Source organism: Macrotis lagotis, chromosome 1 (genome assembly GCF_037893015.1).
Source record: "Macrotis lagotis isolate mMagLag1 chromosome 1, bilby.v1.9.chrom.fasta, whole genome shotgun sequence".
Taxonomy (NCBI): domain Eukaryota; kingdom Metazoa; phylum Chordata; class Mammalia; order Peramelemorphia; family Peramelidae; genus Macrotis; species Macrotis lagotis.
In genome coordinates this window covers 922,232,003-922,304,091 of record NC_133658.1, presented here as the reverse complement: position 1 = coordinate 922,304,091, position 72,089 = coordinate 922,232,003, and the positions used below count along the sequence as shown (strand labels likewise).

At 35.9% G+C, this 72,089-nt stretch overlaps 2 pseudogenes; both read right to left on the bottom strand.

The window, feature by feature from the left end:
- LOC141509486 (olfactory receptor 14C36-like) overlaps window positions 1-60 on the bottom strand; it is a 935-nt pseudogene extending 875 nt beyond the window's left edge.
- A 25,650-nt stretch (window positions 61-25,710) lies between these two features.
- LOC141509480 (S-formylglutathione hydrolase pseudogene) lies at window positions 25,711-39,650 on the bottom strand (annotated as a pseudogene).
- Window positions 39,651-72,089: the final 32,439 nt, after the last annotated feature.

Here is a 72,089-nt window from a genome sequence, read left to right as displayed (position 1 = left end):
TTGAGTGTCAGAAAATCCCAGAAGTAGAAACTCAGTCATGATGGTGGTAATGTTAGACATTTTCAGATTCAGTAAATGAGCTATGAATTAAAATTATAAATGATCAAAGACTATATAACAGATATCTTGTGGATAAAGAGGAAAAATTCATTATTCCAATTTTCTCATTACTTCCTAATATGTAGAACCTGTGATTTCTGGGCTATTTGACTTTTGTCAGTTCAGTTACCTGTCAAGAAAAGCTCTCAAACTGTTTTATGAGAGGTTTAGAGTTGCACCAGTAAAGAACATTTCTTTATCTGAAAATTCCATCTCTTCTAAACATGGGTGCATAAAGATAATAATGTATTGATTATCTATCAATGATTACATCAGTACAGTTAATCTAATTGAGGCCAGAAACCACCAATGAAATTGATGATCTTTAAATATTAAACAGCCTCTTATTGAATTCCTTTCCCATGAACATTTTATCTTCATGAATATCCACAAACATAGAAGAAAAGAAAAAGTCAGAAATTAAAAAAAATATTGATTCAAACCTGTTATTCATTTTTGCTACAATACTGCTAAGAACTATAATACTTTTTTCTTCCTTCTACTGTTCTCTACATACTTTCCTCAATTACTGAAATTTGAAAGTGAATGGTGGAGATGCATACAGCAATATATTTGCCCCATTCAGGGATAGGAGGAGGATGAAGTCTGTTAACTTGGCCTCCTAATCTCTCTGATGCTCAGCATCTCTCTTCATCTAACTTCTATCATTCTCATCCTTATTCTGCTCATTTTATCACTTCCATTAAGACTCATAACTCAACCAGAAGGAAGACAGACAGACAGAAAGATGAGAAGAAAAACAAAAGGAGATGATAAGTATTTCATTCAAAGTCAATGTATCTTACCTTAACAAGGCAACAAATCTTCTTGCTATTACTTTCTCCTCTCTGAATTTCACAAAGATCTGCTGAATTCTCTTTTTGCTTAGAGAAAGACCTCCAGAAAAAAAAACTCAATTCAGGCTACATCAGGAGAAAGTTATAAAGATTCCACTGTTATCTGGCCATCATAATTCTTCTGCCCGCTATTGGGAAGCATATTTTCTCTAAATTTTCCTAATATTTATAGTTGAAATTGGTCAGTATGTTTGAGCAGATGGCTCTATAAACCAATTCCATAGTTGATAGCATTTCTTTGGGGACATTGTCCCTGCTCTTCAGTAAAATACAGAAAGGCAGAGATCATTTAGTGCTGTAATTTTCTATGGATAACAAAATAACAAGAAGCTAATTAGTCCTTCTAGAAGGACTGGGTTGGAGTTCTAGAAATGCTAATTAATATGCATGTGTATGAATATTTATTATGGCTACATGATTCATTAGCTCTCAGGTTTGTTCAAAAGAATCAAATAAAGCCCTCTTTGTTTTTTTTTTTTTAAGGGAAGAAGAAAAATTCAAGTTTCCTGAGAAGTGATTTGATTTATAAACTCCATTGATACAAATATACTGTGGCTATGGTTATGAATTTACTGAAAAAAGGAAAATTTCAAAAATTTTGTCTAAAATATTTCAAAATACAGTTTACTTTATTCAATAAGTCCCAAAGAACCCCTTATCACACTTTTGCCTTGCTTTACAGGAGACAAACTAGTTAGGAAAATACATGAATAAAGTAACAATATCTGACATAGGATAGATTGAGCAAGGAAGAGAATTTATTTCAGAAAACCAATCAGGAGATTAGTGAACTAAGTATTGAAACTGCAGTTGTGCCTTAAAGAATGTGTACCTTAGTTGCAGCTAGGTGGCGAAGTGGATAAAGCACTGGCCCTGGAGTCAGGAGTACCTGGGTTCAAATCTGTTCTCAGACGCTTAAAAATTACATAGCTGTGTGGCCTTGGGTAAGCCACTTAACCCTGTTTGCCTTGCAAAAAAAAAAAACCCTTAAAAAAAAAAAAAAAAAGGACGTGTACATTATGATAGAAGTTCTGGGAGTATAGAAACCAAGAAGCAGGGAAGATATGCTGTTAAAACTGATAATTCCTAATAACTGAGTTGACTGCAGAAGATGGTGAGAGTCGAGTTAACTATAACTTGAAGATTAAGAATTTGAGTGGCAGGAAGCCTAGTGGTTCTTTTTTTTTTTTTTAAGGCAATGGGGTAGAGTAACTTGGCCAAGGTCACACAAGCAGGAAATTATTAAGTATCTGAGGTTGCGTTTGAACTCAAGTCCTCCTGACTCCAAGTCATGTGCTCTTTTCACTGTGCCACCTAGCTGCTCTTAGTGGTTCTTTGAATACAAAAGTAAAGAAGCTGAGAAGATTTAGGAGTGAGTATGAGTTTGTTTTCAGACATGATAGATTTGCTGTTGAAAATCTCAATGGATAAATAAAAATCTTCAAGACAGAGAATCAGTTATGATATGTTATTCCTAAAGTTATAGGTTTAGTTGTCCTTCATTAATGTGTCACTGACTCTTTGGCCATTTGGGGAGACTCATCAACCCCATCTCAGAATCATGTTTTAAGAGAATAAAATGAAACGGACATGGTTCAAATCGGTCAGTTAATACATGGGCTAAAACACGAGATCTGGTGTAGGGAAGAATTGAATTCTAAACACAACTAAGTCACCTACCAATTATACTAAACAAGTGACCCTGGCCAATGAAGTAATCTTTTGCCTTCCTGAGTTTCTTCACCAATAAAATAAAGACAATAATGGGACTCAACTCCCTTGCTTATTATGAGGCTCGAATGAAACAGTCAGTGTTATCTATTATTAAAGTGATTTGCAACACTTAAAGCATTAGAAATGCTATTTGATATTATTTTCTTATACTAATTTTATTAAAATGATATATGAGGTATTAATATCTTTATCTCAAGATGATGACACTAAGTCTAGCAGATTAAGTGAATTGTCTTGGGTTGTCTACCTCATGTCAGGGATGGCATATGAACCCCAGTTTCTAAAGACATCAACATCACAGACACAGACCCAGTTAGGTTCTATTGCTGACTTTGTTTTAATGGAAAGGACATTTTTTTTTAGTTTGAATGAAATTTGGTTTCATAGAATCTAAATATCTTTTATCAGCTTGATTTGAAGAGTGATATAGTCATAGAAAGAACCTTTTCCTACCTTATATGAAAAGGATCCCTGCATATCTTTCCTGACCTCCTAAGATGAAAGGGAAGGAGGGAGACTATGAATCGCTTGTTCTGACTAGCTAGCAGACAAAGAACTGCAGGAGACACATCCATCTCTGTTTTAGTCATCATGATTTTTATGAAAGATGAAGAAAATCATAATAAAGGTTTATAGCTTGGGACCATATTGAAAATGGTTTGTTTGCTAGGGATACTTCCTGCAGTCTGTCTTTGTAAAGGTAATTCAGCTTCATTACTGTGGACAAGCTACCTGAAGTCCCCATGCATATGATTCCCCTATTCCAGCTTGCCTTTAAAAAAAATTATCTATTTTCTTACATAGGCAAATATATATTTAAGTTACAAAATTTCCTCCCTCCCCTCAGACTAAAGTCGTATTAAGTGTAGTATATACATATTTTTACAAATATTTTTTACAAATTAGTAGTTTTCAGCATGAGGAATTAAGATTAACGGAGATACCTGAGCAAATTTTTATAAAGTGTTTATCAGATTCAGAAGGGTTGTCCATTGTGTATGATTTTGTTTTCTTCCTCAGGATGGGGACAATATATTCCATAGCAAGTCAAATGTTGTGGTCCTAGCTCTCTAGACTGCTGAGAGGCATGTTTCCATCAAGGGTATTAATGTCATGATGTTATTGATGGGTACATTGTTCTTTTGGTTCTACTCTCTTGGCTCAGGATCAGATGCTGTAAGTCATTCCATACTTAGAGTCCAGTTTTGGTTTCTTCTAGAACAATAGTAAAAGATGTTATTCATATGCTATAACTTATTTAACCATTCCCTAATCATTGGGCATTCCCTCAATTTCCAATTCTTTGACACTACAAAACTGGTATGAATATTTTTTGGAACATGTTGGATTTTGCCCTTTGTTATAATTCCATCTGGATATAGTCCTAGAATTAGAATTGCTGGGCTGAAAGATATGAACCGTTTTATTGTGTATAGTTCCATACTGCTCTCCAGAAAGGCTGGATGAGTTCACCACTCCACCAGCACTGCATCAGTGTCCCAATACTCCCACAACCTCTCCAACATTGATCATTTTCCCTTTTCCTCATTTTGGGCAATGTGTAATAGGTGAGATGATATCTCATTGTTCTTTTAATTCTCATTTCTCTATCTAATAATGATTTCCAGCAATGATTCATATGATTATATATATATATGTAAAATCTTTAATTTTTTCAAATGAAACCTGTCTTCCTATCCTTTGAGCATTTATCAGTTGAAGAATGACTTATAGCCTTATAAACATGATGCAGTTATCTCTATTTTATGAGACCTTTATCAGAATTCTTAGTAGTGAAGATTGGTTCTCAGATTTCTGCTTTTCTTCTAATTTTGGCAGCACTGATTTATTAGTGCAAAACCTTTTTAATTTAATTAGGTCAAAATCATTTATTTTGCAGTTTGAAATGTTCTCTAATTCTTTGGTCACAAATGCCCATAGATCTGAGAGTATGTCTTGATCTATTAATTTATCTATTTATGTTTACATCCTGCACTCATATTGACCTTATTTTGTTAAAGGGTGTGAGATGTGGGCCTAGTTTCTGCCATCCGACTTGCCAGGTTTCCCAACAATTTCTTTCAGATAGTGAATTCTTATCCCATTAGCTGATGTCTTTGGGTTTCAAATAGTGGATTGCTATAGTCATTCCCCAAGAATTCTTTTGGACCTGTCCTAATCCACTGATCCATGAGTCTGTTTCTTGAGCAGTCCCAGGCAGTTTTGATGCCTACCACTTTTATAGCTTTAAGGTAGAGAAATAGCTTTAGCTCTGGTAGAGCCGGGCTACCTTCCTTTACATTTTTTTCATCAATTCCCTTGCTATTCTTGAACTATTACTATTTTTTTTACTGCAGATCAATTTTGTTACTATTTTTTTCTACTTTGGTAAAATAGTTATTTGGTAGTTTGATATGGCACCGAATGAGTAATTTAATTTGGGTAGAATTGTCATGTTGATCATATTAGCTCACTCTAATGATGAGCATTTGACATTTTTGTCTAATTGTTTAAATCTGACATTTGGGTGAGAAGTGCTTGATAATTCTGTTAATATAGTTTTTGGATTTGTCTTGGGAGGTAGATTCCCAAATATTTAATCTTGTCTATAGTTATTTTAAATGGAATTTTTCTTTCTATCTCTTGCTCTTGGAATTTGTTGGACATATATAGAAATGCTGATGATTTTTGTGGGTTTATTTTATATCCTGCTACTCTGTTGAATTTGATATTGGTTTCAAGGATGTTTTTAAGATGCTTTTCTCGGGATCTCTAGTTATACCATCATATATGCATAAATTGGAAATTTTGTTTCCTCATTGATAATTCTGATTACTTCAATTTCTTTTTCTTTTATTGCTACTGCTAGCATTTCCAATACTATATATATATATGAATATATATATACATATACACACACATATGTATATATACATATATATATATATTTTTTTTAGGTTTTTGCAAGTCAAATGGGGTTAAGTGGCTTGCCCAAGGCCACACAGCTAGGTCATTATTAAGTTTATGAGACTGGATTTGAACCCAGATACTCTTGACTCCAAGGCCGGTGCTTTATCTACTACACCACCTAGCCACCCCTCCAATACTACATTGAATAGCAATTGGTATTCTTGTCTAACCCTTATTTGATTGGATAGGTTCCTTGTTTATTTCCATTGTTTTATTCCCATGTTTATTGATGGTTTTAGATAGATATCATTTATCATGTTAAGGAAAACTTCATTTATTCCTTATTTTTCTAGTGTTTTTAATAGGAATGGATGTTGTATCTCATTAAAAGTTTTTCCAGAATCTATTTATACAATCATATGATTTCTGTTAGTTTTGCTATTGATGTCTTTAAGTTGAGTGTTTTCCTAATGTGGACCCATCCCTGCCTACCTGGTGTACATTCAACCTAATCTTGTTGTATGATCCTAGTAATAACTTGCTATAGTATCATTGCTAAATGTATATTTAAGAATTCTTTGTAAGTATTCATCAGGGAGAATGATCTAAAATTTCCTTTGTCTGTTTTGGTTCTTCCTAGTTTAGTTATCAGCAACATATTGGTGACATGGAGGGGTTCGGCAGAACTCCTTCCCCCTCTTACTTTTTTCCTACTCTTCATAAACTATTTAAAACATAATCCCTTAAATTTTTGGTAGAATTCACCTGGAAAATCATCAGGACCTGGGACATTTTCTTAGGTTATTCATGGTTTCCTCAATTTTATTTTCTAAAATGGTATTTTTAAGTAATTTATTTACTTCCTCTTCTGTTAATCTGGGCAGTTTTCATTCTTGTAAATGTTCATCCATTTCATTCAAGTTATCTACAATTTATTGTTCTGTTTCTAGATTTTATACTTGGATAACCAATTCATTAATAGCTTCTTTCTCCACTTTGTTCATGTAGGCATTGAGAGATATAAAGTTTCGCCTCAAAACTACCTTGATTGTATCCCATAAATGATGATATGATGTCTCCTAATTATAGTCTTGGATGTAATTATTGATTATTTCTATTATTTGCTGTTTGATGCACCCATTATTGAAGATAGTTATTTCATTTCCAATGAGTTCTTGGTTTATCTATCCAATACCCTTTTATTACATATAACTTTTATTGCATCATGGTCTGAGGAGTGTATATTAATTATTTCTGCCTTTCTCTATTTGATTATAAGACTTTTGTTCTAGCAGGTGCTCAGTACTTATGCGGATGCCATCTATATTGTTGAGAAAATGATATCTATTTTTCTATCCCCATTAAGTTTACTCAAGAGGTCTATCATGAGATTTCTAAGATGTCATACATCTATACAGCTGTACATCTTCCTTGAAAGATTAAAAACTCCAGGGACTGATTGAATAAGCAATTTAAGCCCAATGAAAACACTGTCAGAGGGGCAGCTAGGAGGCACAGTGGACAAAGCACTGGCCCTGGAGTCAGGAGTACCTGGGTTCAAATCCGGTCTCAGACACTTAATAATGACCTAGCTGTGTGGCCTTGGGCAAGCCACTTAACCCCACTGCCTTGAAAAATCTTAAAACACTGTCAGAGCTATATATGGGGTTCAGCATTGTGTGGCTGTGGCATCTGGAATATGATGTTTTAGAGAGCAAAGGACCTTGGTTTACATTCAAGAATTTGCTGTCCTGCCAAATCCAACATATTCTGTCAGGAGATAAGTTTGGTGTTCATAAAATAGAGGGCTTCCATTGTTTCAGAATGGATCAGAATAGAATGGAGAATTTCATTTTTGAATGCAAGAGTGAAGAGATATATAAAAACATACAAGAAAAGAAAAAAAAAACAAATGTGAATGATTAACAATGAGTTGTATACAATCTTATAGGGGAAAATAACCCTAGCAAATCTTGAGAATTGTTTTTCTCTTGGGATGGTTAAAGGTTTCAAGATTGTTTTATTGACTTTACTTAGAGGCTCTCCTTCTTCTTTATCAAAAGACTATTATCAGCAATGCTGCTTATCCCTCAACCTCTGAGAAAAGTACTTTGACCTGGTCAGATAGGCAGGGATATTTTCAAGATTAGGAAAACACTCAACATAATTGAACATATTGATTACAAAACCAACAGAAATCAGGATTTTCTTAATAAGTGCTAAGAAAATCCACTGACAAGATTACAAAATCCATTCCTGTTTTTTTAGAAAACATTTACATAGGGGAAGCTAGGTGGTGTAGTGGATAAAGCACTGGCCTTGGAGTCAGGATTACCTGGGTTCAAATCTGGTCTCAGACACTTAACCTAGCTGTAGACAATATAAAATACTTGGGAATCAACATCCCAAGACAAACCCAGAAACTGAATGAACACAAGTGTAAAATACTTTGTGCACAAATAAAGTGATATGTAAACAACTGGCGAAAATGTCAATTGTTCATGTTTAGGATGAGTCAACATCACTTGAGCTAATATTAATAATATTTAGGTTGACCCAAATTGAATTCAGTGCCATCCAAACTACCAAATAATTATTTTTATAATTAGAAAAAATAGATACAAAATTCATCTGGAGCTACAGAGGTTCAAAAATATCAAGGAAACTGATGAAAAAATGTAAATGAAAATAGCCTATAGCTCTCTCAGATCTAAAAATAGGCTATAAAGTGGTAGTCATCAAAACTGTCTTGGACTGGTTTAGAAATAGAGTGATAGACCAATGTATAAGTATTGCTACCAAAGAAACAGTAGTAAATGATTATAATCATCTATTGTTTGACAAGCCTAAGAACTTCAGCTTCAGGGTTAAGAACTCACAATTCAACAAAAAAAAAAAAATTGTAGCAGGAAACTCAGAAACATTATGGCAAAAACTAGGCAAGGACCCACACTCACACCAAAATAAACTCGATATTGGCACAGGATTTAGACTTAAAGGGTGATAGCATAAACCAATGAACAGATTAAGAAATACCCTATCAGACCTGTGGAAAGATGAAAAATTTATGAACACATAAAAAATAGAGTACAATGTAAATTGCAAAATGGATGATTTTAACTATATTAAATGCGAAAGGTTTAGTACTTATGAAACCAATGCTCCCATGATTAAAGGGAGAATAGAAAGCTGGGGAGAAATTTTCACAGCTGGGTTTTCCGATAAGGGTCTCATTTCTAAAATCTATAGAGAATTGCATTAATTTTATGAGGTTAAAGATATTACCAAGCTGATAAATGATCAAAAGTTGTGAACAGGCAGTTTTCAGATGAGGAAATGCTCAAAATCGTTATTGATTAGAGAAATGCAAATTAAAACAACAATGAGTTACCATCTCCCACCTCTCAGATTGATCATTTTACCTTCTTGTTTTCTTAGACAATGTTAGAGAGGTGGTAGGAGATTTGGGATATCAGTGCACTGTTGGAGTTGTGAGCTAGTCATTCCATTCTGGAGAGCAATATGGGACTATGTTCAAAGAGCAATACATTTGATCATACCCTTTGAACCAGCAAGAGCAATACTAGGCCTATGTTCAAAAGATATCATAAAAAATGAGAAATTCCACATGTTCCAAAATTCATATTATCCTTTTGCAGAGGCAAAGATTTGGAAACTAAAGCAATTCCCATCAATTGGGGAAATGGATGAACAAGTCATGTATATGAATGTTATGGAGTGCTATCACTACTTAAGAAACCACAAAGTGTTAGACTCTCAAGAAGCAAGGAAAGAATTACAGAAATTGATGTTGAATGAAGGGTGTAGAACATTTTATACTTTAACAAGCACATTTTGAATCGAGCAACTTTGAAGAATGCAACTCCTCTCAGAAGTTCACAGAGTTAGGACACACTGAGAGACCTGTTATACTATCCTCATCCAGGGGAAGAAAACAAAATAAAAACTACATCATCTGAATGAACTACAATCAATTAAAAAATATTCTCTTATATTTTCCCTTCTTATGTCATGGTTATCTTTCTCTTTCCTTAATTCTAACTTCTTATATAGAAAATGACTAATATGAAAATATGTTAAATGCAAATATATTGTTCACTGCACTATTCACCTCCAGGGGAGGGAGAATGTAAGGAAAGGGGAAGAAAATTATATAGCATAAATATGCATGAGGATGAGTGTTGAAAAACTTTCATAACATATAAATGTAAAAACAAAATACCAATTAGACAAAAAATCCCCAGGATTATATCTAAAAACCAAAAGATAAAGAAAAGAAAGTGATGCTAATGACTTAGCACTGCATCTACTCACTCAAATCCAATTCAGATGCCCAACATGGTATCATCTCCCTGATGTCATGAGCTTCTTCGAAAACAAAGGACACACCATTATGACTTGAAATCTGATATTGCTAGGGGAGTTGTAATTTGTTCTTCTATAATTTTTTTAGTTCCATGTTTAGTTCATTGATTTCTTCTATCTCCAAGTTATTCATGTAAGCATTTAAAGATGTAATATATGCCCTGACAACTGCCTTGGCTGTATCCCATAAGTTTTGATATGTTATCTCACTATTGTCATTAACCAGGATGAAATCATTAAAACTTTCTATAATTTGTTGTTCGATGCACTCATTCTTTAAAATGAGTTTATTTAGTTTCCAATTTAGTTTAGGTCTATCTCTCCCTGGCCCATTATTGAATGTGATCGTTTATTGCATTATGATCTGAGAAGGATGTATTCACTATTTCTACTTGTAAAGTTTTATGTTAAGTAATTGTAAGTTATTCATGCCCTAGTACATGGTCAGTTTTTGTGTAAGTGATATGTACTGCAGAAAAAAAAGAATATATATTCCTTTCTATCCCCATTCAACTTTCTACAAAGGTGTACCATGTCTAGGTTTTCAACATTGTATTTACATCCTTAACTTCCTCCCTGTTTATAGGTAGATTTATCTAAATTTGAGAGCAGGAGGTTGAAGTCTCCTAACAGTAGAGTTTTGCTGTCTATGGCTTCCTGTAACTCATTTGATTTGTCCTCTAAAAATTAGGATGCTATACCACTTGGTGCATATATAGCTCCTTTCTCTATAGTACCTTTTAGGAGGATGCAGTTTCCTTCCTTATCTCTTTTAATGAGATCTATTTTTACAGTTGCTTTATCTGAAATAAGCAGTGCTGCCAAACACATAAGAATAAATGATATTATTTTGAATTATTGAACATGCTTCAAAATAATACTAATGCAAATGATACAGATAATATCATCAATAACTATAAGGCTTTCTTTCTTTCTTCATTTATTTTGCACAGCAATGTTATTATTTGCAAAGTGTAAAATAGGTAGTTATCAAGTGTCTGAGGATTTGAACTCGGGTCCTCCTGGCTTCACGGTCCACTGCACCACCTGTAACTCTAGGAACTTTCTTTCACTTAGAACTATGATTCATCTATAACTATCAACTAATAAAGAATAATTTATAATCCCACAATCTCATAAGCAAAATTATACCTTAATGTGGTTTTCCTTTTTTGGATAAACTAGGTCCAAAAACTTACATGAGAATGAGAAATTATGCAATATTACTTCACAGAAGTTTTCAAATCATTAGTAATCTTATAGACTCTTATCTGCTTATTGCAAAGACTGTATATAATAAGGTTCAAAAAGGGAGGTATTATGGAATAGGATATGGATGGGATTATGTCCTTTATGGACCCAGATTGTGAAGTTGGCAGTAGCTACACAAAGCCAATTGATAGAAGGAACAAAGAAACCACAAAAATGTGGGGCAGGCAAGTAGAGAATGCTTTTCTTTGGTCTTCTTTCATTGGAAATCTGAGAGTAGAAAATATTCTACTGTAGGATGCAATGATGAAGCCGAAGCAGCCAGCCCCTAAGGACAATATATTGCTGAATGTCTCTGAGTAACACATCTTGAGTAAGGAGGGAATGGATATCATAGTAGAACTGATGGATCACATTGGATTGGCAGAAAGACAATTGAAATCTGTAACCTGTATGGAAAGCCGAATAAAACAGGACAGTGTGACCAAGCATGTGAGCGTCATCTTCATGCAGACACTGGGGCGAATGATTACTGTGTATTGAAGTGGGTGGCAGATGGCAACATAGCGATCACGGGCCATGACAGAGAGCAGAGCAATTTCGATATATGCCAAGAAAACGAGCAGAAATATTTGAACTGCACATCCAGAAAATGAAATAACTCTGTTGTTCAGCAGGGAGTTAATGGATGCTAGGGGAAACTAATACTTATGAGATGATACCTCATTGTTTCAATTTGCATTTCTCTAATCAGTGATTTGGAGTATTTTTTCATATGCTTATATATAACTTTAATTTCTTCATTTGAAAATTATCTGTTCATACCTTTGACAACTTATGAATTAGAACATGATTTGTGAACTTATAAATTTGATGCAATTCTCTAAATATTTTAGAAATGAGAACTTTATAAGAACTCCTGGTTCTGAAGATTGTTTTCCCAGATTTCTTCACTTCTAATTTCGGCACCATTGATTTTTATTACTGCAAAACTTTTTTAATTTAATATAGCCAAATCATTCATTTTGCAGTTTATAATGTACTCTAATTCTTGTTTGGTCATAAATTTATCCCTTTTCCATAGATCAGATCGATAGACTATTTTTTGGTCTATTAATTCAGGTATGGTATCAATCTTTATATCTAAATCCTGTACCCATTTTGACCTTATTTTGTATAAGGTGGGAGATGTGGGGATCTATGCCTAGGCTTTGTCATGATATTTTCCACTTTTCCCAAAAATTATATCAAATACTGAGTTCTTATCCCACAGGCTGATGCCTTTGGGTTTGTCAAACACTAGATTACTGTGGTTTCTTTTGAATTTATCCCAATCCACTGATCCTTTGTTCTATTTCTTAACCAGTACCAGGCAGTTTTGATGACTGCTGCTTTATAGTGTAGTTTCAGATCTGGTAGAGCTAGGCCACTTCCTTTTAATTTTTTCCCCACCATTTCCCTTGCTATTCTTGCCCTTTTGTTGCTCCAGATGAATGTTGTTACTATTTTTTCTAACTCAGTATAGTAGTTAAATGGTATTTTCATTGGTATGGCACTGAAGAAGTAATTTAATTTGGTTAGAACTGTCATTTTTATTATATTAGATCAATCTAAACATGAACATTTGACATTTTCCCAATTATATAGAACTGAGTTTATTTGGGTGAGGAGAGCTTTATAATTGTGTTTATTCAATTTCTGGGTTGTCTTGGGAGGTAAATTCCCAAGTATTTCATGATATCTACAGTTATTTTAAATGGAATTTCACTTTCTGTCTCTTGTTCTTGGGCTTGGTTGTTCATGTATAGAAATGCTGATGATTTATGGGGACTTATTTTCTATCCTGCTACTTTTCTGGATTTGTTAATTGTTTCAAGAAGTTTTTTAGATGATCTCAGGTTCTCTAGGTATGCCATCATATCATCTGCAAAGAGAGAAATTTTGCTTTTTTGTTGCCTATTCTTATTCCTTCAATTTCTTTTTTTTCCTCATTGCTACTGCTAGCATTTGTAATACTCTATTGAATAGTAATGGTGATAGTGGGCATCCCTTGTTTCACCCCTGACTTTATTGGAAATGCTCTGAGTTTATTCCCATCAAATATAACATTTGTTGATGGTTTGTTAGATTTTTATTCCTATGTCTTCTAGTGTTCTTAAGAGGCATGGATGTTGCATTTTATCAAAGACTTTTTCAGCATCTATTGAGATAATTATATGATCTCTGTTGTTTTTACTGCTGATATATTAAATTATGATGAGTCTTTTCCTAATGTTGAACCATCATTACCTATCTAGTATAAATCCAATCTGATCAGGCTGTATTAAACGAGTGCTAACTTTCTGTAGTCTCCCTCCTTCCTATCCAATTTTTTAAATAGTTTATGAAGAATAGGAATAAATTATTCATTAAATGTTTGCTAGAATTCATTTGTAAATCCATCTGGATATGGAGACTTTTTTTAGTGAGTTCATTAATAGTTTCTTCAGTTTCTTTTTCTGATTTCTTTCCTCTTCTGTTAATCCGGGCAGTTTGTATTTTTGTAAATATTCATTCACTTCACTCAAGTTGTCCAATTTAGTAACATACAGTTTTGAAACGTAGCTCTGAATTGTCTCTTTAATTTCCTCCTCATTATTGGGTAGTTCACCCTTTTCATTTTTGATACTGTTTATTTGATATTCTCTCTTTTTAATCAACATAAGCAAAGGTTTGTCTATTTTGTTGACTTTTCCATAAAACCAACTCTGAGATTTATTTATGAGATCAGTGTATTTTTGTTTTCTATGTTATTAATCTCTCCCTTCATTTTCAGAATTTTTAGTTTAGTTTTTAATTGGGGGATGCTGAATTTGATGCTTTTCTAGCTTTTTTTTAGTTACTTTGATATCCTCTTTCTCTATTTTGTCCTTATTGGCAGTTAGAGATATGAAGTTTCTTGCCAAAACTGCCTTTGCTACATCCCATAAATTTGCATATGCTGTCTCTTTATTATCATTTTTCTTGGACATAATTGTAGTTATTTCTACTATTTGCTGTTTGATCCATCCATTATTTAGGGTAAAGTTATTTAATTTACAATTAGTTCTTGGTTTATCATTCCCTGACACTTTGTTACCTGTAATTTTTATTGCATCATGATCTGAGAAGTGTATATTTATTATTTCTGCCTTTCTGCATTTGATTTTACGATTTTTGTGCCTTAGTACATTGTGAATTTTGGAGAAGGTGCCATGTACTGTCAAGAAAAAGAAAAAAGAATATTAAGTTTTCTCCAGAGTGCTAGAATATCTAAGTTTTCTTAGATTTCATTCACCTTCTTAACTTTCTTGTTTATGTTGTTGCTAGGTTTATCCAGTTCTGAGAGAGGGAGATTGAGGTCTCTCATAATTCAAGTTTTACTGTATATTTCTCCTTCTAATTCAATCCACTTTTCCTCAAGGAATCTGGAAGGTATCCACGTAGGTGAATACATGTTTAGTAAAGATGTAGCTTCATTTCAAATGCTGCCTTTTAAGAAGATGCAGTTTCCTTCCATATCACTTTTAATGAGATTGATTTTTGATTTTTCTTCATCTGAAATTAGAATTGCTACCCCAGCTTTTTTTTTTAACTTCAGCTGAGGCATAATATATTTTGCTCCAGCCTTTTACATTTACCCTGTGAGTATCTTTCTGATTCAAATGTGTTTCTTGCAAACAACATATTGGAGGATTTTGTTCTGCTATTCATTTCCATTTTATGGAACAGTTCATTCCATTCACATTTACAGTTAAGATTACTAATTCTGCATTTCCCCTCATGTTATCTTTCTCCATTTATATTTTTCTCTTTCCTTTTCTTATTCCTCCTCACCAAAATTTTACAAACTTTCCTCTTTCACTTTTCTTTTAGAAATTTAACTTTCAGTTCATTTTCCCTTATACTTTTCCTTCCATTGTTTCTCATTCCCATAACAAAAGGTCAATGAAAAAGGGGACTGTAAATACAAAACTGTCTTAAACAAATGTCGGTTCCTAAAAGGGAAGATATAAACAATTTTAACTCATTAGAACTTTACTTCTCTAAGTGTATGATTATGTCCCTGGCCACTGCCAAGTTGACCCCAGCTGATCCACTTGTGGAGGAGCAGAGGTCTCTGAGACAGCCATGGACTGTGGATATTTGTTGCCCGTGGCCACAGGTCCGCTCGCTAATTTCCCTCCTGATTAGGAAGAGGGTTGCCATCTTTATGGAATTTTGATCGGCACATGGATAACTTGTACCCATATTTCCCACACCTATTGCAGGTGCCATTAAAGGATTCAGAACCTCTAACAGCCGAATTTTTCTTTGGGCAATTTTTTCACATGTGGCCAGGCTATTTACAGTTAAAACAATTGTTAGAATTATTTCCAACTCCCCCTTTCTGAAGGGCAGCTACAAGAACAGCTCTGTGCACAGGAGCCTTTTCCTCCTCCCATAAAAGCCTTTCTTGAGAACAAGCTTCAATCATTTGAACAATAGTAGCAGAAGGCCCTAGTGGGGCAATGAGCTTTTTACAATTAGAATTAGCATTTTGCACAGAAAGTTCCTTTGCTATCAGAGTCCTCATATACGGAGGGATATTAGGAGTGAGATCCACAGCCTCTTTTAAACGATCAACAAACTGTATAAAGGGCTTGTCCTGTTTCTGATGAATCTTTGTGTATGGTAGGGAGGGAGACCCTAACTGAGGAAGCATATGAAAAACATTCATTGCACATTTTTGTGATTGCTGTAAAATTTTCTCACGCATGTGAGCCTGAGCTTGGGGATCAGCAAAGGGCCCCTTTCCCATGAGCATATCGATGGTAGCCATTTGCAGAGCATCTCCATTAGGCAATTGCATATTTTCAATTTGTTTTATCTCTGAACATTCCTGCCACTTTGCCAGAAACAGCATATATTCTGTAGGTGTCAATATTAGTTCCATAAGAGCTTTTGTATCAGCTGGAGTAAAGTTAGAATGCATTAATAGGGCTGAAACTTGATTCTGAACAAGTCTGTTCTTAGATCCATATTGTAGTACAGATTTTTGGATGGTAGTTACTAACTTCCAGTCTAGTGGTTCCCATTGTCTTCGATTTCCCTGTCTAGTGATAACAGGGAATGACATGGGTGCTAGGGAAAGGTCTCCTGTTACCATAGCATTCTCTAATACTGCATGCCACCCTTGTGAAAAGTCATAAACTGTCTTTCGGAGGATCAATTCTTTTTCCATCTCGTTTCCACTTACTATTACTTTCACTCTCCCTTCCACATTCCCTATCCTTTCTTCTACTCTCAATTCCCATCATTTCCCTTTCTCTAGTAGACCATCTACCATAAACACCATACTTTGTTTCTAACCATGCCTGTGCTTCTTCTACTGATAAACATCCTTGCAATATTTTTATCATGATCAAGTTGATCCCTTAAATTATTGTCCCATGCCTTCTCTCTTTTTCTTCTCTTTCTTTTTCCCTTTCTTCTACAGAAGCAAGTTCTTGTTTTGTAGCTTCAATAGTTTTATAATATGCCTTTTTCCTTACTGATTTAGATGAAGAACCATCGATCCTTTTTCATTCATTCAGTAATTCTACATAGGGGGAGGGAGGAGCACAACAAGCCTCTTCCTCATCCAGGGGTAAAGGAATTGTTGTAGGATCTATGTCCATAGAGCTTTCTGCCAGGGAAGCAGAAGATCTTTCTCCGTTATAAGGGGGAGGCTTGCAAAAGTCCAGCATGGGAGGCATGGCATCAGACACTCCCCTTAAAGCTAGCCTCTCTGCTTCTGTAATAGCTGGACAAGCCCATTTTGTTTCCCCAGAGACAGGAGGAAATGAATCCTGCTGTTTATTCACAGGGGGGACTTCCTCAATTCTCTTTTGATATTCTTTGAATACTGAAGCTACTGCAGCAGTAAACTGAGCTTTTTCATGGATTCTTTGTACTATCTTGTTCAGGGTATGATAATGTTTTGCTAATTTCTGTGCCTCCTTGCTTTCTACTTGTATAGATTCCCACAAGTCATCTCCTGTATCTTTCCATTTTTGTTCAGAAAATAGCTCCTCTGTGTTAGAAATAATACCCTTACATTGAGCCCATTGTAACACCCCTGCAATGTCTGATCTCTTCATGGGCATCTCATACTTATGTGAAAGATTTTCAAAAATGTCAAGCGCTGGGTGCTCTGAGGCTGATGCAGCCATTCCCATCCTGCTCCTGACTCACAGGTCAGCCGTGGCCACACAATTCCACCTTTCTTTTAGCGCCGACTAGGAGCTTTCCTTGTGCTCCACACCTTGTCCGGGATGTACTCTCCTAGATTCTCCATACAGAAATCACATCGGGGTCCCAGATGCTGAGTCCCTTAGAAGGAAACACAGGCAAACACCAGTGTGGTGAATAAGCTGGTTCCTCTTATTGTGCAGCACAGTACAGTTTTTATATCTTTTCTTTGACAAGCACTTATCACTTGCAAGCCATATATCCTTCAAATGTCCTGAGTAAATATTTAAGAACATTAAGATACAAAACAGCACTTCCTTATCTATACCCTGGGGCACATGTTGTTTGTCAAGAATGTGGCTATACCATCCTTATCTATCTCAAACAACTCTTGTTCTTCTCTAAACCTTTTAACATTCTTCTTGTCATAAACAATCTCAGCATTCTTCTGGCTTAACAGACATTGCCTCAAGAGACTTACTTACAGACATATTTCTCATGGTCCTAGTTAATTGCTATATATGATACCACAGGGGACTGTAAAAACAAAGCTGTTTTAAACAAATGTCGGTTCCTGAAAGGGAAGATATAACAATTTTAATTCATTAGAACTTTACTTCTCTAACAATAGTTAGAGGGTAGAATATAATTGAAGAGAATGAACCTAAGGGCTATAGGTTTAATTAGGTCTTATCTCTCAATTGAATACGTCCAAGATCACATCACTATTTTTTGAGATAAAAAACCCTGGGGGAAAAAAAAAGCAAGAGTGGCAACTTTAACTTAAGTATCTTATTACACTCTGACTGGCTTTAGTCACAAGGTGACATTCACCCTTCTTTCCCTCTAAAATTATAAATCATTGTGACCCTTTCCTTGGTGCTCTAATATTATTAGTCAACAAACTGCATAAAGGGCTCGTCCTGTTTCTGCTGAATCTTTGTATATGGTAGGGAAAGAGATCCTAAGTGAGGAAGCATATGAAAAACATTCATCACACATTTTTGTGACTGCTGTAAAATCACAGTTCTTGATTACTTGAGAAACTCCTGTTATTACCAAGATATCTTCACACATTATTTACTTGGTTATTTGATAAGCAGCATTGATTCAAATGGAATCAAATTAAAATTATATATTTTTTTTTTACTTTACCTTCCTTTTCAAGTATCTTTCAAGCACACACAATCCTCTTCACAAGCCAGAGTATCCCCCAAAGCCATATCATTTCTTGAACTATTTGTGCTCCTCCCTACTGGCCTATTTTCATTCCTACTTTAACCCGCCCCCCACTTAAGGTACTTAACACATTGTAAGGTAACCAGCTGACTTTGTCTCTCTCCCATTTTACCCCCCATCCCCAGGGTACTTAACCTCTTGTTAAGTGAAGTATCCTGATCTAATTAACTGAAAATATCTTGAAGATTTCTAAGTACTAGAAGGCTCTGGAGGTCTCAGTGAGAACTTTATAAATGTTTGTAAAATAATAAAGACATAGACTCAGGTGCTTGCACATAATGATGCCCTCATTAGACAAGGTGCTGTGAGTGACAGAACATGCTGATTTTTCAGAAACATAGTGCTAAATTAGTCTAAGCCATAGGCCTCAGTTTCTATTTCTCAAGAATCTGGTGTGCTTGAGAACTCGATCTGTCTAGAAAAATTGTCACCCTAACCATATAAGGTATAAATAAAGACAAACTTTCCGGGGAAAGCTTAGGTACACTCCCTTTCTCTTCTGACCATCAAGATTGACCAATTGTTGTAAGGGTCAGCAGAAAAGAGGAGGGGGAATGGGTTGTGGTTTTTGTGGGGTTTTTTTTCAACCTTGCTTCAGCTTCTGTAATTCGGCTTCTCTCTCTCTCTCTCTCTCTCATAGAGAGTTAGTAGCTGCCCTGCTTCTTGCAAGAACCAAAATAAATTTTAACTCTTTGCTGGCACTTTGAGAGGACTCAGAGTAGTCATTTTGGGTTAGGGTTTCAACCCCCCCCACACACACACACACAATGCTTAGCACCTTGTGACTAAAGCCAGTCAGAGTATAATAAGATACTTAAATTAAAGTTGCCACTCCTGCTTCTTTTTTCCCCCAGGGTTTTTTATCTCCAAAAATAGTGACGTGATCTTGGACCTCTTCCATTGAGAAATAAGGCCCAATTAAACCTATAGCCCTTAGGTTCATTCTCTTCTTTTTTTTTTTTTTTTTTTTTTTTTTTTTTTTTTTTTAGGCTTTTGCAAGGCAAATGGGGTTAAGTGGCTTGCCCAAGGCCACACAGCTAGGTAGTTATTGTGTTTGAGACCAGATTTGAACTCAGGTACCCTGACTCCAGGGCCCGTGCTTTATCCACTGTGACACCTAGCCACCCCTCTTCAATTATATTCTGAAGATGTAAAGTTCTAATGAGTTAAAATTGTTATATCTTTTTAGGAACCAACGTTTGCTTAAAATAGTTTTGTTTTTACAGTCCTCTTATTCATTTACATTTTTTTATGTAACTTTTTAGTCATGTATTTACCAATTGAATTCTCTGTTCAGTTCTAGTCTTTCTATCAGGAAATTCTGGAAATCCTATATTTCATTGAACATCCATCTTTTTCCCTAACAATATACGCTGAATTTTTCAGGGTAGTATATTCTGGGTTGTAATTCCAGGCCCTTAGCTCTCCAAAATATGTTATCCAGTTCTTCCATTTCTTCAGTGTTGAAACTGGTAGGTCCTGTGTTAGTCTGATTGTGCTCCATTTGTATTTGAATTGTTTTTTTTTTTGCAATATTCTCTCTGCGTGGGATAAAAATCCACTTAAAAAGTATAGAGACACTTGTGAACAAAAAAAATTTTTTGGCTTTTCTCAAGAAAATGGCACACTCCAAGTCTCACAAAAGTAGTCAAGATCAAAGAGCCACCCCGAATTGAAAGTCAAGCAACATTACATGGCCTTACATGATTTTCCCCCTTCCTAGTCTGCTCTTTTCCAACCTCTTTGGTTAAATTTTTCAGATTACAATCTTTATGGGAAGAAATCTACCCAATAATAAAGAGAAGAATAAAATGTTTTCATAGAATATTACCTCACCATCCAGATGGTGAGGATATTGGAAGATTTCTAATGACCCTTTGTTGTGTATCTAAATGAATTGATGTCTGAGTCTTCTAAGAAAATCTACTATGTTCATATTTTAGCATTTATCATTAAAGAAGAGGAGCTCTTTTGGAATGCAAGATTCTCCCTTAAGAACAGTTTACTGTTCTCCCAGTAAAGATAGTTTTATCATCAAATAGGTGGCTGACTAAAAAATGTAAGGTCTCTGTAGAAACAGTCCACACATACACCCCCCCCCCCCCAAGGGTGGGTGCCTGTTTGGAATGCAAAGTCTTTCTCCCTCTTTATTGTAAGAATAGTTTAAGAGTAAAAGTCTCTCTTAGTTTTAATGATTCTTAACCCTGAAAAGACTTCCCTAGGAATATTAACCTGAAAATGGTTTTATTGGGAATACATTCATGTACCAATACTCCCACAGCCTCTCTACAAAAATGATCATTTGACTGTTGGTCATTTTAGTCAATGTGATAGGTGTGAGGTGGAACTTCATAGTTGTCTTAATTTGCATTTCTCTATTAATGATCTGAATGACATCAATTGGGGAATGACTTGTAACTTCATGAATTTTATACAAAGCTCTATTTATTTTTGAAATGAGACCTTATCTGAATTCCTAGTTGTGAAGATTGTTTCCCAACTTTCTGTTTTCCCTTTAATTTGGGTAGCATTGGATTTATTTGAGCAAAAACTTAAGTTAATATACTAAAAAGCATACATTTTGTAATTTAGAATACTGCATTCATTGACTACTGTTTCTATTGAACCTATATCCTAATCTACCGATCCACTACTCTTATTTCTTTTTTCTTTTTCTTTTTTGCAAGGCAATGGGTTAAATGACTTGTCCAAAGTCACACAGCTAGGTAATTATTAAGTGTATGAAGCTGGCTTTGAACTCAGGTTCTCTTGACTCCAGGCCTGATGTGCCATCCACTGCACCATCTACCTGCCCCTCACTATTCTATTTCATAACCAGTACTATGAAGTTTTTAAAACACTTTATTTATTTTCATCCATTTGTACAGTTATATTTCCAAGTTAAAAAGTTTGCTTCTGCTCTGGCTTCCTGGCTACCTCCCCTCAGTTGTAAACAGTCAAGTTAGTATTTCACATACATTTTGCTAAACATATTTACAAATTAAAATTTTATGATATGAGGAATTAGGATTAAGGGAAAGAGATACCCAAGAGATAAATTTTATAAACTGCTTATCAGATTCAGTAGGGGTGTTTTTTTTTTCCCTGTGTGTTTTGTTTTGCTTCTCCTGGTTTGGGATATTATAGTCCATAATCTGTCAAATGCTGTTGTTCTACTTCTCTGGACTGCCAAAAGGGTTTGCTTCCATCAAGGTTGTTCATCTTATAAAGTTGATGTGTACATTGTTCTCTTGACTCAGCATCAGATCCGGTATGTCATTCCATGCTTCTCTAGAGTCTGCCCATTTTTTCTTATAGAACAATAATAGTATTCCATAGTATTCATGTACCATAATTGGTTAGCCGTTCCCCAATTGAGGGCATCCCTTCAATTTCCAATTCTTTGCCACTACAAAAAGGGCTGCTATGAATATTTTGGAACATCTAGGACTTTTCCCATTTCTTACAATTCCTTCTGGATATTGTTGTATAATTGGAATTGCTAGGACAAAGGGGATAAACAATTTTATTTCTCTTTGGGCATAGTTTCATATTGTTCTCCAGAAAGTTTGGATCTGTTAACAACTCCACCAGAAATGTATCAATGTCCCAATCCTCCCACAACCTCTCCAACATTGATCATCTTCCCTTTTTCTCATCCAGGCTAATCTAATAGGTGTGAGATGATACCTCATTGTTGTTTTAATTTGCATTTCTCTAATCAATAGTAATTTAGACCATTTTTATATGCTTATATATGATTTAAATTTCTTCATTTGAAAATTGTCTGTTCATATTTTTGTCATTTATCAATTGAGGAATGATTTATGACCTCATAAATTTGATGCAATTCTCTATATATTTTAGAAATGAGACCTTTAACAGAAGTACTGGTTGTGAAAATTGTTTCCCAGTTTTCTTCTTATCTTCTAATTTTGGCAGTATTGATTTTATTAGTGCAAAATCTTTTTAATTTAGTATAGTCAAAATCATTCATTTTTCAGTGTATAATGTGCTCTAATTCTTGTTTGGTCATACATTTATCCCTTTTTCCATAGCTCAGATATATAGAATATTTCTAGATCGATTAATTCATCTATGATATCACTCTTTATGTCTAAATACAGTACCGAATTTGACCTTAGTTGGGTATAAAATGTAAAATGTCGATCTATGCCTAGTTTTTTGCCATATTATTTTCCAGTTTTCACAACAATTTTTTTTAGGTTTTTGCAAGGCCAATGTGGTTAAGTGGCTTGCCCAAGGCCACACAGCTAGGTGATTATTAAATGTTTGAGACCTGATTTGAACCCAGGTACTCCTGACTTTATCCACTACACTTCCTAGCAGCTCCTTCACAACAATTTTTCTCAAATAGTGAGTTCTTATCCCAAAGCCTGTCATAAAACCAACTGTAATATTTATTTGGGTTTGTCAAATACTAGATGACTATAGTCCTACACAGTGGTATCTTTTGCACCTCCCCTAATCCACTGATCCTTTGCTCTATTTCTTAACCAGGACCAGGTAGTTTTGATGACGGCTGCTTTATAGGATAGTTTTAGATCTGGTAGAGCTACAGTACCGTCCTTTACATTTTTTTTCCCATCAGTTCCCTTGCTATTCTTGCCCCTTTGTTGCTCCAGATGAATGTTGTTACTCTTTTCTCTAGATCTGTAAAGTAGGTAATTGGTAGTTTCATTGGTATGGCACTGAAGAAGTAATTTAATTTGGGTAAAATTTTCATCTTTATTGGCTAAATCTAACCATGAACATTTGACATTTTCCCAATTATTTAGAATTGACTTAATTTGGATAAGGAGAGGTTTATAATTCTGTTCATACAATTTCTGATTTTGTTTTGGGAGGTAAATTCCGACGTATATAATGATATCTGCAGTTATTTTAAATGGAATTTCTCTTTCTATCTCTTGTTCTTGGGCTTTGTTGTTCATATATAGAAATGCTGATGATTTATATAGGTTAATTTTATATCCTGCTACCTTTGCTGAATTTGTTAATTGTTTCAAGGACTTTTTTAGATGATTTTCTCAGGTTCTCTATGCATACCATCATATGATCTGAAAAGAGTGAAAGTTTTGCTTCCTGGTTGCCTATTTTGATTCCTTCAATTTTTTTTTCCTTATTGTTAGTGCTAGCATTTCTAATACTATATTGAATAGTAATGGTGATAGCGGGTATCCCTTGCTTCACCCCTGAATTTATTGGAAATGCTCTGACTTTATTCCCATTAAATAGAATATTTGATGTTTTTAGTTAGATACGATTTATTATTTTAAGCAAAACTCCATTTATTCCTATACCTTCTAGTGTTCCTAAGAGGCATGGATGTTGTATTTTATCAAAGACTTTTTCAACATCTATTGAGATAATCATATGATTTCTGTTGGTTTTACTATTGACATGTTTAATTATGTTGAGTGTTTTCCTAATGTTGAACCATCCCTACTTGCCTAGTATAAATCCACCTTGATCAGGGTATATTAACATAGTAATAACTGTCTGTAGTCTCATTCCTAATATCTTATTTAAGATTTTTGCATCAATATTCATTAGGGAGATTGGCTATAATTTTCTCTGTTTTGGTTCTTCCTGGTTTAGGTATCAGCACCATGTTAGTGTCATAAAAGAGTCTGGTAGAATTCCTTCCTCTCATGTTTTTTAAATAGTTATGTAGAATAGGAATTGATGCTTAGATGTTTGGTAGAATTCATTTGTAAAACCATTGGCTTGGAGTTGTTTTCTTCAGGAGTTAATGATGATTTCTTCACTTTCTCTTTTATGAATTTATTTCGTCTGTTAATTTGGGCAGTTTGTATTTTTTGTAAATATTCATCCATTTCACTCAAGTTGTCCAATTTATTACCATACAGTTTGGCAATGTAGCTCCAAATTGTCTCTTTAATTTCCTCCACATTGGTGGGTAGCCCACTCTTCATTTTTGATACTGGTTATTTGGCTGTCCTCTCTCTTTTTTTTAAATCAGATTAACCAAAGTTTGGTCTATTCTATTGTCTTTTTTCTTAAAACTAACTCTAAGATTTATTGATGATATCAATGTGTTTTTTGATTTCTCTTTTATTAATCTCTCCATTTTCAGAATTTCTAGTTTGGTATTTATTTGGCAATATTTAATTTGTTTTTCTAACTTTTTGGTTTCTAACTTTTAATTGCATACACGATTCATTGATCTCCTCTTTCTCTATTTTACTCCTATAGGAAGTTAGTGGTAAAAAGTTTCTTGCCAAAATTGACTTGGCTACATCCCATAAATTTTCATATGATGTCTCATTATTATCATTTTATTGTATATAATTTTGATTGTTTCTATTTTTTGCTGTTTGATCCACCTATTATTTAAGATAAAGCTATTTAACTTACAAATAGTTCTTGATTTATCTTTCCCTGACACTTTACTTGCAATTTTTGTTGCAGCATGATCTGAGAAGTATATATTTATTATTTCTGCCTTTCTGCATCTGATTTTAAGATTTTTTTGTGCCCTAGTACATTGTGAATTTTGGAGAAGGTGGCATGTACTGTCAAGAAAAAGAACAAAGTTATATTAAGTTTTCTCCAAAGTGCTATCATATGTAAGTTTTCTAAGCTTTCATTCATTTCATTTTGATTTATATTTCCAGGTTATGATTTAGTGCTTTGTGTATTATAGGTTCTAAATAAATAATTTGTGTAGTCATTCTTTCAGTCTGTCACTTGATGCATCTAATTTCTCTTGATTTTGACATTTTTTTCTTCTGTATTTACTTCTTTTCTTTCAAGTCAAAAGGCTTGGCCTTTTCAAAGAGTCTTTCAAAATTTCTCAAAAAACTCTATTTCTTGCCTTCTAATTGTTTTTGTTTAGCTCATCCTTTTTTATCCTAACAGCTATCCTTTATTCTTTAACACTTTATTGATTGATATTCTATTTTATCCTTTCAATCACATTATGAAAATTTTCCAACATTCATCCACATGCAGACTTATGTTCCACACTTTTCTTCCACTTTCCCTTCCCACAATAGTTTTACACATTCAAGGATTTTGCATGATTTCTGATGTGATCATTAATAAAAGTTAATGAAAAACTAGTTATTCTCATATCCTTCTTGCAATCTAAAAACAGGATTGATCATTCCATAGAAGCAGCTATAAAGTGGAAAGGAAATAATTGTCCATCTTAAGGGTACGGGTTGTCTTTGCTATGATCTATTCATATGTTGACCTGAGAATAGAGATTGTAAAATTGTAAGACTTCACAAGAGTGTCATCATATGCCTTCTGCTTTCAATGATCTGATCCTAGTCATTTTTTCCTGAGGACAGAGCATTGGACTATACATTGGAGAGAGTGCTGATATAGATTTTCATTTTCCAGAATTTTTAGAAGTACAAATTAGGGCTCCATAATCTTCCACAGAATGGCCAAAAATAGATACCTTATTTTTTGGGGGGGGTGGTCAACTTGAAAATTGGCATTTTTCAGCTTGGGCATCTCGTCTATTATATGAGTACTTCCTAGAAGTGCTTTTCCAAAGTACTTCAGTGGCATTCACATGAAAACGAACATCAGTACTAAAATCTCAAGTATCATCTTCTACTTTAGTGTGGAGGCCATGTGGACTTGGGTCTGGTAGAATGACAATGAAGCCTTGTTCTGCTGCTGCTTGGTAATAAACAGCTTTTATGATAAAAGTTTGTTTTGTGGAAGTTAACTCAAACAGTCAGTGAAACACAGGGTGTTTTCTACTTTCTGCCTTTAATGATAAGTAGATTCCAAGTCTCTTTTTACATTTTAGTTCCACAATGCCATGCTCATTTATTTCCTGAAATCCCTTAAAATGCTTGTTGCTGAAAATCTGCTTTGAAATCACAGCTATTCAACTGTTACTGTTTTCCCACTCACTGACAAAAGGTGACCATAAACAAGTATTTGATTTGGGTGGTGAAAGTGGCAGCACAAAGGAAAGGGAGGATCAAGCAGTTTCTTAGCTGATTATGGGGGTTCTAACTATATCACCATATCATCTGCAAAGAATAAGTATTTTGTTTCCTCATTTCCTCTTCTTTTTTCCTTCAATTCCTTTTTTTTCTTTCTCTTTGCAAAAGCTAGCTTTTCTAACAAATATTAAATAATAGTGGTGATAATGGACATTCTTGTTTCAACCCTGATCTTATTGGAAATGTTTCTAGTTAATCCATAAAACATATATATTGTTTATGGATAGTTTTAGAAAGATACTGCTTGACATTTTAACAAAAACTCCATTTGTTTTTGTATTCCCTAGTGCTTTTAATAGAAATGGGAGCTGTACTTTTTCAAAGTTTTTTTTTTTCATTTGTTTATTGTATTAATTATTTCTGTTGACATTGTTACTGATATGGTCAATCATGCTGTTTTTCTGAAATTGAATAATCCCTGAATAACTGATATAAATCCAAACTGATTTTGCTGTATTATCTTATTTGTAATTTGTTGTAATATCTTTGCAATTTCTTTAAAATTTAATTTTAAAGTTTTACATGAAAATTCATTGTGGAGTGTAGTCTATAATTTTCTTTCTCTAAATTCACTCTGTTTTACATTTCAGCACCATGATGGTGTCATTAAAGGAATTTCTCAGGATTCCCTCACCTATTTTTTACAAATAATTCATAATGAATTGGAATTAATTGTTCTTTAAGTCTTTCATAGAATTTACTTGTAAATTCATTCGGCCCTGGAAGATTTTTTCATTTGGGATTTTGTTGATGTTTCATTCAATTTATTTTCTATTTATGTATTGTTTCCTCTTACATTAATTTGGGCAGTTTATATTTTTGAAAACATTTATGCATTAAACTAATTGTTCGATTTGTAGGTATAGAGTTCAGTGAAATAGCTCTGAATTATTACTTTAATTTCCTCTTTATTGGTGTTGAGTTCACCCGATTCATCTTGGATACAGGTAATTAGGTATTCTTTATTTTTTTAAATAAGACTAAACAACAAATTATCTATTTTATTGTTAGTTCAATACCTTTCTTACTTTCAATTTTTTAATTTCACTTTTGATTTTCAGAATTTCCAAACTGATATTTAAATTGGAGATTTTTTAACTGTTCTTTTTGTAGCTTTTTTAGTTTCATATTCATTCGTTTATATCTTCTTTATTCTACTCATGGAATCATTTAGAGATGTAAATCTCCCTTAATAAATGCTTTGACTGTATTCCACAAGTTTTGGTTTGATGTCTCATCATCATTGTCTTGGATGAGGATGTTGATTATTTCTATGATTTGTTGTTTGATACACTCATTCTTTAAAATTAGGTTATTTTGTTTCAAATTAATTTTTAGTTTATCTTCCCTGACCATTTATTAAATGTCATTTTTAGTGAATATGATCTAAAAAAAAGGAATGCATTTAAAATTTCTTCTCTATATTTGATTGTGAGGTTTTGTTTTGGGGTTTTGTTTTGTTTTCTTGGTTTCTGAAAGGCAATGGGTTTAAGTGAGTTGTCCAAGTCACACATCTATGTAAGTATTAATTGTCTGATGGATTTGAACTCAGATCTGCCTGATTCCATTGCTGGTGCTCTATCAACTGTGAAGTTTTTATGTCCTAATACAAGGTCTAGTTTTATGTAGATGTCATGCACCAAAGAGAAAAAGGTATATCCTTTCTGTCTCCATTCAATTTTCTCCAGAGATCTATCACATCTAACTTTGTAGAAATTCTATTCAGTTTCTTAGATTCCTTCTTGCTATATTGATGCTATATTTATCTAATTCTGAGGGAAGAAAATTGACATCCCCCACTAAGTATAGTGTTTTCCAGTGACTAATTTAACTTCTCATCTAAGCTAAGAATCTGGATGTTATATCATTCATGTCTTATATGTTTAATATTAATGTTGCTTCATTATCTATGGTACCTTTTAGGAAGATTTAGTTTCTTCCTTATTGTATTTAGTTAGATCCATTTTTGTTTTTGCTTTGTCTGAATTGAGGATAACTATCCCTGCATTTTCAAATGAATCCTAATATATTTTGCTTTTACCTTTACCCTGCATGCATTTCTCTCCTTCAAATGTGTTTCTTCTAAACAGTATATTGCAGGATTTTGATTTTTAATTCATGCTACTATGCTCTTTGATTTTATGGGAGTGTACTACCCATTCACATTCAGTTATGATTATTAATTGTTTTTCTCCCCATCACATGTTCCCCTTATTTGTACTTTTCTCTCTCCTTTTCCCTTGTGTCTCCTCTTCAAAGTTTTCTTTATCCATCAATCTAAACTCCTTTCTATCATGCCCTTCTTTTTGCTTCTCACTTTCCCCTTTTTACTTGTTTCTTTACTTTTTATTTTCCCTTCTGTTCAATCAGCTCCTTCTTCATCTTTTCTTACAATGTCCTCTCCTACTTCCCCGTGGTATGACAAATTTATAATCTCAAGTGAACATGTTTGTTATTACCTCTTTGACCAAAACTGTTGAGAGTAAGATTCAATCAGTGATTAGAGCTTCCCTTTTTTCATCTATAATAGGTCTTTTGTGCCTCTTCATTCAGTGTTATCTATCCTCTACCTTCTACCAGTAAGATTTTGTGAATTATTCACTTTATACTTGCCATGTACTCACACCCTCTATCAAAGTATATTCCTTCCAAGTGTCTAATAGAAAGACAAATTCTAAGGGTTAAAAACATCATCATATCATAATGAGTTTATACCCATGTACTCTGGTGAATAACACTCAAAATTGTCTCATAAAAATATAACATTCATGAAGTAAAGTATAATCACATCAAAACAATTTTACACTCACACACTCAGTCTAACTATTCTCCTTTCAACTATCCTAAGAGAAATACAATTCTCCAAAATCTAGAGGGACTAGTCTTATTGACTGATGTGATTTATCCTTCCCTTTTCCCTTGTATATATCTCTGAATTCTTGTATTTGAAGATTAAATATTCTGTTCAGCTCTGGTTTTTTAATCAGATAAGTTTGAAAGTCCTCTAAGTCATTGAAAATTCTTATTTTCAAGAAAATTAAGAAGATGACTAACATGTTAGAAAGCAAAACTATAGGGGTAGCTAGGTGGTACAGTGGATAGAGCATTGGCCCTGGGGTTCAGGAGTACCTGAGTTGAAATCAGAGTTCAGATCAGATACTTAATAATTTCCTAGCATTGTGACCTTTGGCAAGTCACTTAACCCCATTGTCTTGCAAAAAACAACAGCAAAAATAGAAAGCATAGGTATGAAAGACCTCTGGAGAAAACTTGAAGAGGATAGAAGAGATTATGCCTTTTTCTCTGAAATACATGGCACCTATATCAAAATTGATCATGTAAGTAGGTCATAAAATCCATATAATCTAATGCAGAAAGGCAGAAATAATAAATTCATATTTCTCAGAGAATGAAGCAATAAAAGTACATGTAATAATAGGTCATAGATAAAAAATTGGAAAGAAAGTAGCTTAGTTTTAAATAACGAGTGGCTCAAACAGCAAATCGTAGATATAATCAATAATTATGTCCAAGAAAATGATAACAATGTGACATCTTACCAAAATGTATGGTATGCAGTCAAGGTAGTTTTGAGGGGAACTTTTAATATGTCTAAATGTTCGTATGAACAAGATAGAGAAAGAGGAGAGTAAAGAATTTGTTATACAACTAAAAGAGTTAAAAAGAACAAATTAAAGATACTCAATGAAGTATCAAATTAGAAATTCTGAAAATCAGGGTGAGATTAATAAAATTGAAGGCCAGTAAGCATTGATCTAATAAATAAAATTGAGTGTTTTTATGAAAGAAACAAAAAAAAGATGAAATTGTGGTTAATCTGAATTAAAAAAAAAAAAGAAAAAAGATAACCAAATTACCAGTATCATAAATGAAAAGGGTGAAGTAACCACCAATGAGGAAGAAATAAAAGGGGTAATTTGGAGCTACTTTCCTGGACTGTACATCAATAATTTAGTAACATGATTGAAATGAATGAATATTTGCAAAAATACGAAATTCCCAGATTAAATAATCCCATTTCAGAAAAAGAAATGGAAGAAATCATTAATATACTTCCAAAGAAAATGTCTAAATGAATTTAGAAGTAAATTCTACCAAAAATTTAAGGAACAATTAATTCCTGTTCTTCAAAAATCATCTTAGAAAAGGAGTGCTGCAAAAATTCTGTTGTGAAAACCAATGTGAACTTGATACCTAAAGCAGGAATAATAAAAAAAAAATAGAAAATTATTGAGCAATGTCCCTAATAAAGATTGTTGCAAAAATTATAAATGAAAATTTCAGTGAAGAGATTAGAGCAAGATCAGATAGGATTTATACCAGGTAGGCAGGGATGAGTCAATATTAGGAAAACACTCAACATAATGTTCATGTCAATAGCAAAACCAACAGGAATCATGTGATTATCTCAATAGATGTTAAAAAATCATTGACCAAAAAATCTATTCCTTGTAAAAACACTAGAAAGTATAAGGATAAATGGAATTCTCCTTAGAATAATAAGTTTTATTTATATAAGACCATCAAAATAATATATGTAATGGGGCTTTATTTCCCATAAGGTAAGGGGGAAATAAAAGTGAACATTATCCTCTCTACTATTCAACATAGATTTAGCCAGGTTAATTTTAGCAATAATAGAAGAAAAAGAAATTGGATGAATAAGAATTGGCAATGAGGAAGCAAAGCTTTCACTCTTTGCAGATGATATGATGGTATACTTAGAGAACCTTAGAAAATTATCAAAAAAGACTCCTAGAAACAATTAAATTCAGTAAAGTATCAGGATATTAAAAAACCTACATAAATCATCAACATTTCTATATATGAACAACAAAGCTCAAGAGCAAAGAATTCTGTTTAGCATAACCGTAGACAATATTAAATACTTGGGAAACTACTTCCCAAGGCAAACTCAGCAACTGTATGAACACAATTGCAAAGCACTTTTCACGCAAATTATGATCTAAACAATTGGAAAAACATGGTTAGGTCCAGCTAATATACTAAAAATAGCATTCTATCTATTATTTATTCAAGTGCTATATGAATTAAACTAGCCAATAATTTTTTTTTACAGAGCTAGAAAAAACAGGAAGAAATCCAATTGGAGCAAAATAGGTCAATAATATCAGGGGAACTGATAAAAACATGTAAAGGCAGGTCCCTCACTCTACCAGATCTAAAACTGTACCATAAAGTAATAATCATCAATCTGTCTGGTATTGGTTAACTCGCAGCATTTCTATAACAGATCATCTATTGTTCATCAGTCATTATCTTCAGTCTTGTCTGATTCTTCATGATGTCAGAATCTTGACAGAGGTGCTGGAGTGGTTTGCTTTCTAACTCCGGCTTATTTTACAGATTAGAAAAATGATACAAACAAGGCTAAATAACTTGCCCAGATACACATGGATAGAAGTAGCTTGGGTCAGATTGAAACTCAGAAAGGACACCAGACCCAGCACTCTGTCCATTGGGTAATCTTTGTGCCCCAAATCATCATTATTTTGCTGTTGATGAAAAAAATGTATAAACAGAATTTTCAGATTTTATACAGGCTTACTTTAAAAAATTGTTAGCTTAATGAAATATTCATGTTTGTGTATTTTAAGGTCATTTTATAATGAGAGAGAATCATGGTTCTAGAAAATTATATATAGGTCTCATTCTATTCCAAAGCTCATGTCCCAGTGAGAAGGCTCAACTGACACCTAAGGAAAAATATAGAGAATGAATTAATGGAAGGATTTCAAAATTTAGGAATAAATAATAAAATCACAACAGCTGTTTCCATTTCATAAGGGAACATCCCCAATTTAAATCAATTGAGAGCACATGAAAATCATTTTAACAAGCTCACACATATTCAACTTCTTTAAAAGACAAGTAGAATCAGGAGCATTGATCTATTTTAATCTCCCTTTGTGTCATTTTTTAGAATTAAATTCAAGCATTTCCCTTTTTTTTTCATAAAGGAATGATTTTAACTTTTTGTTTACACCGTATTTTTACTTAGCTAGGAATATGATATGCCTTTAATATACTGAAATTTTACATTTGTTAAATTGTCCGTTGTTCTCCACATCTAACTGTAACTATACTGATGTCCATCAGTCTATAACCTATATGTATCTAACCTAGTTCTCAACACTTTTCCTTTCAAATCTGTTTCATATTTATTTCTATATGTCTTCTTATTTGAATATAAGATCCTTGTTTCATTTTAAGTTTATTTTCAACACTTGATTCAAACTTTTACACATAGCAAACCTGGAAATATGTTATTAAAATGAATTCCTTTTCAAAGATATTATCACACTGTTAATCAAGAAGAACCTCTCATAAGTTTTATAGCTCCCAAAATTTGTTTATGCTTTCTTATCCTATTTCTTTTTGATACATTCCCATCCCAAATCCCCCAACATCCCCTAAGATATGATGTTCATCTTCGGGTTTCGATAAATTACTGTGCTTTTTGCCTGAAGGAAATACTTAATGTCTATACTGTCAAGTCCGCAAATGAAAAATATTCTCCATTATACTATAACTGATAGATACTCATCCAAATTCTTATTCAAAGATCTCCAATGAGGGAAAGTCTACTGGTTTCTAGAATAAACCATTCCTCTTCGGGGAACTGATTTTTAGGAAAGTTTCCTTCCCTCCAGTAAAAGGTTTCAGTTTATAGATTTATGACAACATTTTCTTCACTTATGGAACTCAAGTATTTGTGCTTTCTCCTTTATTATGGTGGCTTTCCCATTGTCCACGCCATTTCAAATACCCTTGACTCTTACTCAGGAATTGCATTTGCTGGTACTTTGAGGACCCAATGATTTCTTTCATCTAATACAGGGGCTTGAATTCACCAGTGGCAACTATTTTCATTGATTCTTCTAATCTCTAGTCCAGAGCATCACCTCTCAAGTAGTATTTTCTGTTCAGTTCTTGACAGTCCCAATTTCTCTCTACTTCGAAGTGAAACCAGAAAATTGAGGATGATGTTTCAAAAGATCAGTTTCATTTCCAATAATAGCTAGAATCTGTATAGAACTTACTATTCTCCAGATGCTATGCCAAGTACATTACCAATATTTTCTCATTTCACCTTGACAAAACCTGGGAGGTTGGTGCTGTTATAATCTTTACCTTACACTTGAGGAAACTGAGACAAAGTTTAAGTGCCTTGTTCAAAGTCCCATAGCTAACAACTGTATTCTACCATCTGTACCCCCTATGTTCTACAAATTTTGCTGTCAGCCCGCAGTGACCTATCCATCCCAAACAACAGTTAAATCTCTTCTTAGAGGATCATTTCCACACAGTCATTAGTTTCACAAAACAAGCACACACCAAAACACTAAAATGAACAAATATCTGCTGTGGCCAGCTGTTGTTACTACATTCTGAAAATTCTAAGCCTGTTCCTTGGATGGTGTTGCTGCATTTTCTAATCATGTTCTGCTGCCTCCCCTTGATTTAATGTTGTGTTTTTATGTGAAAGTCCTTCTATATCTGAAGGAATATTCCATTGCCCATGAAAACCTGAAGAAGAATGGTACTTTCTGTGAGTACTTTCATCTTTTTTGAGATCTGTATTAAATTTTAACTTTTAAGGTTGATAATTAAACTTCATATAGTCCTTTAGGTCAGATAGGTGTCACAGTGGATAGATAACTGGATTCATTTTAAGAAGGCCCACTTTCCTGAGTTCAAATTTGGACCTCAGACACTTACTGACTGTGTTAACTTGGGCAAGTTATAATTATTTTGCCTCAGTTTCCTCATTTGTGATTTTGTTTATGAAGAAGACCATGAAATCAGGGAGGTGACAAGCACATGAACTGATTTTGAGTGAGGGGGTAGCTATGCTAACTCTCAAGTCTCACTTTCTTCTCAAATCACCTGGGTCCAAGGGCCAGAAAGGAATCAGGATGACAGTAGATGACCTCAATGTGAGGGTCAAGTGATTTACCTAGAATCACACAGTTAATAAATATTCCATGTCTGAGGCAAGATTTGAACTCTCTTTGCCTTGAATACTGACAATTTTCACCTCTAACTTTTGAAATACCTCAGTTCCTTCAAGAGTCTTCTGGAATTTGGCTCACGCATTGTGCCTGCAAAAGGATTGTGAAATCACCCTTAAATGCTCTATAAGAGTTAGGGTCACCTGGACTTCTCCCTATATATCCAGAAGATATTTTCCTTAATAGATTTTGGAACTCGGCATTTCAATGTCCATTTGACTCTTCAAAATGGAAACAAAATTTGTTCACACAATGTTTCATTAGAGATGTTCCTTTTGCAGTATTTTGACATGTCTGTATCTAGTCAGAGTTACCATGTCTACAATGCAGTGTATGTTGCGGCCTGGGCTCTCCATCAACTACTCCTAAGTAGAGCAGAAATGGAATACCTGAGAGATGAAGGCAGTCCAGGTCTCTGGAAGGTAAATTTCCCTTGAGAGAATTAGAGAGTTCCCATGGAGCACCTTCTCTGATGTGAAAGGTTAGGGAAAACTTTTATGTAGAAAGCAAGAAATGACTGATCCACTCAGCTAAATGACTTCTCAACTAGAATCCCTTAGGAACCAGGTATATATTTTTCTTCTATAGTTATGCTACTCAGAGCTGTTCTGGAGGGCACTCTCAACCATGACCAAATCAATAGAAAGGGATGGCAAATTGAACCCTAGCTTATATAGCTTTAGTTTTCATTCCTAGATTGCTCCAGAGAGAATACAAAGTGAGTTTTGAAAAGGGATCCTGAAGTCTGTGCAGACTTGTTCTCTGCTACTTTATCCACATTTGATAGTTTACAAATTGAAATTACTCATGACCTAGTCAGTTCCCATTCACGAAAGGTACCACAGCTGGCTGATGGGCACCATAGGCTTCACCTGGCTGCCAAAGGGATCTTTGACTTGGCTACGTCTGTGATGCAAGAATTTCCTGACAGTAATATGTGCTGATGGGACTAAGGATTAATAAAAGTTGGGGGGAGACCGAGGTTAGGAATGGACAGCACTCAAAGACTTGAGGGTCAAATCTGCCCCTTCACTGACTTTGTATAGTTAGGAGGCTAGGAAGGGTACATGATCAGTTTTCATACTCATAAAGATGAATAGAAATAACATGTATGCTGTACAGAGGAGTATAAAAGAAGATTATTAAAGTCTTGGTTTCATTATTTATTAACCTTCAGTGAATATACTGGGTATTTTTAGCATGAAGGGAGTTAAAAGCTGTACTTAGGGGAAGATGAATGATAGGTGTGTAAAGGATTATTTTTAAAAATTTAAATACTTTCTTTGGTTTTCCATCTACATACTCCCACAAATCTTACCAATCAATTTTTGCTAGGGGTTTGGAGTTTTACATTTTTTCCCTCCCTCTCTTCCCTCCCCCCTCCCCATGACAGAAAATAATCTTATATGTTTTATTTTTCTAACCATGCTAAATATAGATCCATATTGAACACGTGAAAGAAAAATGAGAGCAAAATGGAAGAAGAAATTAGAGATAAAAATGACATATATTGATCATCATAAACTTTGGTCTTCATTTTCACTTCATAGTCCCTTCTCTGTGTATGGATGCTATTTTCCATCATGTATTTTGAAAGTGTCTTTGCTTATTGTATTGCTGAAATGATCAAGTCCATCATGGTTGATCATTATCCTGTTATTGTTAGTGTATATGATGTTCTTTTGGTCTGCTTGCTTCACTCAGCATCCATTCATGCAAGTCTTTCCAGGCTTTTCTGAAATCCTGATCCTCATGATATGCTCCAGAGCAATAGAATTCCTTCACATACATATACCACGATTTATTTAGCCATTCCTCAGTGGACGGGTGTCTTAATTTCTAATTCATGGCCACTATAAAAAGAGCGGCTATGAACATTTTTGTACATGTGGGATTTTTACCTTTTTCATGATCTCTTCTGGATACAGACCCAAGAGTTGCATTGCTAGATCAAAGCATTTGAACATTTTCATTACCTTTTGGTCATAATTCCAAATTGTTCTCCAGAAAGCTTGGATCAGTTCACAACTCCACCAAATAATGTTTTAATGTCCCAGTTTTCCCACATCCTCTCCAACTTTGATCATTTTTCTTTCTAGTCATATTGGCCAATCTGAAATGTGTTTTAAATGGACATTTCTGTAATCAGTAATGATTTAGAGCAGTTTTTCATGTGACTATAGATAGCTTTGATTTCTTTGTCTGAGAATTGTCTTTCCATATCCTTTTACCAATTGGAGAATGATTTTCTTTCCCCATAAATTTGGCTCAGTTCTCAATATATTTTAGAAGTGAATCCTTTGTCAGAAACATTAGTTAGAAAATTTATTTCCCAACTAATGACATTTCTTTTAATCTTAGTTGTAGTATTTTTGTTTGTGCAAAACCCATTTAGTTTAATGTAATCAAAATAATCGTTTCTTTTTAATAATAATAATAATAATAATAATAGCCTTTAATGATCTCTTTTGAGGCTTAGACTGCTCCCCTTTCCATAGATCTGACAGCTAAACTATTCCTTTTTCTCCCAATGGGCTTATAATACTACCTTTTATGTCTAAATCCGGCACCCATTTCAGCCTTATCTCATAGAATTATAGTGTGGGAAATGGTGGTCTTTGCTTTGTTTCTGTCAAACTATCTTTTTGTTGTCCCAGTAGTTTTTATCAAAGAGTGGTCTTATCCCAGACGATGGATTATTTGAATTTATCAAACAGGAGATTACTGTAGCCATTTACTACTGTTTTCACTGGTCTACAATTCTGTTCTCACCCACTACGAAACAGGTTTTGTGACTGATGCTTTACAACATAATTTTAGATCTCATATGGCTAGGCTGCCTTCCACTGCATTTTTTTCATTCATTCCCTTGTGATTTTTGACCTTTTGTTCTTCCATATGAATTTAGTTACTATTTTTCCAAACTCACCAAAATACTTTTTTGAAATTTGATGCTATTGCACTTGCCAACACCTCCTAAGGAGAATTTATTATTTTTACAATATTAGCTAAGTGTACACATGAGTAATTGACATTTGCTCAGTTATTTAGATCTGAAAATTGTTTTATACTTGTGAAATTGTCTTATAATTGTTTTCAGATGGTTTGAGTCTGCTTTGTCAGGTAGAAGCCAAGTTCATTGTGTTGTCTGAAGTTACTTTAAATGAGATTTCTCTTTCTGTCTCTTGTTGCTCGATCCAGTTAGTATATGAAGTGATATTGAGGATTCATGTGGGTTTATTTTATATCCTGAAACTTTGCAAATGTTGCTCACTGTTTTCAGTAATTTTCTAGGGTTCCTTAGGTACACCATCATATCATCTGTATAGAATGAATTACCTAGCTGTGTGGTTTTGGGCAAACCACTTAACCCCATTGCCTTTTTGAAAAAATAAAAGCCTAATAAGGCTACTAGAGAAGTTGCTTCAATATTTTTTCCCACAGTTGCTATTACTAGCTTTATTTCCTTCCACTTTATTCCTCCCCCTTCTCATTTATTCTATTCTCTCTCTCCTCTCATTTTGGCTCTGTTCAGAAGTGTGTTGTATCTGATGGTTCTCGCCACAGTCTTCACTTTCTTCTATCATCTCCTCCCCCCATCCCTTTCTTGTCATTTTTCTCTAGGGTATTAAGCATGCACGTTATTTCCTCTCTGAGCCATTTCTGATGAGAATGGAGGCTGCTTCATTCCCCCCTTGCCTTCCCCCTTTCCACTCCATTGAAAAAGCTTTTCTCTTGACTCTTCCTTCCATCACTTTCCTTTATCACCCATTGACTCTATCTTTTGACTATATTATACCATTCTGTATTATCCCATATAGGCAACTCCTTCTTGTGCTCCTTCTCTATATATGCCCCTTTTAACTGACAGATAAATGAGAAAGTTCATGGGAGTTATCAGCATCTTCTTCCCATGCAGGAATACAAACAGTTCAACATCAATTCTCATAATTAGTCCTTCTTGTCCACCCTTTCTCTGGTTCCCCCAAGTCCCGAACTTGAACATTAAATTCGGTTCAGCTCAGGTTGTTTCATTAGACAGGTGTGAAAGTCCCCTGCTTCATTGCAAGTCCACCATTTCCCCTGAAAGAGGATGCTCAGTTTTTCTGGATAGTTGATTCTCAGGTGTAAACTAAGTATAGTCACTCAAGACAGGAGTGGAAAGGAAAGTTCATAAAGCCTGGGGATCTCTCAAATAAGAATGGACTGTGAAATTGTTTCCTGTTCTGAAGCTAATTAATAGAAGTTAAATATGGATGTTTTGGGACATCAGGGCAGTTGGGTGGTCAAAGGACAGGAAGGAAGAGCAGTCAGTTGAGGACCAAGCCTGGAGTCAGGAATGCTCATCTTCCTGAGTTCACACCTGGCTGCAGATGCTTACTAGCTGCCTCAGTTTCTTCATCTAAGCTGTATATTTGCCAGAAAATTCCAAATGTCAACCACTTCTGAAATACCTAAAAAAAGAAAAGAAATAAAAATGATGGGAACATGAGGTCAGTTTTTCCATACTCCACCTTTTCTTCCCTCCTTGCCCACTATAACCTCCCTGGTTTGTTTCTGAGTTTCTCCCTCCTTCCAGTGTCTTGAGCAGCTTGGGCTCTTCACCCTTAGTCTCTTCCTCTAGGGCTCTGGAGCAGAGAGAGCCCTGAAGCTGCCCCAGCTCTGGTCCCTGAGGGAGGCAAGGCAAATTTGTCTCCCTGCTTCTGCTCAAGTCCCAGGAGTCTTCCCACAGGTATTTCTCTCTGAATCCCTCTCAAGCACCTTTTCTCAGGGGACTCCTCTGGCCCAGGCTTGGTTCCAAACTTCATGGGCCAACAAGGACCAGTCCCTGCCCTCAAGGCCCTTCCAGCATGACTGGGGATATTCCAAGTCAGCTTAGTGCTGCTCACCTGGAGTAGATTCTCTCCCATGTCAGCAGAAATCACCTCTCCCAGGTGGGTGGGCCCTGCCCAAAATGCAGGAGAATGTTTCCTGGGTTAATCCAATCTCAACACCAGACTATGTGACCTTCTAGGAGAGTTCACTGAAAGAGGAATGGGGGGAAAAAAACGAAAAATCTCCTGATAACTAAACTAGTAACAATGGGTTATGAATAAGGAAAACTAATTATTTCTTTCAATATTATTTCTTCCTCAGTTTTGTACTTCACATCATCAGTGGCCAGAGGATCTATCAGATCTGAATCATTTCTTCATTAAAAAGAAACTTCTCAAAACCTGCCCTCTCACCCCACCCCTGGGAACTGGGAGGAGGCTGATTACTCAATCTGAATTGGACAATTGCAGCTTCTTCCCAAGGATCTGGGAACATTTTAGGAACTTTTTCAGAAAAAGTCCCCAGAAACCTGTTGTAAACCCCACAAAAACACATCCTAGATTTGAGAACTTAACAGATCTTTGGTACCATTCTCAAAGAACAAATTATCCTAATTTGATTTAAAGCAAAATATAGGTAAATAATTTGTAAACATTGTACCACACTCTCAAATAGATAAATTCATCAATTCACAGCATCAAAATCTAAAGAGGTTAATTTAGTGAGGGCATCATTGCATAGCCCTCTAGAAATCAGCTTTTCATTAGCAGCATTTTATACACAAGAGTTTCCAAAAATTTCAAATAGAAGACATAGGAGAATAAAATGAATACTACTTTGGACTTGGATCAGGAGCTAAAATGATTGCCTTCAGTTGCCTTCATTTACAAACTTTGTCCTTAGAAAATCCCTTCCTGCCTAGATCAGTTCAACAATCCTGGCATTCAGAGACCCGGGGCATCTTGTTCCAATGACACTTTCATGATTCTTACACTTTCTAAACAAATTCCCTTCTTATCATATTTGAGGTGAATTTTTGCCCCCAGATCTGACCTCCCTCTCCCTGAGGCCAGACAATGGAAGACTGCTACTAGATCAGCAGCCAATGGAGTTTAGGACAAATGACCATTAGTTCTAAAGGGTCACAGAGGGACCCTCAGTTTACCCTGAAACTATAAGACCTCCTCTCAGTCTGCTGCCCAAAGGGGATCATGACTTTCCTGCTATGGAGGAGGAGGGGGCTCTAAATCTCAGGGAAGGGGGAACAGATGCAGCAGTTCTTGAAGGTGATTGTTGGGTGGGTACAGGTAGACCTGGAGCTTTGGGTAGAGTTTTATGGATGGGAGGAATCTGGAGTGGAGAAATACTCCTTCCAGTGTGGAGAGACTTCTTGGAAGGCCTTCCACAAGGTTGGGGGGCAGGACTTGGTGAGAAGAGGAGGAGGGGTCCTGGCCTGAGTGGAGCTTTAGGGACTTGGAGACCCCTCTAAAGTGGCCTGAGAAGAAGCCAGAACTTGTCTAGCTGAGAAACTTCTGCCTTCATTACTTGGAGCCCAGATCTCTCAGCCTTCCTCTTTTGGAGCCCCCTTCTTTCTTCTTCCTGTAACTGAGGTCTCTTACACCTGGAACCAGCTCTGAGGGGTACAGATTAGGAGCCCACTCCCCTTCCCTGCACCTACACTTCCTGGTGTCCCTTGGCTGCCCTTCGTCTGGGGTCTCATCCTGATAATCTGACCAAGAGGTGAGTGTCTGGAGGGAGGCTTTAAATATTGTAGAAGTTCTAGTGAAGTAAAACCTGGGGTGGGGGGTGGAGCAAAGGTGGTTATAGAAGAGGACCTTCTCAGTTGCTCTGAAGCAAAATTTATAAACTAAGGACTCTAACTACATTTTCAAGAGACAGAACTCACAGAGGGATCAAGTGAGGCAATTCTCCAACCCAAGGTAACCTGGAAAAGTGCGGCAAGACTGGGCTCCATGAGGCTGGCCCGCCAGAGCAAAAGAACTTCAGCCTCCCAGAGGCAGCCCCAGGGTGCTGGGAGCCACGGCTCGCAGCACAGGGTTGGGGGGCAGTTTACTGACTTATACTCCAGGGAGCACCATGCAAAACTTGGGGGAACAATGGAGGACCTCTGCCAGAAAGAGCACGTGAAGCCTAGCCCACAGAGCACACAGCCAGTAGCCAGCCAAGGCAGCCCAGATCCAGGAAACAGAAGCAGGTAGAGTGGGTAAGCTGGAGCCCCCAGGGCATGAGCCCATTGAGTCTAGGGAGAGGCGTGAAGAGAGAGACTGCAGAGCTTTGTCCTCTGCCCCTGAAACATGACTCTAGGGTTCTGACCATATTCAGATCCTGATTGCAGACTAGCCCCGCCCCATAGAACAGCAGCGCGCCCTTCCCCACTTCAGCCCCATGGCAGAGGGGGGATGCCTGTGGTCATTCACAGAGAGAAGGACAGAGCCTCACACACTGAGATCTTGTGGGGGTGTCCCAAAAGCTCAGGAAGCACCCAGAAACCAGGCTCAAGATGGGAAAATGAGTAAGCAGAGAAAGAAGAGAAACATAGTTGAGAGATACTTTGATCAAAATACTCAGTCTGAAGATGAGGAGGTACAAGATCCTGCATCTAAAGACTCCAAGAAAAACACAATTTGGGCTCAGGCCATGACAGAGCTCAAAAAAGACTTTGAAAATCAAGTGATGGAGGCAGAAGAAAAACTGGGAATAGAAATGAGAGAGATGCAGGAAAAACACGAAAATGAAGTCAGCAGCTTAATCAAGGAGATCCCAAAAAAATGCTGAAGAAAATAACATGTTAAAAACCAGCATAGGTCAAATGGATAAAACAGTTCAAAAAGTTATTGAGGAGAAGAATGCTTTAAAAAGCAAAATTGGCCAGATGGAAAAAGAGATAAGAAAACTCTCTGAGGAGAACAAATCCTTCAGACAAAGAATAGAATTCAGGGAGATTGATTAATTTACAAGAAATCAGGAATCAATACTTCAAAACCAAAAAAATGAAAAAGAAGAAGAAAATGTGAAATATCTCAGTGAAAAAACAACTGATATGGAAAACAGACTTAGGAAAGATAATTTGAAAATTATTGGAATACCTGAAAGTCATGATCAGGAAAAGAGCCTTGACATCATTTTCAAAGAATTGCTACAGGAAAATTGCCCTCATATCCTAGAAGCAGAGGGCAAAATAGAAATGGAGAGAATCCACTGATCCCCCTGAGAAAGAGATCCCAAAAAACCAACCCCTAGGAATATTATAGCCAAATTCCAGAACTCCCAAGTCAAAGAGAAAATATTACAAGCAGCCAGAAGGACACAGTTTAAATATCATGGAGCTGCAGTCAGGATCACACAAGACTTAGCAGCAACTACATTGTAAGCTCTTAGGGCTTGGAATACAATATACTGGAAGGCAAAAGATCATAGAATGCAGTCAAGAATCAATTACCCAGCAAGGCTGAATGTCCTCTTCCAGGGAAAAAGATGGACTTTCAATGAACCAGGGGAATTTCAAAGGTTCCTTTTGGAATGTCCAGAGCTGAGCAGAAGGTTTGATCTTCAGATACAGGTCTCAGGTGAAACATGGAGATTGGAGGAGAGGGGGGAAAATATGAGGGACGGAATGAGGATGAACTGCAAGTATAGAAAAATGATACTAGGGGTGGCTAGGTGGCGTAGTGGATAAAAGCACCGGCCTTGGAGTCAGGAGTACCTGGGTTCAAATCTGGTCTCAGACACTTAATAATTACCTAGCTGTGTGGCCTTGGGCAAGCCACTTAACCCCATTTGCCTTGCAAAAACTAAAAACAAAAACAAAAAAAAAAAATAATACTGATAATATTCATATGAACCATTTCAGTTAATAGAGCAGGTAGAGGGAGCTTTTATAGTTGAAGCACAGGAGAAAGCTGGATTCGAAGATAAAATATGGTATAAAATGGAGTCAATAGGGGAAAAAAAGGGAAATGGAAAGGGAGAAAGAAAAAGGAGAGGGGGAATAGTCCAAGATATTTCACATAAGATTTTTTTTTTATTGCAATGATATGGAAGGGGGGAGGCAAGGGGGAATGAGGGAACCTTTGCTCTCATCAGAGATGGCTAGGAAACGAAACAGCAAATATAATCAATGGGGTATAGACAACTTGAGTAAGAAGGAGGGGGGAGCAGGGGGAAGGGGTGGGGATGTGAATATAGGAGGAGAGGATGGACCATGGGGGGGACAGTGTTCAGATATAACACATTTTCTTTTTTACTTCTTGCAAGGGGCTGGGATTGGATGGCCTGACCAGGACCATAGGGCCAGGTGGATTCTGGGCCTAAGGGGTGGTATGGGGGCTCAGGGCTTCTTGGCCCCAGGACCAGGGATCTGTCTGCTGCACCACTCAGCAACCCTACAGCAGAGTCAGAGTGAAAGGAGAGAAAATATAGTACATGGTAGTGGAGAAATAAGAAAGGAGGGAGTTGCGATTAGCAATGGCAATGTTGGAAAAATATGGAAGTAACTTTTGTGGTGGACTTATCATGAAGAATGTGATCCACTCATGACAGAGTTGATGGTGTTGGAACAGACTGAAGCACATTTTTTGTTGTTATTTTTGGGAGGGTGCAGGGCAAGTGGGGCTGGGTGGCCTGCCTGGGGCCACATAACAGAATGATCTTTGGGTGTCTGGGGCTGGATTTGGACCCAAGTGCTTCTGGCTCAAGGGCCAATGCTCTGTCTGCCACCCAGCCACCCCTACTATTATTACTATTTTATTTTGGGTCTTTTTTTTTCTGCAGGGCAGTGGGGATCCAGTGGCTTGCATGTCACATGGCTGGGTGATCATTTCGTTTATGAGGCTGGATATGGCCTTGGGTGCTCGTGGCTCCAGGGCTGGTGCTTCGTCCATTGCGCCACCTGGCCATACCTACAATTATTACTATTATTTTTTTAATTTTAATTTTTTCTCTCCCCTTTACTTTTTTGCCCAAGCAAGTCTATCTATATTCATGGGGGGAGGGTATTTTGTGTACTTGTAAACAAGTATATTTTATTAATGTAAAAAAACATTTGTACGAAATGAGAATAAAAAATAAATTAAAAAAAAACTCTACTATGTTACTGTCCCTAAACTGTTTTCCTTTATTTCTTTACTCTTTTTTATTCAAAATTTCAAGAGAAGGGTGAGCAAACAATCTTAACCCAGTATAACAAAATATGCTCCTTTTTTCTCATTTAATGCTTCCAGTGGATTCTTATGTCCTTCACTGAACCATAAAAACACTCCCTAGAGTTACCAATAGTACAAAGTTCTCTAAGCAAAAGTAAGTCAACTTCTCCAAACAGATTCCTACTTCAATAGCTATTTCTTTTTTTCAATCTTTTACTTTTCTATATTTTATTACTTTCTTTCCTACTTACTTCAAATATACCTCTTTCATTCCAATTCTTTAGAAAAACCTTCAAAAAATTTTACTGATGACCCATCCCAAGGTATTTATACTACATCTTTTTTTATCCATCATCCAAATTTTTGTGAAACAAGAAAAAAAACTCAAATTGTCTCCACTGAACATCACAACTTATATTCTCAACAACCAAAATTTTCTGTCTGGATTATGATATCACTGAACAACAAATGTTCATTCCAAAATTATTGGTGTTCTCTCAATGATCAAATGTGATACTTTTAGTTTTCATCCCTCTGGAAATTTCTGATATATTTCAAACTGTCAACTTCCCAGTCCTCTTGTGTTTTTGCTTGTATCTTTATTTTTGTGGTCTTATCTTTTCTTAGTTGGCTTTCTAATCATTTGTCTGCTTTTCTGAGACATTATCAGTGGCCCCACCCCAGGAAAACCATTTCAACAGGTGGACTATGCAAGTGGACAGTAACTAACAGTCATGAAAGTCATAAGTATGTCCAGGGTACTTCTAACACAAGTATGTGAAGACTTTCCTTGATGAAATGAAAACAATTTGTTCCAGAGGCCATGAAGGCAACTGAGGTATTCACTGTGGAGTAATTAGAGTTTGGGCAGGCCACAAAGATATTAAGATCATCCTTTGCATCCAGGTCATGGCCATTTGTCCTCACTTTTGCCTTGTTACTGTACTTGTATGACTTTGGGAAGAAAGTGAACCTCATGTCATTGTGCAGCTCTGCCTCATTTATATACAGGCAGTATGCAAAGTAAAGACATCATGTTATGATATCCTTGGTCTTTGAATGAATGGATGAATGATGATTTAAAACCTATTGTTTTTATTCTCAACAATTTGCATGTTGGTAAATTCATGAGGTCTAATGACATAAAGTTCCTGTATGGAAATTATTCCTTTATCTATGTATCCAGACTCTTTCTTCATTTCTTATGAAAAAGATTAGAGAGTAAAAGAATAAATGGAGTATTCCTTGAAACAATAATTGGGTATCTATGTAAAACCATCAACTTGTGTTATATGTAATGGGGAAAAGCTGGAAACATTCTCACTAAGATCAGGAGTAAAGCAAGGATATTTATCACCTCTCATTTAATATTGCATTAGAATTTTTTGACTTGGCAATAACAAAAGAAAAACCAATGAAGGAATTAGAATAGGCCTCCAAAAAACCAAACTCTCAGTCTTTGCAGATGATATTATGGTATACTTTGAGCACAAAACTAGAAAATCATCTAAAACCTACCTGAAAGAAATTAGCAACTTTAGGAAAGCTGCAAGATGTAAAACAAACACAGCAAAATCATTAGCATTTACACACACACACACACACACACACATTTCACTAGCAAAGCACAACAGCAAGAGATAGAGAAATTCCACTTAAGTAAACATAAGACTTTTAGCCAAGATGGCAGAGAGAAGCTAAACACTGTCTTAAGCTCCCCTGTCTTACCCTTAGAACTAACATGAACCAAGCACTTTAACGGATTTTGGATCCACAAAACCCAGAGAAGACCCAAAGAGGACATGGACCAACAAGCTGTGATGGAGGAATGTGGGGGAGCAAGGGGCAGAGATGAGAGAGCCAGCACAGGGATGGCAGGGTGAGGCCTGAGGACTTAACTGAGCACAGTGGAAGAAGTCTTTGCTGTTTGGGCAGCAGCAGGAGGAACTTCAGCATGGAAACATTTACTGTATGGCATGGGAGAGCTCCAGCACAGCTGCTAGACATCTATCTGTTCAGCTGGTCTGGAAAACCAGGGCCAAAACCTTCCATATTTTCTATGAAGTTCCCTTTTTTTCAGTGGAGTCCCCCCCACCCATTCCTGTGGAAGAAAATGACTCCTCCCAGAACACTATGACAGGCCTTCCCCCTCCCCACCCAAATGGGGTTAAGTGGCTTGCCAAAGGTCGCCCAACTAGGTAGGGATGAAGTGTCTGAAGTCATATTTGAACTCAGGTCCTCCTGACTCCTGGGCAAGTGCTCTATCCACCATGCCACCTAACTGCTACTGATTCTCATAACTCTTAGGAACTGTAACTCTATTAGAGAGAAAATACTTAGCCAGAAGTAATGGACACTCATGGCTTGTCCATGACTCTGAAAGAATGATAGAAAAATAATATTCTCCTTAAAAAGGGGGATTCTGTAAATAGACAGGAGGTTGGAAGAAATTGAATGGGGTAAATGACATTACAGGAGAGGTACAAAGGACCTATTCCAAGGGAGGAGGTGAGAACTGCCTGAAAATCACTCTCAAATTTGGTTCAAAGAATGATTCACACACACACACACACACACAGAAACAATCAGTTGAGTTTAGAAACTTATCTAACCTTTCAAATATTAAGAGGGGAAAGGCAGGGGTGGGGGGGGGGAAGAGAATTAATAGAAGAGTGGGAAGAAAGAAGGGCCAAAGGGAAAGGGCTTGGATATAAGGGGGAAAACAAACTGAAGAAAATAGTATTCAGAAGCAAAATATTGGGCAAGAGGGATAAATTAGAAAAGGGGAAAATACAAATGGAGGGAAGAAAGCATGGAGGGGAATAAAGAGTTAATATTGTCACTTTGAATGGGAATAAGATGAACTCTCGCATAAAAATATGAGTGGATAACACAGTGCATTAAAAACCAGAATCTTATAATGTATTGTTTACAAGAAACTCATTTAAAATAAAGAGATACATACAGAGTAATGGTGAAAGGTTGGAGCAGAATTATATATTCTGCTTCAGTTGAAGTGAAAAATGCAGTAGTAGCAATCCATATGTCAGCCAAAGCAGCTGCAAAAATAGATCTCAATAAAATAGATAAAGAAGGAAAAAAATAACCTCCTAAAAGGTTACATAGACAATGAACAATATCAATACTAAATATGTATCCCCAAAGCAGACCACCCACATTATTAGAGGAGAAGTAAGACATAGATAGTAAATTAACACTCCTGATGGGAGACCTCAACTTGCCTCTCTTAGAATTCAATAAATCTGACCGTAAAATAAACAAGAAGGAAGTTAAGGAGGTAAATTGAATGTTAGAAAACTGAGACATGATAGAACTTTGTAGAAAACTGAATGGGGATAGAAAGGTGCCATGCAGTACATGACACCTACAGAAAAATGGACTATGCACTAGGGCATTAAAAACCTCATAATCAAATGCAGAAAGGCAGGAAAAACTGAATACATCCTTTTTCTGATTATGATGCAATAAAATCACTTGTAACAATGGGTCATCAAGAAATATACCTATATCTAACTGAAAAATATATACACTCATTTTAAAGACTGAATAGATCAAACAACAAATTAAGGATAGAATTAATGATTTCATCCTAGACAATGTCAATAATGAGACAACATACTAAACTGATGGGATCCATTCAAGGCAGTTATTAGGGGATATATTATATCTCTAAATGTTACAAGAATTAAATGGAGAAAGCAGAATCAATGGAGTAAGCATGCAACTAAAAATTTAGAAAAAAGAACAAATTAACCCCCCAATTAAATACCAATAAGAAATTCTAAAAATTAAAGGAGAAATAAAATCAAAAGCAAGAAAGCTATTGAACTAATAAATAAAACCAAGAGTTGATTTTATGAAATAAACAATGAAATAGATAAACCTTTGGTTAATTTGATTAAAAAAGAAAAAAGAAAACCAAATTACCAGTATCATAAATGAAGAAGGTGAACTCACCACCAAAGAGGAAAAAATAAAGCAATAATTCTAACTATTTTGTCCAACTCTATGCCAATAAATTTGATAATCTGAGTGAAATGGATGAATATTTACAAAAATATAAGTTGCCCAGGTTAACTGAAGAGGAAATTAAACAAAATAACCCTATCTCAGAAAAATAAATTCAACAAGCCATCAAAGAATTCCCTAAGAAAAAATCTCCAGGGCCAGATGGATTCACAAGTGAATTCAATTAAACATTTAAGACACAATTAGTTCCAATTCTATATAAACTATTTCTAAAAATAGGTGAAGACAGAACTGTGCCTAATTCTTTCCATGACACCAATGTGATGATGATGATACTTAAACAAGGAAGAGTCAAAACTGAGACAGAAAATTATGAATATGAATCTAGAGATCTTAAATAACATCTCAGCAATGAGATTATAGCAAGTTATAACTAGGAAAATACACTATGACCAAGCAGAATTTGTTTTGGTTTTTTTGCAAGGCAATGGGGTTAAGTGGCTTGCCCATGGTCACACGGCTAGGTAATTATTAAGTGTCTAAGGCCGGATTTGAACTCGGGTACTACTGACTCCAAGGCCAGTGCTCTATCCACTGTGCCGCCCAGTCGCCCCCCCCCCCCCACTCCAACCAGAATTTGTTCAAGTAATTCAGGGTTGGTTCAATATTAGGAAAAATGTCAACACCATTGACTATATCAATGAAAAACCTAAGAAATCTTTTGATTAACACATTAGATACTGTTAAGCTTTTGACAAAATACAGCACCCATTCCTACTAAAAACACTAGAGAGTGTAGGAATAAATGGATTGTTACTTAGAATGATAAGCAATAACTATTTGAAGCCATGAACAAATACTATATGCAATGGAGATAACCTAGAGGCATTCCTAATAGGATCAGGGGTCAAACAAAGATTCCTATATCACTGTTATTATCCAATATTATATTAGAAATGTTAGCTTCAGCAATAAGAGAAGAAAAAACATTGAAGGAATTAGAATTGAAAAGGAAGAAACAAAACTCTGACTCTTTACAGATGACATGATGGCATATCTAGAGAATCCTAAAAACTACCTTTAAACTACTGGAAACAATTAACATCTTCAACAAAGTTGCAGGAAATAAAAGAAACCCACATAAATTGTTAGCATTTCAATATGTTACTAGCAAGATACAGAACCAAGAGCTAGAAAGAGAAATACCATTTCAAATAACTTCAGACACCATAAAATAATTGGGATTCTACCTGCCAAGGCAGACTGAGAAACTCAAGGGAAGCAACTATAACAGTTTTCACAAAAATAAAACAGGATCTAAATAACAGTATAAATATCAAGTGCTCATGGACAGCCCAAGGTAATGCAATAAAAATGACAATTCTACTACTTACTTAGTGCCACACCCATCAAACTGCCAAAAAGTTCCTTTAATGAGCTAGAAACATTTGTCACTAAATGTAGATGGAGAAACAAAAAGTCAAGAATATTTAGGGATTTAAGAAAAAAAGTGCAAATTGCAGTGTCTGAGCCTTGCCAGATCTAAATTATAGTATAAAGCATCAGTCATCAAAAGTGGTATTGACTAAGAAATAGAGTCACAGGTCAGTGGAACAGACTAGGTACAAAAGAGACAACAGGAAATGATTCACAGTAATGACAGAAACTTCAATTAGACCTACACCTCACACCCTATACCAAGAGAAGATCAAAATGTATGCATGATTTAGACATAAAAGTCAATATTATATGCAAACTAGGAGACCAAGTAATAGTTTGCCTGTCAGATTGCTGGAAAGTGGATCAATTTATGAATAAGGAAGAGATGGAGAATATCATTAAAATCAAACTCGAAATTTTGATTACATCAATTTAAAAACTTTTGCAGAAACAAAAACACTGTACCCAAGTTCAAAAGAAATGTGTAAATTGGGAAACATTTTTTTGTAATATGTTTTTCTGACAAAGGATTCATTTCTAAAATATAAAGAGAAATGAGTCAAAGTTATAAAAAATCAATTGAGAAATAATCAAACGATATGCAAAGACAATTTGCAGATGAGAAAATCAAAACTATATAATGACATACAAAAAAACTGCTCTAAATCATTACTAATTAGAGAAATGCAAATCAAAGCATCTCAGAGATACAAGCTCACACTTCTATGATTGGCCTAACATGACCAGAAAGAACAATGATCTATTTGGGAATTCTGGGTAACTAAAGCAGTTGATGTAACTGTGAACCGATTCAACTTTTCTGGAAAGCAATTTGGAATTATGCCCAAAGTTGCAGTAAAAATGTTCCTACGCTTTGATCCAGTAATACCACCACAGTGTCTATACCCTGAAAAGATCATTGTAGGGTTGGTTCAAGATTAGGAAGACATCAGCATAATTGACATTTAACAATAAACCCCACAGAAGTCATATGATTATCTCAATAGATGCTGAATATGTCTTTAACAAAAGATAATATCTATTCCTATTAAAAATACTAGAGCAGAGGTGGCTAGGTGGCACAGTGGATAGGGCCCCTGACCTGGAGTCAGGAGTACATGAGTTCAAATCCAGCCTCAGACACTTATTACCTAGCTGTGTGGCCTTGGCAAGCCATTTAACCCTATTGCTTTGCAAAAAATAAATATAACTAAAAAAACAATTACAAGAACACAGGAATAAATGGAGGGACCCCTAAAACCATAAGCAGTATCTAAAGCAACAGCAAGTATTACTTGTGATGGGGAGAAGCTAGAAACATTCCCACTAAGCTCAGGGAGGAAATAAGGATGTCTATTATCACCACTAATTTTCAACATAGTATGAGAAATGTTAGCCTTAGCAATGAGAGAAGAAAAAGAATTTGATGAAATTAGAATAGGTTATGAAGATGCAGTACTCTCCCTCTCTGTAGATCAGGTGATGTTCATCCAAAAAGTGCCTTGAAACAATTAGCAAAGATGCAGGATAAACCAATAAAATAAACACCCAAAAATGATGAGCAACTCTATATATTACTAGCAAGACACAGTAGCAAGAGAAAGAAAGAAAAATCTATTCAAAGTAACTGTGTAAACACCATAAAATACTTGAGAATCTACCTGCCAAGTAAGATTTAGAAGCTATGAGAAAACAAGGAAAACACTGTTCACAGAAATAAAACCAGATCTGGGCAAATGTCATTTCTTCATGGGTCAGCTGACTTAATATAAGAAAAATGACAATTCTGTGGTAATTCAGTTACCTATGTTCAAGGCCATACCAATGAAAATATCAAAAATTTACTTTATTGGGCTAGAAAAAAACAGTACCTTTGGAAGAATATATGGAAGAATGAAGGCCCAGAATATCATGGGAATTAATAAAAAATGCAAAGGACTAAAGCCTAGCTATATCAGATGAAAAATTATATTATAAAGCATCAGTCACCAAAAATATCTTGTTCTGGATAAGAAATAGAGTAGTAGATGAGTGGAATAGAGTAGGTACAAAATAAACAGCAGTGAATGACTCTAGCAATTTCAGACTCCAAGATTCCAGCATCTGGGATAAGAACTCATTGGTAAAAACTGTTGGGAAAACTGGAAGACAGTGTGGCAGAAACTAGGCAAAAACCAATATCTCACATTCTGCACCAACATAAGGTCAAAATAGGATTTAGACATAAAAGTTGGTATCATAAGTCATTTGGGTCAAAGACAATTTTATCTATTAGGCCTATGGAAACAGGACCAAATTAGGACCAAAGAAGAAAGAGAGGAATATTGTAAAAGACAAAATGGATATTTTTCATTACATCAAGTTTAAAACTTATTGCACAAACAAAACCACTGCAACCAGGATTAAAAGGAATGCATGGAACTGGAAAATTATTTTTATAAGTAGTGAATCTGACAAAGGATTCATTCCTAAAATATTGAGAGATCTCAATCAAATTTAAAAGAAAACAAGTCATTCTCTAATTGATAAATGGTCAAAGGATATGGAAAGGCAATTCTCAGTAAAAGAAAGGAAAGCTATCTTTTACAGTCATATGAAAAAATGTTCTGCATCATTATAGACTAGAGAAATCATTATTGATTGAAACAATTCTGAGGTGTCACCTCACACATATCAGACTGACTAATCTGATTAAAGGAAAATAATCAGTGTTGCAGGGAATATGTAAAACCTTGGACTCTTAACACATTGTTGGTGGATTTGTGAACTGATTCAATCTTTCTGGAGATTAAATTAACACTATTCCTAAAAAGAGATAAAAACTGATCATATTCTTTGACCCAGCAATACCACTACTAGATCTGTATCCCAAAGAGATAATACAATGGGGAGGGGGGGGATATTTAGGAGATGCCCTCAATTGAGGAATGTCTGAACAAATTGTAACAAATGAATGTGATAGAATACTATTATTCTATAAAAAATCATGAAGGATGGGGCTTCAGAATAGCCTGAGTGACACTGAGTGAAGTGAGAAAATGAGAATAACCTTGCACACACTAAGAACAAACAACATTGGGTAGCGATGATCAACTATGAAGAACTTAGTCATCATATCGCATGATAATCTAAGGCAATTCTATGAGTGATGGAAAATACTAAGAAGCTTAAATGCCTACCAAAGCTTACTATCTTCAATTTTTAAAAATCACCTTGGGTATTATGTTTCTTCTCCCAAATTTTTTTCCATTTTGATTTTATTTTCATTTCACACCATGACTGATATGATTTAAATTTAGCACGGTTATACTTGGATAATCTATGTTAGATTGCTTTCTGTCAGGGAGATGGATGGCTAAGGGTGGAAGGAGAATAAGGTGAAAGAAAACCTTGCAAAGAATTGATTGTTGAAAACAACCACTGCATGTAGTTGGAAAGATAAATAAATGATTTTTAAAAATTGTAGTAGAAATGGTAGCTCTAAGGAATGAAAGAGAAATGCAAAGACTTAGAATGGACAATCAAGAAACAAAACACTCACTAGTTGCAGATGACATGATTCCATATTTTAAAATACCACTTGCAACAGTTAACTCTTTATCAATATTGCAAAATGTAAACTAAAGTCACAGAAATCATCAGTATTCCATCAGTGCAACAATCAGGGACAATTTGGGGCTGTCTGCAATGGAGAATATCATCTGTATCCAGATAAAGAACCATGGAGTTTGAACAATGACCAAGGACTAGTACCTTAAATATAGAAAAACCACTAATATCTTATTGTCTGATCTTGCTATCTCTTATACTTTACATTTCTTCATTAAGGATATGACTTCTCTCTCAGCACATTCAATTTGGATCAATGTATACTATGGAAACAATATAAAGACCAGCAAATTACCTTCTGTGGGGAGTGGGGGAAGATTAGGGGGAAAAATTGTAAGATTCAAAATAAAGAAAATGTTTATAATAATAATAAAAAAGAAATCATCAGTATTTCTGTACATTACCAACAAAGCAAAGCAGCAAGAAAAAGGAGGTGCAAAATCATTTAAAGTAATTGTAGACAACATAAAATATTTCTGGGTCAACACAAACCAAGAAAGCATATGAAAACTGTTACCAAACACTTAACATCCAAAAATATCTGATATAAACAATTGGAAAAATATCAATTCTTTATGTGAAAACAATGGCAATACAATAAAAATGAGAATTTTACCCACATTATATTACTAATTCAATGCCAAACCAGTCAAAAAAAATAAGAAAATTGAACTCGAAGAGCAAAAGGTCATGTATATGATATCACGTATATACACATGTATACGAAAGGAATTCACGAAATAAAATAAAAAGAAAGTGACCTAGCTCTGGCCGATGGAGAATTTTAATGTAAAACAGCCATGATCATAGTTGTTTCTTACTGGCTTAGAAATAGAGAAATGTATTGGAGAATAGATTAGGTACAACAGAAGCATCAGAAACAGCACTATAGAAATGTACACTTTGTTAAAGTCAGCAGCTTTCATGTTCTCAACCAAGAACTCACTATTTCACAAAAAAATGCTTGAAAACTGGAAAACAGTATGACAGAAGCTAAGCAATGAACAGCATCCTACACACTATAGCAAGAAAAGTCAAAATGAGTATGAAATTTAGCCATAAAAAGTGATGCCATAAGCCCTTTAGAAGAGACAGGAATAATATATGCATAGTATCGATGGAAAGGAGAAGGGATTTACAACCATGCAAGAATTAGGGAACAGTATAAAATGCAACATGGTCATTTCATTATAATAAAAAGTTTTGTGTATAAACAAAATCCATAGAAGCAAGACTCGAAGGAATGCAAAATGCTGGGAAACAGTTTTTTACAGCTAGTGTTTTCCATTAATTGATGAATGGCTGAACAAATCACAGTATATGAAGATGATGGAGTACTATTGTCGTGTATGGAAATCATTAATGGTCAGTCATTAGAAAATCCTGGAAAGAGTTACAGAAACTGATGCTGAGTGAAGTGAGCTGAACCAGGAAAACATACTATTCATGTATAGCAAACTTATGCAATGATCAACCACAACAGACTTGGCTCTTCTCATCAGTACAATCATCAAAAACAATTCTAATGAATTTGTGATGGAAAATACCAGTTGAAGGCAAAGAATGAACTGAGGAGTCTGAATGAAAAGTAAAGCATATTGTGTTCAATTTTTAAAAATGTTTGTTTTATTTTTCCTTTCATATTTCTTTTTTCCTTTTGTTCTTATTCTTTTTACAAAACATGACTAATAGGGAATACTGTTTGACATAGTCTTCATGTAGAAATCCTATTGCTCATTATGAAGCAGATGGGGGAGGCAAAATTTGGAGGAGAAAAATGTGCAATTCAAAATCTGAGAAAAAATGAATATTAACAACTATTTTTTGCATGCAGTTGGAAAAATAAACAAATAACTTTATAAAAATACTATTTTGGGTGGCTAGGTGGTGCAGTGGATAGAGCACCGGCCCTGGAGTCAGGAATACCTGAGTTCAAATGTGGCCTCAGACACTTAATAATTACCTAATTGTATGGCCTTGGACAAGCCCCTAAACCCCATTGCTTTGCAAAAACTAAATATAAATAAATAAAATAAAAATATTATTTCAGGGAACTTCTGGTCAAGATGGTACAGAGAAGCCAGGCACCCATTTTAAGTTCTCGTGGCATTCCCTCAGAACCTACCTGAATCAAGTTACTTAACAGATTTTGGTTCCACAAAAGAACAGAGGAGATCCTCGTCCCAGCAAGGTCTCTCCCGGGGAAACTGTGGGCATGCCCAGGGTAGAGAGCAGAGACCCAACCCATAGGCTATAGGGTGAGGTGGGGAACTATCCTGAGCAGCCCAGTGATGGGAGTACATGCCTTTGTGGTGGGTACTGTGGGTACACTGGAAGAGTTTCAGGATTTGCATTAGTAGAGCTTCAGAGGCGCTGCCCAGGACAATCATTCCACTAGCTAGGCTGATCTGGAAGGCCAGGTATTAGGGAACATATTCTATCTCTAAATACTTACATGAATAAAGTAGAGAAAGAGATCAATTTACTAATCATACAACAAAAAAAGTTACAGAAAGAACAAATTAAAAATTTCCAATTAGATACCCCTTAAGAAATTCTGAAAATTAAAGATAGAATTAGGTCTGCCAGATTCCTTCTATGACACCAATATGATGCTGAAACCTAAACCAGGAAGAGTAAAAACACTGAATTCTCCTAGTAGATATGGATGCAACAATTTAAATATAGAAAAACCACCAGCATGATTGACTATATCTATTACAATACTGAAAAAACTTTTGAAAAAATGCAGCAACCATTCTTATTTAAAATAGTAGAGAGCAGAGGAATAAATAGAACGTTCCTTAAAATGATAAGCAGTATCTAACTAAAACCCTCAATTAACATTCTATGTAATGGGGATAAGTTAGAAGCATTCCCAGTAAGAACAGGGGTGAAACAAGAATGTCCATCATCACCACTAGTATTCAATATTGTATAAGAAATGTTAGCTTCAGCGATAAAAGAAAGAAAAGAGACTGAAGGAATCAGAATCTGTAATGAGGAGTCAAAACTCTCATTCTATACAGATGATATGATGGTGTACCTAGGGAACCCTAGAAAATTACTGAAAACAGTTAGCAACATTCGCAAAGTTTCAGGATATAAAATAAACCCACATGAATCCTCAATATCACTTTATATACTAACTGGATCGAGCAACAAGAGATAGAAAGAGAAATCTCATTTAGAGTAACTTCAGACAACACAATGAACTTGGCTTCTACTTGACAAAGCAGACTCAGAAACTATCTGAAAACAATTATAAGACAATTTCACAAGCATAAAACAATTTTCAGATCTAAATAACTGAGCAAATGTCAATTACTCATGTGTACACTTAGCTAATATTGTACAAATAATAAATTCTTCTCCTTAGGAGGTGTTGGCAAGTGCAATAGCATCAAACTTCGAAAAAAGTATTTTGGTGAGTTAGGAAAAATAGTAACTAAATTTGTATGGAGGAACAAAAGGTCAAAAATCACAAGGGAATGAATGAAAAGAATGCAGTGGAAGGCAGCCTAGCCATAACAGATCTAAAATTATGTTGTAAAGCATCAGTCACAAAACCTGTTTCGTAGTGGGTGAGAACAGAATTATAGACCAGTGAAAACAGTAGTTAAGGACTACAGTAATCTACTGTTTAATAAATTCAAATAATCCATCGTCTGGGATAAGACCACTCTTTGATAAAAACTACTGGGAAAACAAAAAGACAGTTTGACAGAAACAAGGCAAAGACCACCATTTCCCACAGTATAATACTATGAGATAAGGCTGAAATGGGTGCCGGATTTAGACATAAAAGGTAGTATTATAAGCCCATTGGGAGAAAAAGGAATAGTTTACCTGTCAGATCTATGGAAAGGGGAGCAGTCTAAGACCAAAGAGAGATAGGAACATTATCAAAAAGAACTGGATTATTTTGATTACATTAAACTAAATGGGTTTTGCACAAACAAAACTAGTACAACTAAGATTAAAAGAAATGTCATTAGTTGGGAAATAAATTTTATAACTGATGTTTCTGACAAAGGATTCACTTCTAAAACATATTAAAAACAGCCAAATTTATGGAAAAAAAATCATTCTCCAATTGGTAAAAGGATATGGGAAGATAATTCTCAGACAAAGAAATCAAAGGTATCTATAGTCACATGAAAAACTGCTCTAAATCATTACTGATTACAGAAATGTCTATTTAAACCATTCTGAGGTGTCACCTCACACCTTTCAGATTGGCCAATATGACTTGAAAGAAAAATGATCAAATTTGGAGATGATGTGGGAAAACTGGTACATTAAAACATTGTTTGGTGGAGTTGTGAACTAATCCAAGCTTTCTGGAGAACAATTTGGAATTATGACCAAAAGGTAATGAAAATGTTCAAACTCTTTGATCTAGCAATGTAACTCTTAGGTCTGTATCCAGAAGAGATCATGAAAAAGGCAAAAATCCCACATGTACAAAAATGTTCATAGCCACTCTTTTTATAGTGGCCATGAATTAGAAATTGAGAGGATGCCCATCCACTGAGGAATGGCTAAATAAATCATGGTATATGCATGTGAAGGAATTCTAGAGCACATCATGAGGAACAGGATTTCAGAAAAGCCCGGGAAGACTTGCATGAATGGATGCTGAGTGGAGCGAGCAGACCAAAAGAACGTCATACACACTAAGAATAACATGAGATAATGATCAATCATGATAGACTTGATCATTTCAGCAATACAATAAGCAAAGACACTTTCAAAATACATGAAAGAAAATAGCATCCATACACAGTGAAGGGACTATGAAGTGAAAATGAAGACCAAAGTTTATGATGTTCAGTTTTTAAAAGTATATTCATAAAATCAATATATTATATCATTTTTATCTCTAATTTTGTCTTCTATTTTGCTCTGATTTCTCTTTCACATGTTCAAAATGGATCTATATTTAGCATGGTTAGAAAAATAAAACATATCAGATTGTTTTCTGTCATGGGGAGGGGGGAGGGAAGAGGGGAAGAGGGGGAGCAGGGAGGGAAGAGATGGAGGGAAAAATGTAAAACTCCAAAGCCCTAGTAAAAATTGTTGAGTAAGATTTATGGGAGTATGTAGATGGAAAACCAAATAAAGCATTTAAATTTTTAAAAATAATGCTTTACACACCTATCATTCATCTTCCCCTAAGTACAGCTTTTAATTCCCTTCATGCTTAAAATAACCAGTATATTCACTGAAGCCAATCATGAAATCATGAAACCAAGACTTTTTAATAATCTCCTTTTATACTCCTCTGTACAGCATACGTCTTATTTCTATTCGTCTTTATGAGTATGAAAACTGAACATCATGTACGCTTCTTAACCTCCTAACTATACAAAATCAGTGAAGGGGCAGATATGACCCTCACGTCTTTGAGTGCTGTCCCTTCCTAACCTCAGTCTCCCCCCAACTTTTATTAATCCTTAGTCCCATCAGCACATATTGTCAGGAAATTCTTGCATCACAGACATAGCCAAGTCAAAGATCCCTTTGGCAGCCAGGTGAAGCCTATGGTGCCCATCAGCCATCTGTGGTACATTTCGTGAATGGGTACTAACTAGGTCATGAGTGATTTCAATTTGTAAACTATCAAATGTGGATAAAGTAGCAGAGACTAAGTTTGCACAGACTTCAGGATCCCTTTTCAAAACTCACTTTGTATTCTCTCTGGAGCAATCTAGGAATGAAAACTAAAGCTATATAAGCTAGGGTTCAATTTGCCATCTCTTTCTATTTATTTGGTCATGATTGAGAGTGCCCTCCAGAACAGCTCTGAGTAGCATAACTATAGAAGAAAAATACGTACCTGGTTCCTAAGAGATTCTAGTTAAGAATCATTTAGCTGAGTGGATCAGTCATTTCTTGCTTTCTACATATAACTTTTTTCTAACCTTTCACATCAGAGAAGGCACTCCATGGGAACTCTCTAATTCTCTCAAGGGAAACTTATCTTCCAGGGACCTGGACTGCCTTCATCTCTCAGGTATTCCATTTCTGCTCTAGTTAGGAGTAGTTGATGTGGAGAGCCCAGGCCGCAGCATACACTGCATTGTAGATATGGTAACTCTGACTAGACACAGACATGTCAAAATACCACAAACGGAGCATCTCTAATGAAGCATTGTGTGAACAAATTTTGTGTTTCCATTTTGAAGAGTCAAATGGACATTAAAATGCTGAGTTCCACAATATTTTAAGGAAAATATCTTCTGGATATTTAGTGGGGTTAATTGTCCTTAAGAAAGTTTTCAATCTTGGAATTTCTTTTCTCTGACCAGAAAATATTAGAGCTGCATTGAAACTACTAACGTCCATGCCATAGGGTCTGATGGTGAAATCCCAGTGGAAAGTGGTAATCCACACTTTGGTCCATATCACATAAGGACTTTGTGCATATTGCAATGGCCTTAGTGAATTGGTGTCCCCATAAATAATGATTACATTAGAAAATCCATCAACTTTTTTCATGATTTCATTATGGGAATTAATAGTGTATTTCTCACTAGGAGGAATCTTCTCTATGGAGGCCACACAGACACCCTTCCTGGTAATCTCTTCTCTTATATCCAGGAGGAATAATTCACCCCTGGGATTAGCTGTGATAACCAATCCCACCCATGTTCAGTAGAAATGCAACATTAACTGGACCATTCCCAGGGCAAGGGAGGAATCCTTAGGGGCCTGTTGATAAACACTTGAAAAATGAACCTTGTCAGTCAGGATGGCATCAAGTGGGCCATAGGTTATCTAAAAAGGAAGAAAAATTTGGGGTGGCTAGGTGGCATAGTAGATAAAGCACCAGCCTTGGAGTCAGGAGTACCTGGGTTCAAATCCGGTCTCAGACACTTAATAATTACCTAGCCGTGTGGCCTTGGGCAAGCCACTTAACCCCATCTGCCTTGCAAAAACCTAAAAAAAAAAGGAAGAAAAGTTTTTTCTGTTGAAACTGAAGTATGGATCAGAGAAAACCATATAATAACACACCATGAAGCTACCTATTATCCTAAGATGCCATCATTTTTGCCATGTTTGCATAGACCAAGCAGCAGTCTCAGAATTTGCTTCTATCCTTGCTATTGTATCCCTTTTCATTTTTAAGATCTCATCTAATCTCTAAGGAAATTTCTGGTATCTGTTACAAGGTTCCACATCCTCCAAAAAATTTTCCTCAATGCAACCTCCAGAATTTCTTTCTTTTTTTGATCTACAGAATTTTGTGAGATAACTTTTTCTTGGTATCTCACAGTTTCCTTTGTTTCATTGAAATTTTAGGATAATTTTGGTGATTGCTTTTAACTTTACCTCTGTGACATCAGTGTGCCAATTCCATTTCTCTATTCAATTATGTGATAATCATTTCATGTTTAAGAATTTGTTCAGTGCTCATTAATTTTGTTTGAAATACATTTCTACAAACACATTAATACATGTATACACCCATATAAATTTATCTGAAAAAATGCACCCACAAAATATTGCAGTAATGTTATATTAAGTTGTCATGATGACAATAGTGTATAAATTTATATTGTTATTTTTTAGTTAAGTCCCTTTCATCACGATTCCATCTGGGATTATCTTCTCAAAGATACAAACTGGGGCGGCTAGGTGGCGTAGTAGATACAGCATGGGCCTTGGAGTCAGGAGTACCTGGGTTCAAATCCGGTCTCAGACACTTAAATTACCTAGCCGTGTAGCCTTGGGCAAGCCACTTAACCCCATTTGCCTTGCAAAAATCTAAAAAAAAAAAGATACAAACTGATTTTTCATTTCTTTCTCCATTCTATTTTACTGATGAGAAACTAGGGGCATATGACTTTCATAAGGTCACAGAGCTAATAAGGGTCTGAAGCCACATTTGAATTCATGAATATGAGTATTCATGGTTCTTAATCCAAGTTTTTATTCATTGTTCCATCTAGTTTTACATTTATATTTTTTACACATGTGAAATATATGAAATAGAAAATAGATGGATGGATAGATAGACACACAGAGAGAGAGAGTAGATACACATCTCTGCATTCTGAGGTTCAGAGTGCATTTCTATGGGTGGCTGATTGGAGAGGTTGCTTCTTTTTTTTTTAAAAGGTTTTTGCAAGGCAATAGGGTTAAGTGGCTTGCCCAAGGCCACACGGCTAGGTAATTGTTAAGTGTCTGAGGCCGGATGTGAACTCAGGTACTCCTGACTTCAGGGCCGGTGCTCTATCCTATCTGCCCCCAAGAAGTTGCTTCTTATATAGGATTTTAAAGAGAAATATTGAGACATTAAAGGAAAAGCCAAAAAATGGATAAATTCTATTTTGTTCACACAAATGTGTTAAAAGTAACTTTTTAGTCATCCTCTTCGCCAAAAAATTATTTCTTAAAAAGACAATAAAACAAAAGCTTACTGAAAGTCATTCAGAGAATACTCAGGATGAGTGCAGAAACACTTCCGAAAATGTACAAGGGTCGTATCATATATAATTAAAGGGGAAACTTTCTCCCACAATAAGGACCCCATGTCTATCATGGGTGGGACCCAAATTTCTTTTGAAGAAGCAGAGAGATTCTTTATGCTCCACAGACTGAAGAAGGTTCAGCATCAAAATGAGGAAAAAATGCAAGAACATAAGAGACATTTCTGAAATTTTTAACAAATAGATAAATAACAGCAAGAGAAAAGTAGGGGTATAGTGAAAACCAGACCTGGTCAGTCATACTAGGTTTGTGAAAAACACCTAAGGTGAAACTGTTCTGCAGGCAAATGTGGATTTCCTCTACAAAATCAGAATTCCTCTTTCCTTCCTTTACCTGCGAAGACAAAAGGGAAATGATTCAAACCCTTGCCGAAGAGAAGGGTAATGAGGGAGAATCAGGGGACGTTTATAAGGATTGGATAGTGCTTAATTATTGCTATAGGCATATTTATTTTAAGGATCCTTACCACCTTGCCCTCCCACCCCAAATGGAATCAGAATGAACCAAGTCAATGGGTGCTCTGAGACCATCTCTCTTGGGGACTTGGCAATTGCACCTGAGTTCCCTTGTCTCAGTGATAAACATATTTTCCTCTTTTCTCTTTCTCTGTTCAGGTATTCTCAGCAGAGTGGACTAGAGAAGAAGGGAAGGATGCCAAGGGACTTTTCTTGGGCTTGTGTTCAGGACTGTGTGACTCTGTGTCAACAATCTGGGTTCCTGCAATGACTGTGGAATTGATAGAGGTTGCATCATCTAGAAGTCAGTGTGAGATGACAAAGTCAGAATATCAATGACAATGGCAAAGTGCAGGATTTGCTCAGCCCATGCTTCACACATTGTTGCACCAGGAAGCATGGAAATCTTCATGCTCTTGGGGTCCAGGATTAATATCTGCCAAGTCCTTTTCTCAATCTAGATCTAATACAGGGACATTCACACAGTTTGTCCAGCAGCCCACATAGACTGCTCGAAATGATACCATTCTTAGAAAGAATTCTAACTGACAGGCAGTATGAATGGGGCTTTCTCATAATACTTGGATGAATAGAAGCAGTCTAATCTATTGACTTTGTTTTATTATTATTTGTGCCTTAACATCATTAACTTCACCCTTTCTAATTTTAGTTTAAAAGGAGACGTTTTCTTAACTTTTAGAATCTCTTCATTTTTTTTACTTTCTTTTCATAGGTTTATTTTTCTCTCTCATTTCATTTTTAAAGTCCTTTTTATGCTCTTCTAAATTTCTTTGAGAAATTCAGAGTATTTGACATTGAAGCTGAAACTGATTTTTAAAAACATTGCAAACTGGGGTAGCTAGGCGGCACAGTGGATAAAGCACCAGCCCTGGAGTCAGGAGTTTAAATCCGGTCTCAGATACTCAAGAATTACCTAGCTGTGTGGCCTTGGGCAAGCCACTTAACCCCATTTGCCTTACAAAAACATAAAAAAAAGTTGCAAACTTCTTCAGAATATGAACCCAGAGCTCTCCCAAATGGTCTACCTTTGGTCAGATTCCTTCTCTTTTGTTTACTTATTAAGATTAATTTTGTACTATTATTAAAGTCAGATTCTCTCCCAGGGTGTAGGAAATTACTTCTCAGGCTCTAAATTGTTCTCATTGCTGCTTTCTGAGCTCTCTCTGTGCTCTGAATCTTGTACATTCTTCTCTACCTCTGAGCCGTGACGTGACTAGGGCCTCCAATCATGGTATCACGGCAAACGCTCTGGCTGGAAACTTCAGTTCACTCTTCTCTGGAAACAAAACCAGGGAGTCTACTCTCTTGCAAGGGTCTATGGCCAAGGCTTATGTTCCCTGCTGCTACAATACTTACTGGGCATGTGTTCACGTCTGCTTGCCTACATCACAGCTCGGGACTCCATCTTTTCAGAACTGGCTCTGGTTCTAGGTCCATGCCAGGGGAGGATACGTCAATCTATCTCTGCTCATCAGAGGAATCCTGACTGGGAAATATGAGGACTAAAAGTATTTATAAGGAGACATCAAAATGGATTACATTTTCTCATGTGCTGTTCTACTCAGGCCAATAGTATATGTAATTGATATTGTTCAGAATTTCCAGATTGCTGCTAGTGAAATTTTTATTTTTAAATGATTTATTTTAATTTAGAAAGAGAAAGCATTATTCTGGGAACATGTTAGAGTAATAAATCATCTTAATAGTTATTCCCTTATACACTAGAAATAACCACTAAAAACATCTGGCCCCATAAAGTTACGATAGGAAATATTTTTTCTAAGAGGATTACTTGAGGCTAAATAATTGAAGGCCAACACACCAAGATAACACTGATGTTCCCACCTTCGCTCATCCTTTTAGAATGACCCAATTTATTAATCCTTCATTACTGAAAATTTTGTTCTGGTTACTTCAGATTTGTGTTTTTATTTTGTTTTGTTTTTATTAGAACAAGATGCTTTTTTTTCTTTTTGAACAATGTATAAAGAGACAGCCTTAACTCCTCCATATTTCAATTAATACTTGAAAATAGTACTTGTGAAAACAAAATATTACAGATGAATAAAAGAGGTGATTGTTTTCCAAAATTGCAATCCAGTAAGCAACAAAAAAGACTCTAAGGCTCTCCAAGTCTTTGTTATTTATTAAGGATTTTGGGGCCTCTCATTGATTGGGTTCAAGATCTTTAGAAGAAGGAAAGTGATGTGTTCTCTCAGAAAGATATGAGGAATTCTGGAGGAAACCTGTCAAAAATGTTAGATTAAGGAAATTCTAGGAAGGGCTTGTGAGGGGCAGCTGGGTGGTACAGTAGATAGAGCACTGGCACTGGACTCAGGAGGAACTGAGTTCAAATTTGACCTCAGACACTTAATAATTGCCTAGCTGTGTGACCTTGGGTAAGTCACTTGACGCCATAGCCTTAAATACATAAAATTTTCAAAAAGGGTTTCTGAGAAGCTATAGCAATGCTGTATTTTGTGGGGTTAAAACATTTCCTATGGTCACTGAAGAGAAAAAATATCAAGATATTTTCCTCAGTGAAAAAATTTGAACAAGATGAAAACATGAGGATTTTGTTTTTGTTTTTGGATTTTTGCAAGGCATTAGGGTTAAGAGAATTCCCTAAGGTCACACAGCTAGGTAATTATGAAGTGTCTAAGGACAGATATGAACTCAGGTCCTCTTGACTCCAGGGCTAGTGCTCTATCCACTGTGCAACCTAGCCACCCCATTTGGTGGCTTTCCTGAGGTTAGGTGATGCAGGGAAGAAAAGGGAGGGCCTAAAGCTAAAAAGTTCATATTCCTGAGCTCATTCTTAGTCTCAGACATTCACCCAGTTTGCTCATCTCTAAAATAAGAAAGAGAAGGATATGGCAAACTATTCTAGAATCACTGCCAAGAAAATAGCAAAAGGGGACATGAAGAATTGGAGATGATTGAAACAGGTGAACAATAATCAGTTATCAGTATCCCATTTTGAGTTATCAGTTTGAGCCTGGGAGTTTAAACCTGATTTCTACCAAACCCACTTTCCAGTTTTTATTTTGGCTGTTACCATGAGACAATGTTGTAGGAGAAAAGCCTTAGAAAAATTGGTGGTTGTCCTTTGTGGAGGACCAGAATAACATTAGAGACAAGTTGCAATGTGTCTGTGCTGATTAGACCACTATAAGTTTGGAATACTCTCTCAGGTTGTGCACAAAAAATTCATGCAAACACCTTGGGGGGAATCTCTAAGCGTGAGCATCTTGAGCTATGTTTTTTTCCTTTGAGCTACTTCAGATCAGATTTTATGACCTTGCCCAAAGAGAAGGTTCCCAAAGCATTTGGTTCATTTCCAAAGAGCTTCCCAGATGAGAATTTAGAGATTTTTGTTTCTTCTCCAAACAGTAAGTTATTATTATTATTCTTTTTAAAGCAAAATATATGCAGTTATTTAGCAAGTTTTAGAGTTTAGAACCGCATTCTCTACCAGTTTGATTCTTTGAATCACAGCATCCAGTTGAAAAGAGGAGTGGATTTCTAGGAGTGGCCAGACTTCAGAAAAGTCTGGAAATACCTGCATGAACTGAGGCTGAGTGAAGGAGGCAGAACCACTGTATACATTAACAGCAACACTGGGTGATGATGACCTAGGGTGGCCCCATTGTTTCCCAAGGAGTTCAGTGATAAAGGACAATCCCGAGTCTATTATGGAAAAAGCCATCCATGCGGATCCAAATTAAAAACTATGAATGAAAAAGGAAAGCATATTTTGTCCTTTTAATCTCTTTTTCATGTTCTCCCTCCCTTTAGTTCTTATTTCACAGGGGTGACAGCACTGAATTAGGAGAATGGGAGTACCAATCTGACCTCAAGACATTTAATACTTACTAAGCTACATGACATTGGACAAGTCACTTAACCCTGATTATCCAGCATCCAAGTACATCTCCAATGACCCAGATCCATATCTGGTCATTGAATTCAGATGGCTCTGGGGAAGAAAGTGAGGTTGGTGACTTAGCACCGCCCCCCCCCCCACTCAAATATGGTTCATTTCTTTGTCATGGCCTCACCTCCCTAATGTCATAGTCTTCTTCAAGAAAGAACCAAGATCATCATCAATAAGGAAATATTTTAATCACGACTGTACATATACAAACTATATCAGATTGCTCACTGCCACAGAGAAGGGAGGATGGTAGACAAATATGGAGCCCAAAAGCTTACAAAAAGATGAATATTGAAAATTATCTTTGCATGCACTTGGAAAAATTAAAAAGAAATTAATTAATTTTAAAAAAAGAGAGGAATTGATTTCCTAAGAAGAGAATTGCATCATTCTAACTAATCATTTTTCAAATTAAAATTAACAACATTTCTCATAAATACCTCCCAAAATCAGAAAGAAAAGGGGCAGCTAGGTGGTGTAGCTGATAGAGCACTGGCCCTGGAGTCAGGGGTAACTGAGTTCCAATACTTCCTCAGACACTTAATAATAATTACCTGGCTGTGTGGCCTTGGGCAAGCCACTTAACCCCATTTGCCTAGCAAAAACCTAAAACAAAAAGAAAAATCTGGAACATAAAACCAATATTACAGATTTAAAACAAAAATTATTGTTTTGACAAAGTAGATTTGAAACAAAATTTGAAGCAAAACTGCTGCCAATCAATTGACAGTCCAACTGAATATATTCTTCAAATAATTTTACATAGAAAATATTTTATCCAGCTAACACTTCAGACTAAGCGGCTTAGAGGGTGAACACGAAAGGTCTATTTAATGATGGTGGGAGGAAGTGTCATCAAAGGAGCAAGTCAGTGGCAGGCCCCATCCTAGAGAACCATGGAATATTTTAGGAGAACTGTGAGAAACTTTATGATTTCAGAAAACAGTTCAATCCATTTTTAGAATTTCTTGCTTTGGATGTGATACGTGATATCTAATAAGGTCTGTGCTGCAGGGACAGGCCTTTCCTCATTAATTAGATCCATAGATGTTAACCTCAGGAAATCTTCTCCAATGTATATACAGTTATAAGATTTGGGTGAAGGCCTTCCCAGAATTCTGACTTTTAGAAGACTTCTCTTTAGTGTGACTATTTTTTTGTCTAGTGACCTCCATCTTCCAGAGAAGGTGGGACCTCATTAAGTGTTTTATGTCTTCTCCCCATGATGAATCCTTGGTGTAAAGAAATGATCTTAGGCTGAAGGTCTTTCCAACAGCATCCATGTGAAACTTGTTCCTCTGATGTTCTCCATTTATATGACTTTCCACATGCATTACAGGAGTATGATTTCTATTTCATGTGAATTCCCTATTGGGAAACAAGGGAAGACTTTTGTCTGATGAGTTTCCATAGTGATGATATAAATAAGGTTTATCCACAGAATGAATTCTCTGATAGGAAAGAAATGATTATTGTTCTCATATATTAATAACCAATTACCGAATTAGGGCTAAACTTCTCTTCACATTTTCATTTCATCATTCAGAAATCAGCCTCCTTAGATTATTCAGTCAGTCTGATGATGAGATGAAATCTTGGGCCAAGCCTTCCCCAACTTGAAAACTGTAGATCAGAGCTAAAAGGTAAAGAGATTTTAGTCTAGGTGAATTCTGGCCCACTGTGTTTTAGTCAGACAGGTTAAGGGGAAGTGGCTTTCTCCTTTTGCCTAGATTACCCTATTCAGGGATAGTCTGGAAAGAAATTTCTTTCTCCAGATTGGGTGATGAGTCATGCCTCCAAAACCCTTGTTAGAATAGTCATTCTCATAGATTTTGAACTTGTCAGAATTGATCATCACCTTTTGGGAACATCCACTCAGCTAAGGGCATGTAAGTACTGGGAAGCTTCCATGATTCATATTTGGTTTACAAGAGATAAAAAAATGTCCATTCCATCAATAATTTTTGTTATGCTAACTTTTTGTTATCTATAAATGAAATGAATACCCAGGAATTGTCCAGGGAAATGTCACAGTTGTTTGGCGAGGTGGAAGTATTTAGGAAAAGCTTTACATACCAGCCGCACTCATAAAGATTCTCTCCAGGGTGGATTCATTGATGTCCAGTAAGTTGAACAGATGAATGTGTATATTAAAAGCTTTAGAATATAATAGATACTGCTCAGGTTTCTCAGCAATATTCATTATCAGACATGGGGCAAGATTTTCCAAATTGATTACATTCACACATTTCACTCCAGGGTGGATTTTCTGATACCTTTGAAATTGGTTGGGCATCTTAAAAAGCCTTTTCATATTGATTATATTCATAATGTTTCTCTCCAGTGTGGATTCTAGGATGTACAGAGAGTTGGGAACTTGTTCTGAAAGACTGTCCACATTGATTGCATTCTTAAGGCTTCTCCCCAGTGTGGTATCTCCGATGTGCAGCAAGTCCAGAGTTCCATGTGAAAGTCTTTCCACAGTGATTACATTCATAAGGCCTCTCCCCAGTGTGGATTCTCTGATGATTAATAAGAGCGGAGCGTACTCTGTAAGCCTTTCCACATTGATTACATTCATAAGGCTTTTCCCCAGTGTGGATTCTCTGATGTGCAGCAAGTCTGCATCTCTGTGCAAAACTCCTTTGACACTGATTACATTCAAAAGGCTTCTCCCCAGTGTGGATTCTCTGATGAGAAATAAGAGAGACGTGTTCTTTGAATGCCTTTCCACATTGATTACATTCATAAGGCTTCTCCCCAGTGTGGATTTTCTGATGATAAAGAAGAGAGGAGCTTGCTCTGAAAGCCTTTCCACATTGATTACATGCATAAGGCTTCTCCCCAGTGTGGATTCTCTGATGTCCAGTAAGATGGGAGCTCTTTCTGAAAGCCTTTCCACATTGATCACATTCATAAGGTTTCTCCCCAGTGTGGATTCTCTGATGTACAGTAAGATGGGAGGCAGAAAAGAAATTCTTTCCACACTGATTACACTGGTAAGGATGCTCTCCAGTGTGGATTCTCTGATGTACAATAAGACTGGAGCTCCATGTGAAAGTCTCTCCACACTCATTACATCGATAAGGTTTCTCTCCAGTGTGGATTCTCTGATGTACAGTAAGACTGGAGCTCCATGAGAAAGTCTTTCCACACTCATTACATTGATAAGGTTTCTCTCCAGTGCAGATTCTCTGATGCACAGCAACTTTGGAGCTAGGAGAGAAAGGCTTTCCACGTTGATTATACTCATAAGGTTTCTCTTCAGTGTGGATTTTCCGATGTTCAGTGAAACTGTCACTTCTTTGACAAGTCGTTCCATATTGAGTATATTCATACTGTTTCTCTATAGTGTGGATAAGCTCATGGTTACCAAGATGAGTCCTCTCTTTACCAGAAGCAGTAAAGTCTTTCCAAGAGGTCATTTTCAGATTTGCACTCATCTCATCACACTTGGTCTCTGCATCTGATGGAAACAAACAGACACACATATACATATGAGGATATCCTCTTCCTACTGGCAGAAAGTTGTCTCAGTCAAACAAAAAAGGCTTCAACCTCAAATGAGCAGAATCAGTCATTTGAAAATACTATGAGCATACACTTACAATTTAATGAACAAAAAGTTCCACACACAACTGCAATGGATCCTCACCACGAACATGAGACAAGTGCAGAGCCAACTTGTCATTATGTGTTACTTTTCCGGTCATGAGTCCAGAATGGCCAAATGACCTGACTCAAATGTCAGCAACCAACTCCAGCCTGGTGAAGGAGTATGCTCTGGCCACTCCACTGGAGAGATGTTTTCCTTTGCATCAAGGGCTTCTTGTTGGTGACAATGCAATTTTCTTATGTTCAGGTAATTGCCGAAAGGTTAAAAATGGAACAGTTTTGATGTGGTCATTCTTTGTAAATCTTATGATAAATTGAAAACTAAATTTCCTCTATTTACTAGCCCTGTCATCATTTTCAGTTAGATCTGATGCATAGATAGTATGCCAAGTACCTTTTTGCAGCCTTGGATACTATCAATCATCCACTTTTTCTTGATACTTTTTTCTTTTCTCTAAGTTTCTTGGATATTACTTTACCTTGGGACTCATTTATTCTGTCCCATCCATCTCACACAAGCTAATGTTCCTGTAATCTTGCTTTGCTACTACCATACAGGACAAAAACCTCACAATCATTCATGGGACAAATTAGGTGTCATCCACTCCTCATTATCACTCCCACACCCCTGCCCCAACATTGCAGCAGAAGATTCCACCTTTGTAAACTTTCTCAAATACTTCCCTTTCTGCACCATCATTACCCCTTTTTGGTTGAGGGTCCAAATGACCTCATGTTTGAGGTATTAAAAGAACTGACTCATGTCTCTTCCAAGGTCACTCAGTCCTCCATCACCTCTTAAATTCATCTTCCTCAAATTCTTTGCCTGACTATGGCACTCCCTACTTAATTCCAGGGGCTCAAAGACCAAAGATAAAGTTCTGGGGTGGGATGTTCAAGCTCTTCATCTTCTGCCCCCTTGTCTTCCTCCACATAGGCTAGAAAGCAGTGGGGCAGAAGCCTCTTTTTTGCTCAAAATGTGTGGGTTTTCCCTGGCTGGTGCTCCTGCATGGAACTCTTACCCGGGCTTTTCTGAACCTTAGTGCCTGCCCACCCTGTCTTGATGGGCTGCAATAGCAGTTGTGTCCATGCTGTCTTTCTCACCAAACTGTGGGATCTCTGAAAGGATTGTTTCTTATATCCACTTATCACATAATAGATTCATAATGACTTAGAAAGAACTCATATTTGACAGCCTCAGCCCTCTCTAGAGAGTCAAAAGGAGAGCTTCATGACCCCAAATTCCCAACAAAGACCTCTAATAGGTTCAGTGAAGTGTCACTAGAAGAAAAATTGCAGGGGAGTTGGGTGACATAGTAGATAGAGCACCGGCCCTGGAGTTAGGAGGAGCTGAATTCAAATCTTACTTCAGACACCTAGCCATGTGACTGTGAGCAAATCAAAACCCCATTGTCTTGAAAACAAAAAAAGAGAAGAAAACTAAAAGAACCAGGAGAAGACTGCAGATTTTAACAGAAACACCATAAGAAGACCAGTTATGATGAACTCAACTCTTCTCAGAATTTCAAAGATCAAAGACAATTTTCAAAGGCCTGTGATAGAAGATGCTGTCCAGAATTAGAGGGGAAAAAAATGAAGACTGAATGTAGAGCAAAGCATACTCGCATCACTTTCTTAAACTTTCTTTATGGTTTTTCTATCTTTATCATTGTTACCCCCCCCCCCCCCCCCCCCCAGTGCTAATGGAAAATACTGTGGAAAGATGTTACCATGATTATACTTGTAAAACCACTATCAGATTGCTCAAGGCTCATTGCCATAGGGAGCAGGGTGGAAAGGGAGGGA